Here is a 72,089-nt window from a genome sequence, read left to right as displayed (position 1 = left end):
GAGAGGAGAGAGAGGCAGAGGGAGAAGCAGGCTCCATGAAGGGAGCCCAATGTGGGACTTGACCCTGGGGCTCCAGGATCAGGCCCTGGCCTGAAGGCGGCGCTAAACCACTGAGCCACCCAGGCTGCCCTTCTAAAAGTTTTAAAGCTTTGGGACACCTGACTGACTCGGTCAGTAGAGCATGTGACTCTTGATCTTGGGATTATGAGTCAAGCCCCATGTTCGGTGTAGAGATCACTTAAAAAAATAAAATCTTAGGGCAGCCTGGGTGGCTCAGCGGTTTGGCGCTGCCTTCAGCTCAGGGTGTGACCCTGGAGACTAGGGATGGAGTCTCACATCAGGCTCCCTGCACCGAGCCTGCTTCTCCCTCTGCCTGTGTCTCTGCATCTCTCCCTCTCTGTGTGTCTCTCGTGAATAAATAAAATCTTAAATAAAAAAAAATCTTTTAAAAAGTTTGAAAGTTTTGCCTTTCATATTTAAGACCATATTCCATCTGAAATTCATTTCACCTCTCATTTGCAACGCCAAAGCATGCAAGCATTACAATGGGTTTCCACGTATGCTTGGGTCTGTTTTAGGTTCTCTATTTTGTTCTATTTGCCTATTCCTGTGCAAGTGCCATACTGCCTGAAAATTGGTATTTTTTTTAAAGATTTTATTTATTTATTCATGAGAGACACAGAGAGAGAGAGAGGCAGAGACACAGGCAGAGAGAGAAGCAGGCTACATGCAGGGACCCCGATGCAGGACTCCATCCCCGGACTTCAGGACCACGCCCTGGGCGGAAAGCAGATGCCCAACAGCTGAGCCATCCAGGGATCCCCGATATTTTTTTTTAAGATTTTGTTTATTTATTTGCTATTTATTTATTTATTTATTTGCTCCCAAGCAAGGGGAGGGGCAGAGGGAGAAGTAGACTCCCCACTTAGGGACCCAAATGTGGGGCTTGATCCCAGGACCCCTGGAACATAACCTAAGCTGAAGGCAGTTACTTAACCTACTGAGCTGCCTAGGTGCCCTGAAAATTGGTGGGGTTTTTGTTGTTGTTGTTGTTAAATCTCCATTTCTGGGATGCCTGGGTGGCTCAGGGGTTGAGTGCCTGCCCTTGGCCCAGGGCGTGATCCTGGAGTCTGTGGATCAAGTCCCATGTCAGGCTCCCTACATGGAGCCTGCTTCTCTCTCTGTCTATGTCTCTGCCTCTCTTTCTCTGTGTCTCTCATGAATAAATAAATAAAATCTTAAAAAAAAAAATTAGGGATCCCTGGGTGGCGCAACGGTTTGGCGCCTGCCTTTGGCCCAGGGCGCGATCCTGGAGACCCGGGATCGAGTCCCACATCGGGCTCCCGGTGCATGGAGCCTGCTTCTCCCTCTGCCTGTGTCTCTGCCTCTTTCTCTCTGTCTGTGACTATCATAAATTTAAAAAAAAAAAAAAAAATTGATTTCTGGGCAGCTCGGGTGGCTCAGCGGTTTAGCGCCACCTTCAGCCCAAGATGTGATCCTGGAGACCTGGGATGTCCCATGTCGGGCTCAGGCTCCCTACACGGGGCCTGCTTCTCCCTCTGCTGTTGTCTCTGCCTCTCTCTGTCTCTCATGAATAAATAAATAAAATTTTTTAAAAAATCTTGATTTCTGATCATAGAAGTCCTACCCTGATCTACCTCTTTTTCATAAAGAATCTCAAGTATTCTTAGCTCTTTTCCAGAGACATTTTAGGTTTAGCTCGTCTGGCTCTATGAAAATTTTGGGTTCTGTTTTTTAAATTTTTAAATTTTCTTAAGTAAACTATGTCAGATTTGGAGCTCAAACTCACAACCCAGAGATTAAGAGTTGCATACTCTGCTGAGCCAGCCAGGCACCCCTCCATGAAAATTTTGTGATCTTGATTTGAAATCCAGAGAATCTATATGGCAGATGGCATTTTTTAATTCATGATTGTTTATTCACCTTTCTACCCTTGCCATGCTTCCCTATAGTGGTATAGACTCCTCTGCCCCACTGGTTTGGGACTTGTGTGACTTGTCTTGACCAACACCATGTTGGAGCAGAAGCTTTGAATATGTTGTGGACTTTAGTGCTTCTTTGCCCCTGCTTTTCTCACCTTGAGCTTCCGTCCTATGCTATGAGAATATACTGCAAAGAGTGGCTGCCAGTATGAGAAATCACATGGAATCATAGAGCCCAGTATGATTACAGATGCTCTGTGCTCTCATGTAATGGGAGCAAGAAGTAGTTTGCTGCTACTGCAATTTGGAGAGATTTAGCAACTTTAAAAAAATGTTATTTATTCATGAGAGACACAAAGAGAGAGGCAGAGACACAGGCAGAGAGAGAAACAGGCTCCTCGCAGGGAGCCCCATGCGGACTCCATCCCAGAACCTGGGATCATGCCCTGGGCTGAAGGCAGATGCTCAACCGCTGAGCCACCCAGGCGTCCCAAGAATCAGCAACTTTACACTGTTGTATCTTTCTATCTATAAACATATTTGACATTTACTTAAAAATTTAGTGACTTAAATGTTTTAGAACTTTTCATTTTCTGGGGTGCCTGGGTGGCTCAGTTGGTTGGGTGTCTGCCCTTGGCTCAGGTCATGATCCCAAGTCCTGAGATCAAGCCCCCATGGGGCTCTCAGCTCAGTGGGGAGCCTGCTTCTCCCTCTCCCTCTGCTCTCCACTTGTGCTTGCTATCTCTCTAGTGCTCCTTCTCTCTCATGCAAATAAATAAATAAAATTTTAAAAAAACTATTCATTTTCTGAGATTTATTATCTTTTTTACTGTTGTAAGTGATATCTCTACCTCTAAAAGTACATTTTCTACCCCTTGTGTTGTCGACAAAAATGCAAATATCTTTTTTATTATACTTACATTTAAAAACATTGCTAAATTCTGTTATTAATTTGAGTAAATTGTAAATTCTTTACTTTTCTATGTACCTACAAGTAAGGATATTTTATTTCTTCCTTTATAATCCTTATATCTTTAAAAAACTTATTTTGAGATAATTTTACATTCACAAAAATTTGCAAAAATAGTATAAAGAGGTCCTGTGTATCCTTCACCCAGTTTCTCCCAATGGTTACATTTTACATAACTATATCACAATATCAAAACCAACAAATTGACATTGGTATGATGTGTGTGCAATTTTATCACATGTGTAGCTTCATTTAACCACCATCACAATCAGGGTAAAGAACTATTCCATTACCACAATGAATCTTACTCATGTTCCACAGCTTCTCCTTTCCCCATACCAACCTAACCTCTGGCAACCACTAATCAGTTTTCCATCTTTACAATTTTATCTTTTGAGAATGTTTTATGAATGACATCAAACAGAATGTGACCTTTTGAGACTGTCTTTTTTTCACTCAGTGTAAATGCCCTAGAGATTCATCCAAGTTATTGGTATGTTTCAATTGTTCATTCTTTTTATTGCTGAGTAATATTCCATAATATGGATGTAGCACAGTTTGTTTAGCCATTCATCTGTTGAAAGACATCTGGGTTATTTAGAGGTTTGGCTATTATGAATAAAGCTGCCATGAACAACCATGTACAGATTTTTATACAAACATGTTTTTGGGGATTCCTGGGTGGCTCAGCAGTTTAGCGCCTGCCTTCAGCTCAGGGTGTGATTCTGGAGACCCGGGATCAAGTCCCACATCAGGCTCCCTGCATGGAGCCTGCGTCTGTCTCTGCCCCTGCTCTCTCTCTCTGTGTCTCTCATGAATAAATTTTAAAAATCTTACAAAAAAATTTAAAAATAAACATGTTTTCATTTCTCTAAGAAAAGTGGCCATAAATGCAATTGCTGGGTTGTACAGTAGTTGCATGTTTAATTTTTTTAAAAGATTTTATTTATTCATGAGAGACACACAGAGAGAGAGAGAGAGGCAGAGACATAGACAGAGGGAGAAGCAGGCTCCATACAGGGAGCCCAACCCCAGGACTTGATCCCAGGACTCCAGGATCATGCCCTGGGCTGAAGGCAGGCGCTAAACCACTGAGCCACTTAGAGATCCCCCTTTTTAATTTTTTAAAAAAGATTTATTTATTTGAAGGGGGAGGGTCAGAGGAGAGAATCTCAAGCAGACTTCACTGAGTACACAGCCTGACATGGGGCTCAATATCAAGACCCATGAGATCAAATTAACTGTTTAACAGAGTGACTATGTCATTTTACATTCCTATCACCAATATATAAGAGATCCAGTTTTTCTACATCTTTGCCAGCATTTGCTGTTATTACTACTTTTTAAATTTTAGCTATTTTTTCAAAAGATTTATTTATTTGTTTGTTTTTATTTGAAAGAGAGAGAGAGGGTGGGAGCAGGAGGAGGAGCAGAGGGAGAGAATCTCAAGCAGACTCCTTGTTGAGCGTGGAGCCTGATGTGGGGCTCGACCTTAGGACCCTGAGATCATGACTGAACAGAAACCAAGAGTTGGATGCTCAAATGACTGAGCCACCCAGGTGCCCCTGTTTTAACCATTTTGATAGGTAATAGTAGTATGTCATCATTGTCCCAATAATTTGCTTTTCTTTAATGGCTAGTGATATTGACTCTCTTTTCTCTTACATCCTAGAGGATTTTTATTTTTTTTTATACTCATTACACCATGAATTTATAAGAAAAGGATCCCAGAAGCTCAGGCTCCTTTCCAATGGCTCTCAAAAAGTGTGCTTCTCTGGGTGAAGTAGGCTGGTGCTCCAGTTGAACCCAATTATCTTTCTCTATGGGTTCCCTCTTTTCCTGATTATTTCCCTTCACTTTTTTCTTGAAGCTATCTGGCTCTTAGAGTGCTCAATGCATACATTAATTCTCTTGGCAAGAATGTTACCTTTAGCTCATTTGTTTCGACCATACCAACAGCATGCTGGGTCACACTACAGACTTCCATTTTTGTCATGGGAACATTCGTGAGGTACTCCTTTTTGAATAGTGCCCATTGCCTTGATGTCTACCATAACACCTTTTGTTTTTGTAGATTAGCACGTATACAGCCAAAGGAACAAATCCATGTTTTCTAAGGCTTAGAATATAAGTGGGTTATATATAACCACATATAGTGGGTTATTCTCCTCTTTGTCTTTGGGTTGGTCATTTTGGATGACTACTGGAAGATGGTGGTTCTGACCAAAAGACTGAATATCTTTCCATGTGCTTATTTGACATCCTGTATCTTCTTCAGTAAAATGTGTCTTCATCACATAGATCAATGGAACAGAACAGAGAATCCAGAAGTGGACCCTCAACTCTATGGTCAACTAATATTCAACAAAGCAAGAAAGACTATCTACTGGAAAAACGACAGTCTCTTCAATAAATGGTGCTGGGAAAATTGGACATCCACATGCAGAAGAATGAAACTAGACCATTCTCTTACACCATACACAAAGATAAACTCAAAATGGATGAAAGATCTAAAAGTGAGACAAGAATCCATCAAAATCCTAGAGGAGAGGGGATCCCTGGGTGGATCAGCAGTTTGGGGCCTGCCTTTGGCCCAGGGCATGATCCTGGAGTCCTGGGATCGAGTCCTGCGTCAGGCTCCCGGCATGGAGCCTGCTTCTCCCTCCTCCTGTCTCTCTGCCTCTCTCTCTCTCTCTCTCTCTCTCATAAATAAATAAATAAATAAATCTTTTTTAAAAAATCCTAGAGGAGAACACAGGTAACACCCTTTTTGAACTTGGCCACAGCAACTTCTTGCAAGATACATTTATGAAGGCAAGGGAAACAAAAGTAAAAATGAATTATTGGGACTTCATCAAGATCAAAAGCTTCTGCACAGCAAAAGAAACAGTCAACAAAACTAAAAGTCAACCTACAGAATGGGAGAAGATATTTGCAAATGACGTATCAGATAAAGGGCTAGTTTCCAAGATCTATAAAGAACTTATTAAACTCAACATCCAAGAAACAAACAATCCAATCATGAAATGGGCAAAAGACATGAAGAGAAATCTCACAGAGGAAGACATAGACATGGCCAACAAGCACATGAGAAAATGCTCTGCATCACTTGCCATCAGGGAAATACAAATCAAAACCGCAATGAGATACCACCTCACACCAGTGAGAATGGGGAAAATTAACAAGGCAGGAAACCAAAAATGTTGGAGAGGATGTGGAGAAAGGGAAACCCTCTTGCACTGTTGGTGGGAATGTGAACTGGTGCAACCACTCTGGAAAACTGTGTGGAGGTTCCTCAAAGAGTTAAAAATAGATCTGCCCTACGACCCACCAATTGCACTGCTGGAGATTTACCCCAAAGATACAGATGCAGTGAAACGCCGGGACACCTGCATCCCGATGTTTATAGCAGCAATGTCCACAATAGCCAAACTGTGGACGGAGCCTCGGTGTCCATCGAGAGCTGAAAGGATAAAGAAGATGTGGTCTACGTATACAATGGAATATTACTCAGCTATTAGAAATGACAAATACCCACCATTTGCTTCAATGTGTTTGGAACTGGAGGGTATTATGCTGAGTGAAGTAAGTCAACCGGAGAAGGACAAACATTATATGGTCTCACTCATTTGGGGAATATAAAAAATAGTGAAAGGGAATAAAGGGGAAAGGAGAGAAAATGAGTGAAAATATCAGTGAGGATGAGAGAACATGAGAGACACCTAACTCTGGGAAATGAACAAGGGGTAGTGGAAAGGGAGGTGGGCGGGGGGTTGGGGTGACTGGGTGATGGGCACTGAGAGGGGCACTTGATGGGATGAGCACTGGGTGATGTGCTATATGTTGGCAAATTGAACTCCAATAAAAAAAATGTGTCTTCATGCTTTTGCCTGTTTTCCAATTGGATTTTTTTTTTCTGTTGAGTTTCAAAAATTCTTTACATGTTATAATGTGAGTCCTATTTCAGATATATGGTTAACAAACATTTTGCTCCAGTCTATAGCTTTTCATTCTTTTTTTCTTCTCCAAGTAATCTTTATGCTCAAAGTGGGGCTTGAACACACCAGCACAAGATCAAGAGTCACATGTTCTACCAACTGAGCCAGCCAGTCACACCTTGTCTTTTCATTCTCTTAACAGGGAGTTTACAAGAAAAAGCTATAATTTTAATAAAATCCAATTTATTGATTTTTTTTTCTTTTAGAGATAGTACTTGCTTTTAGTGTCACATACCTTTGTTTCTTTTCCCTATCTTATCCTGCAATCAAGGATGTAGCACACTGTGGAATAGAAATGGTGGCAGTGGGCATCCTTCTCTGTTTCTGATTTTAAGCTACTGATTGTCTGATCTGGCTCCATCACTCACTTTCAGTTCCAAAGATAATGGGACCATATTTATCAGTTAGCCTGTGTTTGGTTACAAGAGACAGCATGCTTGACTATAGTGGTTTAAATCATAAAACACATAATAACTTACATTTAAAAATCTGGGTTTAGGGTTTTTCTATAATTCTATTGTATCACTCTCAGTATTGGCTCTTGTCTTTTATTTTATTTTATTTTATTTTATTTTATTATTTTTTGGCTCTTGTCTTTAGCTTGACATTTAAGCAGGAGAAAGGGACAGGCCTTCTCATTGCATTTATTTCAATTTGGGAACAAATTCTTCTCAGATGACCCTTAAATATATTTCTTCTTATGTATCATTGGATACAGCTGGGTCACAAGGTGGTAAGGGATATGGTTACTATACCTAGGTAAGTCATGAATCATGATTCAACCTTTAGGTCTGAGGTTCCTTCCCTAAGTATGTTGATACCCAAAAGTATTTCAGTATAACAAACTAAGAGAGGGAGTGTTGGTTATGCCACCAACAATGTCTACCTGACATTTGTCAACTTTGCATCCCTTCTGTCTGACCAGGTGAGGCTCATGGTAGACACATTTAGAGGCTTCTGTTCAGCTTATCCCCTTTTGCTAAGAACTGCCTCCATGCTCATGAGGTTAGACCTCTGCAGCCACCAACCACACCCCCCAGCCATAGTGGATTAAACCATTAATTCAGCATATCATTTGGGACTTGACCACCATCAAGTTGTCATGTTGCACATGGAATACAACGTAAACAGTAATCCCTAGCTTGTGCTTCATGGAGTTTTGACCACTGTGCTAGGCACTGAGAACAGAATGGAGAGAAAATCAGATAGTCCCAGAGTCTTGTGAATACAGTCCTCAATCAAATATTGAATTATAGCTGAGAGAAATGCTCTAAAAGTGTAGCAGTACATGGCACTGTGTAAAGTATGATTGGGAGATTAGGCCAGGAGTGGACCACTGGGCCAAACTCAATCAGATCTTCTTGCCTTGGAAAAAAAAGATACTAATAACTAATACGTATATAGTGTTTGCCTTTTAAATATAGATATGTAGCTATATGGATATACACACACCCACAGTTCAGTGGATTTAATTCCCACAACTCTATTGAGATATATAACATTATCACCAGTTTAGAGATGAGGAAATTGAAGCACAGATAGGTTAGGTAACTTAGGCCAGATCACAATGCTTAGTTAGTGGTGAAACTAGGATTTGAACCCACGTAGCCTGGTTCTAGAGCCTGGGACCACTATCATGGGGACTAGAAGGGTGGGGCCACCATCTTCTGTCACCTGGCATGAAAAGCATAGAGAGCCAGTTTTCATGTAGATTGAAGAATGAAGTGAGAAGTGTAGAAAGAAGCAAAAAATGAGTTCCCTTTTTAATGAGGCCTCAATTATCTCCCATAATATCTTAAGACACCTTTACCAAAATCCATTGAATATAACATAATTTCTGAACTTTATCACCAAGTATATGATCAGGTTTTATCCACTCATTCCTTCCATCCTTCCCCAATTCATTTTTTTTTAAAGATTTATTTATTCATGATAGACACAGAGAGAGAGAGAGAGAGGCAGAGACACAGGAGGAGGGACAAGCAGGCCCATGCCGGGAGCCTGACGTGGGACTCAATCCCGGGACTCCAGGATCGCGCGCCGGGCCAAAGGCAGACGCGAAACCGCTGAGCCACCCAGGGATCCCCCAATTCATTTTTTTAAAGGTTGAGGCTTATTTTTTTTATAAGGATTTTATTTATTTATTCATGAGACACACACACACACACAGAGGCAGAGACACAGGCAGAGGGAGAAGCAGGCTTCATGCAGGGAGCCCGACATGGGACTCAATCCTGGATCTCCAGGATCAGGCCCTGGGCTGAAGGCAGCACTAAACTGCTGAGCCACCCAGGCTTCCCTCCTCCCCCAATTCATAAAGGGTATATATTGTGTCAATCAGGACACATTCTATTGCAAAGGTCAGAACACTCACTTTCAGTGTTTTTTTTTTTTTTAAGTAAGCTCTAGCTGGGTGTGAACTTTGTACTCATTACCCCAAAATCTATAGTTGCGTGCTCTATCTACCAAGCCAGCGAAGTATCCTTACCTCTCTACAGTAATTCAAGCAGAACTTCCCAAATGGTTTGCTACTACCACTTGTGTGCAAATAAATGGGTTATAGATTCAGCTAAGTTATTGATTTCTTCAGCCTTTTGGGGCAGCTGGGCAGGACCTGAGGTGACCAAAGTCTCTGAGCCAGTCACCTCTGGCTGCAAGTAGCCTGACCATTTATGTCAGTGTGCCATATAAATAGTAGCATTTTCTATTTTTACCATGGGAAAATACATGGCTTCAAGAATGGACTTCTAAGGGGCACCTGGGTGGCTCAGCTGGCTAAGTTTCTGACTCTTGATCTCAGCTCAGATCTTGATCTCAGGGTTCAAGCCCTGTGTTGGGCTCCAAGCTGGGTGTGGAGCCTACTTAAAAAAAAAATTGTCTCATGAAATAAGAAGTTTGGGGATAGGCCTTTCCAAGTCTGAGTACAGTAGCTCAGCAAAGTCATCTAGGCTCTTTCTATCTTTCTATCCTGTCATTTCCATGACAGGGTTTTGGTTTTAGATTTGGTACCCATGGTTGCAAGATGGCTTCCCTACCTCCAAGTACTGTGTTCTTACACAACTGCTTTCAAAGCAGGAAAGGGGGGTGTCAAGCAGCCCTTCTGATTCATTGGCCTCTCTTATGAGAAAGCAAACTCTTTCCTAGAAGTTCCCTAGCAAGATTCCTCCTTATTTCTTACTGACCAAATATTAAGGAGTCTCAATGTTTGAGTATTTGACTTTTCCCATCTCTAGTTTGGGAAATGGACATAGAAGAACAGGGAAGTAGGTTTGGGAAATTTGGGAAAGGCTGGTAAGTAGCTGACGAACAGTGTCTGCAACTTTGGTAGGTCACACTAAGTGAAACGCTTACATGACAGTTCCTAGATCTCATTCTAGTAGATATTTATTTATCTTATTTGTTTAGTAAACTCTACCTCCAATATGGGGCTTGACCTCATAAACCTGAGATCAAGAATTGCTGTGCAGACTGAGCCAGCCAAGTGCTCCTCTAGTAGATTTTTAATATGATCATTTTTCTTAAAGAATCTGTTTTCTTGGGCAGCCCGGGTGGCTCAGTGGTTTAGCACTGCCTTCAGCCCAGGGCATGATCCTGGGGACCTGGGATCGAGTCCCACATGGGGCTCCCTGTGAGGAGCCTGCTTCTCCCTATGCCTGTGTCTCTGCCTCTGTTTCTCTCTCTGTGTGTCTCTCATGAATAAATAAATAAAATATTTTTTAAAAAATCTGTTTTCTTGTATCGTTGAATGTTGTATGTTATACTAATGTTGTATACATTAGTATAACTTTCTGGCCAAAGCAGGAGTTGACAAGTGCAAACCGATCTACAGATAGGTGGAACGGTTAATACTTTTGTTTGGTTGACTCTACCGTCAAGAGTTTTCTGCCCTCATGTTACGGCACCATTTAGGTCAGAAGCTTGTCCTTGAAAGTCCATATGAATAAAAAGTTTATTTATTTATTTTTTATAGAAGTCCACATGTAGTCCATCTCACTAGTTTGGGACTTTGCTTGGGTAATAATAAATGTCATCTTCAGTTGGTTCATGGCTCTAAATCAAAAAAATTCATTATTTATTCCAAAGACAACATGATAGATATCTAAGAAATATCCAAAAAATCACAGGATTAAAAGAAATTGCCCAAGGGCAATGTACAATAACCAGGATGTTAGAAATCAAGGACCTTGATTCACATTTTGCTCCTCCACCCCATCTTGTTCCTGTCTGAGTCTTACTCAATTTAATAAATGGCGTTACAATACATTTAGCTGCTCAAACCAAATGTCTGGGAAGAGTCCTTTCCCTGACCACTCATGTTAAAGAAGCTACCAACAAATATTATCTATTCTACCTCTAAAATTGATATAAAATCTACCCACTCCTCTCACTTTTCACTGTTCTTTCTTCTTCCACCTGTAAATCTGCAATCCATTTCCCCCACCTCTGCCAGAATATAGGCATCGCTTATCTACTGCTGTGTAACAAACCAAACCAAATCATAATGGCTTTAAAAAACAGCCATTTTAGGGGTACCTGGCTAGCTCAGTCAGTAGAGTGGTTCTTAATCTAGGGGTTGTGAGTTCAAGTCCCACCTTGGGTGTAGAGCCTACTAAAACAACGACGATGACAAGAGTCATTTTTTTTGTTCATGATTCTGTGGGTTGGCTGAGCAGGGTTCAGCTGGAATAGCAAGTCTGTGTTCCACATGGTGTGGACTGGACTTGCTGATGTGGCTGCAACACGGGCCGGGGAATCCAAGACAGTGTCACACACATGTCTAGTCCCTCAGCTGGAATGGCTGGAAGGCTGGGCCTTTCTACTCTTGTGCTCTGGCATCCTTCATGGCCTTTCTATGAGGCTTCTCCACCAAACTAGCCCAGATCTCTTTTCATGGTGGCTCTAGGCTCCAAGAAAGTGAAAAAGGAAGTAGCAAGGCCTTTTATGGCCCAATCTCAGAAGTTGCACATTGTTACTGTCACTTCTGTAACATTCTATTTGGGTTTTTTTTTTTTTTTTGGTATATGTTTTTATTGGAGTTCAATTTGCCAACATATAGCATAACACCCAGTGCTCATCCTGTCAAGTGCCCCCCTCAGTGTCTGTCACCCAGTCACCCCTTCCCCTACCCACCTCCCTTTCATCCTATTGGTTAAAGCAAGTCACAGGGCCTGCCCACATTCAAAAGGAAGGAAAATAGGTGGGAGGAGTGGCCAAGTCACATTTGCAAAACAGCATGTGGGATGGTATGGATGGTTGTGGCCATCTTCGGAAACAATCCACTAGCAAGGGCTTTTAGAAAAGTAAACCGCACATCTCATCTCCCTTCTTAAAACTCTTCAATGCCTCCAGAGGCACTTTGAATAAAATCCAAAACTCCCTATCCTGAAAAGACCACCTGTCCCTCATGCCTACTCCACCACTGTCCCCTTCTCTCACAACACTGACATTTTGTTCCTCCAATGCCCTTCCCTTGCTCCTTGGTTTTTCCAACTACTGAGAAACCTTCCAAAGGAACACTCTCCATCCTGGCTTTAACTTTGCTGTATCTCCTTGTGGTCAACTGAAATGTCAAATTTTTTATTATTTATTTATTTATTTGTTTATTTATTTATTTATTTATTTAATTTTTTAAAAGTGATCTCTACACCCAATGTGGAGCTTGAACATACAACTCCAAGATCAAGAGTCACATGCTCTACCCAACTAAGGCAGCCAGGTGCCCCAAATGTCATCTTTTTTATAGAGGTCTTCTGTGGCCACCCCATCAACATCAGGCTCCTTCTTTCACCCCCGTGTACTCTTTCACCTCCCTCTGCTTATCTCCTTCAAAGTACAGCCCTGAAAATCTAATTGTCTTCGTGGTCATTAAAAAACAAAACAAAACATATTTGTTGACTGTTAAAGAGATGAAGTTATCAAATATAAGTCTCTAAAATGGCTACAAATATGTCTGCACACTTAAAAGAGTGTTTTCCTCTACGGAGGGGAAAGTATCACTGGATATTCTCTTATGCTGTTTGACTATTTTACCATATGCATGATTATTATTTTTTTATATTTTTATTTTTTTTAAAGATTTTATTTATTTACTCATGAGAAACAGAGAGGCAGAGAGGCAGAGACACAGGCGGAGGGAGAAGCAGGCTCCATGCAGGGAGCCTGACCTGGGACTCGATCCTGGGTCTCCAGGATCAGGCTCTGGGCTGAAGGCAGCGCTAAACCACCGAGCCACCCAGGCTGCCCTGATTATTATTTTTAAAGTAATCTCTACACCCGGTGTGGGGCTCAAACTCAGAACCCCAAAATCAAGAGTCTCATGCTCTACTGATTGAACTAGCCAGGTGCCCCTCAAACTGTTATTTTAATAAAATCTCTTTAATGATGGAATGCCTCAGGGAAAATGATTCAATGATTATTTAATGATTTTATCAGGTCAATGACTGTTAGGAGAATTGGAGACTGTGAGCAGCCCTCTTGAAAAATTTGGTTGGCTTCTCTGGATTAGCAGGAGTCCAGGGAGATTCTGTAGAAGGCTCTTTCCTTTGTTTGCTTCAAGAGAGAATTAATGGCTTTAAATACATAAATACATATTTTAAAAGAAAGCCTAAAAGACTTTGAACATGTGAATCCCAAGAACCAGGCATAATGCCATCAGATGCCTTAAAATATCCTAAGATGCAGGATGCAGGCTCTATTTAATTGCTTGCCCTCTTCAGGACTGCAATTATTCTCCCTAAATTGTACAGGTCTCTTTTACATAGCTCTCATGTTCCTTGTCACAAGACATCTAATTGCAAATGGCAAAATAATTCACTAAAATAAGGACACAAACGTCTGGCCTTTAAAATTGAAAAAAAATTTTAAAGATTTTATTTATTTGTGTCTCTCATGATATAATAAATAAAATCTTTAAAATATTTTATTTATTTAATCATGAGAGATACACAGAGAGAGAGGCAGAGGCACAGGCAGAGGGAGAAGCAGGCTCCATGCAGGGAGCCCGATGTGGGACTCGATCCCGGGTCTCCAGCATCACACCCTGGGCTGAAGGTGGTGCTAAATTGCTGAGCTTCCCCGGGCTGCCCTAAAATTGAAATTTAAAATAAAAAAACCCACTGAGATATTACCCTTTGGCCTCATGGTACAATATTAGCCGTATAAACCAGAAAGGGTTATTAAATCACTTGCTATTCGTGTTCTTAATAGAAGGAGCAATGACAATCAGCGGTTTTATTACGGCAAGTAGTTTTCTAACTTTTCTTGATTAGGAAGCTTTGAGATTTTATTTTCTTCCTTTCAGTGAATCCTATAAGTTAAATAGCCTGAGACAAGAGATCCATTTTTGAGTGTATATGTGTGTTTTGATTCTTTACTGAGGAGACTGGGAGCCAGCTCTTCATCTCCCCCAACCCCCTTTCCAGTTTAAGGCTGTAATTTAAATTGACTGTAGCTACTAAGTAGGAATAAGATCCAATGTCTAACTGAGCTCCAAAGTAGTTCCATGATCCGCTCCAGGTCCACTCTATGTGGTACCCTGGGGAAAGTTTAACCTCAGTGTTCTTACCTGTAGAGACAATCATATTTACTTAATGTGATTATTTTGAAGGTCATATTATTTTGGAACAGTGGCTCCTTTGTGGAAAAACTCACTAAATATTAGTTGATTAAATTTTATTATTTTTATTATGTTTTAAAAGACTCTATTTATTCATGATAGACACACACACAGAGAGAGAGAGAGAGAGAGAGAGGCAGGGACACAGGCAGAGGGAGAAGCAAGGCTCCATGCAGGAAGCCCGATGTGGGACTCTATTCTGCGGCTCTGGGATCATGCCCTGAGCCAGAGGCAGACACTCAACCACTAAGCCACCCAGGTGTCCCTAGTTGATTAAATTTTAGTATGCAATAGACAAAGCTCATCTTTCATTAAGCTACAAAATACTTCTCAGAGTTAGTAATTTTTGTCCACTATTATTCAAATAAAAAGAAATATAATAAAAAGAAATTTTAAGGGGGGAAAAAGAGTTAAGGGGTTTTTTTTTTTAGAAGGAAGGATGAGTAAAAATAAGCATTTAATAGTCATTATATTGTGATTCTTTCAAATCTTTAGGCAGTCCTGAAGGGATGAAGGCCTAAGAGTGATCATCTCTCTCATATGTCAGGTCATTATTTTTTCTAAAGATTTTATTTATTATTCATGAGAGACACAGAGACAGAGGCCAAGACACAGGCAGGGGGGAGAAGTAGGCTCCCTGGGGGGAACCCGATGTGGGACTTGATCGCAGGATCCCGGGATCACACCCTGAGCCAAAAACAGACGCTCAACCACTGAGCCACCCAGGTGCCCCTCACATTCTTTTTATTATTTTTTTTAATTTTTATTTTTTAAAAGTAGGGTCTATGTCCAATGTGGGGTTGAACTCACTCAGGACCCCAAGATCGAGTCATATGCTTCACCAACTGAGGCAACCAAGTACTCCAAAGTCTTTCCATTTTTATTTAAATTCTGGAAGAACCTACGTATATAACTTTTTAAATTAAAATACTTCTCTTTCAATTTTTTCAATATATCCCTTATTTCACAGTATTGAAATAACAGCAAAAGAAAAGCAGTAAATTTTTTTCTTGTTCTGTTTGCCCAAACTTTATCAATACTATACATTTGTGAATGACAATGAATTAGAATTTCTTAAACCTATATATGACTTTTATCTACCTTGGGCTGGAGCACAATTGAAGATTTAGCTCTTATTGATTTTTTATGGATTTGTTCCTTTTTTTCTCAAGAATGGTCCAATTCTCAAATATTTTAGAGTATGCTCCAATTTACTGCTGATGTTCCCTCTAAAATCTATCTTTCTGGGGGAAAAGCAGAGGATCATCAAATATCTCCATCCTTTCTGGGTCTCAGGCACAGGGGGACTTCTGCCTTAGGAACTGTCCTATCTTGAACCCCCAGGTCCCTGGGGCAGACACACTCAACAACCAGCCCAGGAACGCCCTGTCTAGCCTGACTTTGGACTGGCTTCTATGGCCCCATAAGTAGCCCTCTGCAGTATGAATCAAGCCAGCTCAATGTTCTTCTCAAGCTGGTGGGTTTGTTCTGGGATAGCTGAAAGTCTTTAAATCTACTCTGGGAGAGGACTCCTTCCTTCCTCTTGGGGTCGTCCTTTTATAAAATGGATGAAAATGTGCCAGGAAAATTACCCCTAGAGTAACTTCCTCTGATAAGAACAAGTAGAGCCTTCTTCTGTTGGCTACGCTATTTGCCCCCTATTCCAGCCCCAGCCTGGGACCCACGATCTGCCCTGTCTTAGGCATCCTGGACTAGGTTCTAGACTCCCTTGCCCTCTGGTTTCCAGCTGGGTTTGGCCACTGGGAGGCACTTCTAGGAGAATGGCGGTTGGAGAGAGATGTCAGCATATTTCCATTACTGTCTCCCTGACAGTGAGGTGCTTTTGAAAGTGGCTGCTTTCTCATCATCTAGAGCTCCAATTTTGTGCCCCCGGTCCAGTACTCTAGATCCTTTCCTTTTCTCCTAATATTTTAGGGTTAATAGTATCTTCACACTGTTACTAATCCCTGTGTTGATTCCCTGAACCCTGCCCATGCCTCTGTAAATAGTCCCTTAATGTAAAACTTTCTATAAGTTAAAATCTTTGCCCCTGCCATCTGTTTTCCTCCTAGAAAGGACCTTGACTGATACAGCCCTATCAAGTTATGCCTCCTCCACTTGGAAAATCTGAAAACCTTCCCAGTCAGAAGCAGCCACCTCTAAGGTGTCTACATCTGCCTTTAACACAACTACTATAAAATTCAGGACTTGAGTTATGATTTGCTAAACTGAGAGGTCCTCTATGTCAGGAACACAGTGTCAGGAACACTGTCTACACTGTGTAGGTGGACCCCCCCCCCCATCCCACACTTAGCTCAGCCCCTGGCATATAATAGGTGCTCAATAAATGTTTCTGACAGAGGCAGCACCCTTGGGCCCCAAGAGCCTGCAGTCTCGGCTCCCTGCCTCCTCCCCCACGCCACCTGCTGCGCTGTTGGCACCTGTAGGATCTGGATCACCATGCTGGCCAGCTGGTTTATTTCTTATTGTGCTTGACAGAAGGAAGTTCATCCACGTGATTTTGGCAGTATCCAGAAAGGGTGGGTACAGTCTGTCCTGTGATAAAAAGCTTGTGGAGAAATGCAGGTTTTAGTTTCACCCCCACATTGTTGCTCTTCCTATGTGAGACTTGCCCCCCTCACCCCCCCACCCCAAGGCTTGAAACATTCTGAGATGTGGGATCCCAGTCTACGAAACAATGAGACAGGAGTGGGGATCACGAGTAACCTCTAAACATGTTGTACACCTGCAACCTTTTCCAAAATGCTGCAGAGGAATTACTATTCAGTCTAGGCAGCCACGAGGCACGTTCCGTTTTGAAAAAACATTTACATCTGGGTAGGCCTGATTTTTTTTTTTTTTTTTTAATATTCTTGGTGGGAAGCACTTCGAACCATAAACGCACACTGCAAGGCAATTGCTATGGAGACTGAGCCTCTGCAGTGCCTTGCTCTGGAGTTTTCTGCCCGGGGGAGCTTCAGCATCCATGCAGCGTCCTAGCACGCTGCTCTGGGCGGGGGCCCGGGCGCAGCAGCGGTGTAGGGGTCGGGGAGAGGCAAGAGGCAGCCTCGGGACTGGAGCCCTCTCCAAGGCTGACAGTGGAGAAGGCCACGCACCCCGGGGAAGGAGGTAGGTGCGTGAGTCGGAGGTGTGGGGGGAGGGGGCTACGTTCTGGGTTGGGCAGGCCCCCGGCTCGCCGGCCTGTGCGGGTACCACGTGCAGGAGGCGCGCGTGGGGGCCCCTGGCGCGCAGCCGCGGTGGGTGACTGCGCAGCGGCCCGGAGCCCGCGGCCCGGGGCGTGTGCGCCGCCCGCTCCCTCCCGCTTAGGTGGGAGCTGCGCGCCGCCCTGCCCCCCGCGCCCTCCCCGGCGTGCGCGCGCCGCCTCGGCCCGGGGCCCCGCGGAGCGCAGCCGGAGCCCGGGAAAGCGCGCGCGCGCCCGCGTGTGTGTGTGTGAGTGTGTGTGTGAGTGTGTGTGAGTGACAGCGTGTGTCAGGTGACTCGGGTCACGCAGTCTCTCTCTCCCTCCTCGGGGAGGAACTGCCGCGCTCCGGCTGACTCCTCCGCCGGCGGGCGGGGCGGGGCGGGGGGCTCCGGGCGCGGTGGGAACCGCGAGCCCCGGACCCGGACGCCGACCGCCGCGGGGGGCGCGCGGCCCTGCCTCCGCGGGCTCCCGCCAACCTCCAGACAAAACCCCGGTGGAGAGAGAGGTTGCGAGCGGCGGGGAAGGAGGCTTGGCCCCCGCCAGGGACCCCCGCCGCCCCCGGGCCGGCCGGCCGTGGGAGCGATGAGCCAGGTGCTGGGGAAGCCGCAGCCGGAGGACGAGGACGACGACGAGGAGGATGAGCTGGTGGGGCTGGCGGACTACGGGGACGGGCCCGACTCCTCGGACGCCGACCCGGACAGCGGGGCGGAGGAGGGAGGTGAGCGCGGGGCCCCCGCCCGGCCCCCGCCCGGCCCCCGCCCGGCCCCCCGCCCGGCCCCGCGCGCCCCCGGCCCCCTGTGCCTTCCAGCCCCCCGCCCGGCCGGGCGCGCGGGCCACCGACTTGGAGGGGACCCGGGAGAGCGGAGTTGGGGGTGGGGGCGGGGCGCCCGAGGAGCGACCGGGGGCTGCAAAATGGGGGATCCCGGGTGCAGGCGGCGGAGGGTGGCCCCGGATCCGCGGGGAGAGCGGGGGGCGGGGGAGCGCAGGGGCAGGGGGAACGCGCCCTCTCTGGCCCCTTGCACGGCTGGTCCCTCCTCCACCCTCACCCCGAGCTCTCCGCAGGGTCTGGGGGTTGGGAACGGGAGGGGAGCGCCCGGCGCGCCCTGGGACCTCTCCCTGGATGCTGCTGTCGAAGCCCGGTCAGATGTCGTGGCTAAAAAAGGCAGCCGGCGGCAGCGTGACTGGCAGGGTCGTAGGCAGCTGCGGGTGTCAGTCTTAGCCCGTGCGGCCGCGGGCGGGGTCCCCGGGCTGCCCGGGTCTGCAGCGTGGGGGGCACCCGTGGAGCCGCGGGGGGATGCGCGCAGGTGCGGGGGGGGTCGCCGAGCGGCCGCGGGCTCCCCGGCATCCAGGCAAATAGAGTTGTCAGGACACCTTATCTCTGCTCGGTGTCACCACCTGGGCATGGAGGCGCTTGCCCCAGAGTGAGCGAGGGGCGGGGAACTGCGTTGCCATTCAGAGGCAAACTCTGTTTCCTGTTTAAGAAGTGGGATTTAGCAATTGCTCAGCCTGGTGGTGGTGGTGTGTGTGTGTGTGTATGGGGGGGGGGGGGGGGTCCTGTATTTAAATTCTTGAGGCCTAAGAAAGTTGAGAGTTTTTTGAGATTCCAGAAAGGTTCATCTTTTGTTGTTGTTGCTGTTGTTGGCCTCCAAAGCAAGGGGGAAAGGTCCTTTATTGTAAGGTCACTTGAGAAGGTCAATAGAATGAGGCTGTTAAACACAACATTTAGATGAAAGCCGTGTGCTTCCTAAAAAAGGAACTAACTTCTCAACATTTCACTTTGAAGAAATTGTGGGAGGGGTAAAACTACCTTTGTGACGGTTGATTTGGAAGAACTTTTGTTGAAAACGCGTTGAACTTAAAAATTCCTATACAAAGCCTCTCTGCGGAGGATGCTTCCCATGATTTAAATACGCCAGCTGCTACTTTCAATTAATCAGAAAGGGAAGAAAGTTTTTTTTTTTTTTTTTTAAAAAAGAAAGTTAACTAAATCTTGAGCCTGATAGATGAGAAAGAAGCTTTTTAAGTCACACTTTTTCATAGTGTCCTGTCTCCACAGAGGATTTGTGCTAATTCTCCATTTGCTTAAATTGGTGTGTGCACCTGTGTGCTTCTCTCTTCTGCACTCCCCATAATTGGTCCCACAGTTGAGCACGTGGCCACGTTTTTGTAGATAAAGGCTTTCAACCCTTTTGTTGGAGTCTCTGGGGCTACCTTTGGTAATTAAATTGTTCAGTCGCTTTGTCTTATTCAAATTGCTTTCCTTAGCTCCTTCTAGATTCTTAGAAGACTCCAGAGATTCAGAATGGGGATGTGTTTGGAAGATATTTGAAATGGTAGACACACAATAGGGTGCATGTGTGATATTCTTTTAAAAAAAGAAAAAGAAAAGAGACTATATCTGGGAAGAAAAGCCCTGTAATTTGATAATTGTTCTGGGGACCTGAGATGTTCCATGGAAAGTAAAGGACCTGCTTATTCTGCAGCTCTTTTAGGGGGCACTTTTCAAATTTGATTTGAGGACTTGAAATTGAAATGAAAGTAAAGCTTTGCCTGAGGGGTGGGATTTCCTGAACAAAGGGCTTCCCCAGAGCCTGGTCTTGAATGCTCCCCACTGCTCCTAACCTAAAGGCAAACTCGTCTGTAACTGATGCTTTTCATTACTTCAGTAATGAAATCATCCCTCGTGAGTTCTTGGGATCAACCTGGAATCTTGCTGTAAAAGCATTGAGTGTATTTATGTGGAAAGAGGAGCGACAAATGATTATTTGCTCCTGCAGACATTACTGAAGCTGGGCCTGCTGTAGGTAGGTGGTCTGGTCTCAGAAGCCTTCCTCTATTATCTCAGATTCCTGTTTTTTTCCCATGTATCCCTGGCTTTGATTTTGGGGTTTAGGCCTGAATGCAGAGTCTCTTATCAGAGCATTCACTTTCTAGAGTGGCAGATAGGCTCCTCAGTCAGCAGTTCTAGCGACAACTGTCCTGTCATGCCAACTGATATGGTCCTGGGAAGTTGAGACGAGGGTGGAGGCTAGGAGTTGTGACTTTGATTCCTGGGACCTCAGGTGCCGCAAAAGGGCCCTGGGCATATACTGCATTAGAATCCTGTGTTATTTTTGGTAAAATTTACATTTACCTGCTCTCAAAAGTAAGAAATGGAATGTGGAGGGGAAGGGACTTTTTTTTTTTACTCTGAGGAAAGGTGGGTACGGTACATTTTGAAGCATGAACAAAGTATTTCTCTAATGAACTCCCTTCTCCCTTTACCTTCCTAATGGACTTGATTTAAGGCCTTTGCTTCGTGGAGACCTTGGGCTTTTTCCGTGAGGTTCAGAAATGTACTTAGGCAGGTGGGATGCAGGCCTGAGTAGCATCACCAGGTCAGTTGCAAAGGAGTTTGTCAGGAACTGTGCAAAAAAAAAAAAAAAAAAAAAAAGATAGATTGAAAGTGGATAGTGTAAATTTCATTTCCCTTAGCCTTAGAAGGAACCTCTGATCTTATTTTTAAACTGAGGGACTTGTAAGTTTTACCACAATGTGCAGAATTTGAAAACTTAGTGCAACTAAGGTGAAACTTAAATTGCACTTCTCTGGCTTGCACTCCAAATTTTATTTATGAATAGTAGGAGTGTTCTCGGGCACTGTAGCTCTGTTAAGGACAGACTTGGGCACCTCTCCACCCCTCTTTGAATATAGTTAATCAGAGATAAGGTGAGTTTCACCTTCAACCTCCTCACTCCAGATAAAACTCCAGTGAGTGGAGGCAATAAATAAGCCATTAAAAACAATTGCAGCAAATATAATGCTTGTTTTTAGACACATGGAGTTTAAATCTTTTTTTTTTTATGGAGTTTAAATCTTTAGTAAATTATTGTGCCTTAAAAACTGCAATCACAAGGAAAGCAATTAAAAGATCATAATCAGAAAGTGAAATTGTTTTTTTCCCAAAGTTCCTCCCAATTTTTAGGGGGAAATGGCTAAGATAGCTGCTCATCATCCACAGTCCAGTTAAGGTGTGGTCCTGTTTCCATAGTAGCCTGTGAACTCTCTTAGGGTCTGAGGAAGTGACAGTTTAGGTGGTTACTGGAGGCACGAAAAATCGACGGTCAGCAGGTGATACTTCCGTGATGGGTGTAAATGCAGTGAAACCACCAGTTTGCATCTATTAATCATGAGTGTCAGCTTTTTTTTTTTTTCTTTCTTAAAGTAATTTAAAATTATTAGTGAATTCATCCTCTCATTGTTCCCTGAGAGTAAGTAGAGATAGATCATTGTTCTTCTGATAGTGAGACTGTGGCTCAGAGGTGCCAGGACTTTTCTGCAGCCACAACATAAGGTAAACCTGAGCAGGGTTTAGGAGAGGGTCAAGTTCATGGAAATGCAAATCCCTTTCCTTGTAATTCTCCCTTGTCCAAAAAAAGAGTTGGGTTGACTACAGCCCTGGCTATGCCTAATCTCGTGGGTTTCCCTCTGGCCCTGGAAATCCAAGGATACAGAAGAGTCAGAATAGATGAAATATAGAACAGTAAAAATGATGTGACCAAAGTCACACCTTAGGCACGATGCTTGTTTATTTTTTTTAAGATTTTATTTATTTATCCATTAGAGACACACACAGAGAGAGAGAGGGGGGCAGAAACATGGGCAGAGGGAGAAGCAGGCCCCATGCAGGGAGTCCGATGCGGGACTCCATCCCTGGACTCCAGGATCACACCCTGGGCCAAAGGCAGGCGGCAAACTGCTGAGCCACCCAGGGATTCCCCATGGTGCTTGTTTAAATACATGTAATATGTGAGTGGGGAAGGGGGAGAGAGAGAGGAAGAGAGAGAAAGAGGGTCTTAATCAGACTCCACACACAGCCCAGCATAGGGGTTGATCTCCTGACCCTGAGATCACAACCTGAGTGAAAACCAGGGGTTGAACTCTCAACCAACTGCACCACTAGGGCACCTTAAGAGCATATTTTTATATTAGATATTTTGCAAACATATTTTAGTGATTCAGGGTATCATAGAATCTTGATTCTATACTTTTTTTTTTAAGATTTTATTTATTTATTCATGAGAGACACACAGAGAGAGAGCTGCAGAGTCACAGGCAGAGGGAGAAGCAGGCTCCATGCAGGCAGCCCAACGTGGGACTCGATCCCAGGTCTCCAGGATCACGCCCTGGGCCAAAGGCAGGCACTCAACCCCTGAGCCACCCAGGCATCCTTGATTCTATACTTTGATCAGAAATCTCTACCATTTTTGTTTTGGAACAGATATAGGGTAGTCTGATGGGATTTAAAAAAAGGCAGAAACTAAGTTCTAGAGTTCTGGATAAGGGCAGTAGCTCTGAGTTTGAAAGATCATGTTTGTCGATCCCCAGTTGACTGTGTGTCTCCCTGTTTACCGTCTGCTTTAATCAGTCCCCTCGGCCCCCATAGCTGTTGTGGGTGGCACAATTTCACTTCATACCACAGCCACTTTCCTGCTTATTTTTCTTACTTGTCTACCTCTGTTACTGTTCCTTACTTTTTTTTTTTTTTTTAATTTTTTCTGTTCCTCCTCTTCTGTGAAAGCTTTCAAGCTGTCTTGTAACAGTGGCTTTCCCTGGTGCTGTGACATTCAAGCAAATGGGTTTTTCACTCCTGTCCTAAATAGTTCAGGATGCTGTCGACTTTCTCCTCTTGGAGACCTCTGGGGCAGACACCAGCTCAGTTTCTCAGTGCACAAAGTAGGGGACCATAGAAAACCAACCTTGATCACTGTCAAAGTGATTGTTAAAAAAAGTTCACATGAACACTTTGCATTTTTTCAGGGACATTAGTAAATAAGAACACATTCGAAATGTTACTGAATATATATGTTAAGGAAATATTCATATATGGAATTGTTTTTAGTGACCTGTCGTTGTGATGGGAAAGGATTTCATAGAGAGAGATTTGGTCTTCACGTATAAATAAAAATCACCTTCAAAATCTTTGATGCCTTTGAAAATATATGTTGTTTGCATTTAATTCTTACTAAGTAGTTGATCAAATAGAGTCTTTATGATTTTTGCATATTCTTTTATTAATGGTATTATCATTCATATTTAATTCCCACTTATGATATAATTTCTCCCTGAGCTCCTAGGCCTTTTTTTTTTTTTTATTAAGTAGGCTCTACACTCAATGTAGAGCCTCATGACCCTAAGATCAAGAGTAGCATGCTCCACCAACTGAACCAGTCAGGTACCCCTGAGCTCTTGGGGTCTTGAATGTATAAGTAGTTCTATTTATCAGAAATGTAAAGGACCACAGATAATATTGCAAATAGAAACAAACCAGGGATCCCTGGGTGGCACAGCGGTTTGGCGCCTGCCTTTGGCCCAGGGCGCGATCCTGGAGACCCGGGATCGAATCCCACGTCGGGCTCCCGGTGCATGGAGCCTGCTTCTCCCTCTGCCTATGTCTCTGCCTCTCTCTCTTTCTCTCTCTCTCTCTCTGTGTGACTATCATAAATAAATAAAAATTAAAAAAAAGAAACAAACCAGAGGCCTCTTCCTAAAAGCATAAATAAATAGAAACTTAAGCCTTTCTGTGGTGACACAACAGAATACTAATAGCAAAGAAATCCTGACTTTCCCTTAAGGCCTTGTGAGTCTCTCACTGTAGCCACATTCCACAAAAAGACCTCTCATTACCTAGGCTTCGGCTGGGGAAAGAAAGAGACAGAGAGAGAGAGAGAGAGAGAGAGAAAGAAAGACGAAAGAAAGAAAAAAAGGAAGGAAGGAAGAAAGAAAGAAGGAAAGAAAGAAAGAAAGAAAGAAAGAAAGAAAGAAAGAAAAGAGAAAGAAGGAAAGGAAGGAAGGAAGGTGGGGTGCATGTGTATATACATAGCCAGGGGCCATGTATGGGGTCACACAGCTGGTACATGGCAGAGCTGGGACTTGAACCCCAGACACAGAAAGAGAGAGGCAGAGACACAGGCAGGGGGAGAAGCAGGCTCCATGCAGGGAGCCCGATGCAGGACTCAATCCCAGGTCCCCAGGATCACACCCTGGGCTGAAGCCAGCGCTAAACCGCTGAGCCACCCGGGCTGCCCTATGAAGTACATTCCATATGATGTCTCATTCTCCCCTGAGAGACCGCTTGAGCTTAAGAAGGTAAGGCCAACCCTGGTAGAACTGTGTCAGGCCTTTAGTTCCCATTTTCCTGATTCCTGGTTCTTTGCTGTGAACATTCCCATCCCACAGATCAGTCTGGTGTGGCCCCTAGGCAGCCATGTGCCACGCATCTTTCCCTTCCTTGTGTATTTCTAAGTCCTATTGATTTTTGAAAGGGATTTGCCAGTTACTGATGAAGTAATTAACCTGCAGGTCCAGTTAGATGGCCCTTCCCCATAATGCTGTTCCTTGGATGATTGAGTTTCCCTGGGATTTCCAGAAGTCTAGTTACAAAGCCAGGCTGTTTGGAAAATTTGGTCCTTGACAGGACCCAGTGCAAGATAGATAAGCTATGTTCAGTGTCCCTGACCACAGTAGATAAACTACCTAGGCATAAAGATCATACTTTTGATACTTAGGTGCTGATCTGGGCCAATGTCAGATATCAAATTTCTTTTTATTTTTTTATTTTTTATTTTTTTAAGATTTTATTTATTTATTCATGAGAGAGAGAGAGAGAGAGGCAGAGACATAGGCAGAGGGAGAAGCAGGCTCCATGCAGTGAGCCTGACGTGGGATTTGATCCTGGGTCTCCAGGATCATGCCCTGAGCTGAAGGCAGGCACTTAACCGCTGAACCACCCAGGAATCCCTCAAATTTCTTTTTAAAGCTTCAGTTAATTTAGCTTCAAACTCTGCTTTGTCACTTTCATTCAGTTATCCCACCCAGCAGACATCTATGGAGTGTTTACTGTAGGAAGCACTGAGGCCTCAGTTTTTGCATCTGTAAAGGATATATGTTATCAATTTGAGGATTAGAGCTGACCCTATATGCTATGCAGGTGGTCAGTAAATGATAATTGCTGGGCGATAAGAGGTTGGAGCAGGTTGGTTCGAGCTGTTTCATGCTGGCCAAAGCTAAAACCTCTCAAAAATGCCCTCCCCCTCAGACAACAAGATTAGGGGAAAAACCAGGAGTTGAGGCATGGACTTCCTCAGCAACCTACATTCCCACCTCAAACCTGTCTGTGACCTCATGTTCTTCCCAGGCCCTGGATCCTTCTCTCACCTGAGCTGCAGGTGGACAAACACCCCACACTCCACAACTTCAAATACCCATTCAGCCCCTTTCCCTTTGGCATCTTTGTGAATGGGCTCTTGTTAGCATGGTCTGCCAGCTTGGAAACTCGGGGCTTCTTTCTCCCTCATCATCTGTGTCCAGGGAATCACTAAATACTATTGAGTTGATTTGGACTTCTCAGAAACCCATTTCTTCTGACCATTTCCATGGCCTGTGCCTTATTAGTCCTTTCGTTTCTCATTTGTGTTCTAGAATAACTGAATTGCTGTCAGGGGAGGAAAAGCTTTTCCTGTACTCTTTTAGGTTCTGAATTGGGAGCCTGCAAATTAAACTGACAAAAGATGGATTAACAAGAGAAAACCAGATTTAATTATGTACTAATGCATGAGAGTTCACAGAAAATGCAACTTACCAGGTGTTTAGAGGGGCACCTGGCTGGCTGAGTCGGAAAAGCATGCGACTCTTGATCTCATGTTGGCAGTAGAGATTATTTAAATAAATAAACTTAAAAAAAGTGTTTAGAATTCTGGCTTTTTTTTTAAAAAAGTATTTATTTATTCATGAGAGACACAGAAAAAGAGAGGCAGAGACACAGGCAGAGGGAGAAGCAGGCTCCATGCAGGGAGGCAATGTGGGACTCGATCCCGGGACTCCAGGATCATGCCCTGAGCTGAAGGCAAAGGCTCAACTGCTGAGCCACCCAGGCGTTCCAGAATTCTGGCTTTATTACTATCCTAATAGAGGATGGGGAGGGGCAGAGGGGCAGTTCTGGGATAATGAATGACTTCTTGGAAGGGAGTTGGGGAAAGGGTTTATGGAAAAAACAAGTGACTTTTTGGAAAGGTAAATGGGCGCACAAGAGAACAGCTGGGAGATAGGATAGTTTGGGAACCATGTCTGTTTTGAGTGTGATGCCAACTTCTGTCTCAATTTCAGTCTTCACCAAAAGATTAGAGCTGCTTCTGGGAAGGAGATTTATGGCAAGTGAGTTCTTTTGCTTCTACTTTAGGCAAATAAGGGATTTCGGGGACTTCAATATATTTCACTCGGTATAATTTTCATGCCACAGTGGCTTACTCTAGACCCCTTCCCTGTCTCCACACTGACCGCCTCTAGGAGATCTGTTTCTGGAGTGAACTTCTTGAAGTATGAAAATGAGCATGTTAGTTTCCCCTAAAATTCTTAGTGATTTCTTCATGACTTTTTTTTTTTTAAAGATTTATTTATTTAATCATGAGGCAGACAGAGAGAGAGAGAGAGGCAGAGACATAAGCAGAAGGAGAAGCAGGCTCCTCACAGGGAGCCCAGTGCAGAACTTGATCCTGGATCCTGGGTTCACACCCTGAGCTGAAGGCAAATACTCAACCACTGAGCCACCCAGGCGTCCCTCTTCATGGCTTTCAAAGTAAAATCCGAACTTCCTGGTATCTCATTCATAGGGTGACAGAGTCAACAAAATATTTTTGACTGTGGTCTGCAGTAAAAAATATGTTTGTATTGTGAACTAGCACCACATATGTCTAGGTAGACTTGAAAGAGTTTTGCTAGCAGTTTGTACTCTTATTATGCATGATGTACTCTGGTATTTCCCAGTCCCTTCTGTTTTCTTTGTTGCAGTTTTTGTTTGCTATGGAGGTAACAGGCTCCTCTATCAACTGATACTTCTTGGACTCATGCCACATGCTTTGTGATTTGCCTATCTATATGTGGGACAGACAATAAACAAGTAATCAGACAAGAAGACAAAAGTGTAAAGTAAAAAGATAGTTTTGTATAGTGATAAGTACTAATTTTTTAAAAGATTTATTTATTTGAGAGAGAGTGAGAAGATAAATGGGAGGAGGGGCAGAGGGAGAGCATCTCATGTGCACTCCTTGCTCAGTGAAGGGCCCAGATGCGGGGCTCGATCTCAGGACTCTGAGATCATGACCCTGAGATCATGACCTGAGCCAAAATAAAGAATTGGTGGCTTAACCAACTGAGCCACCCAGGAGCCGCTTAGTAATAAGTACTATTCCGAAGACACAGGGTGACCAGGAAGTGATGGGGTCTGATTGAGCTAGAGGAGGTAAAGTTGCTGCTGGGCTACATGGGAAGAAAGCTAAGGGAAGCCTGTCATGTGGAGGGAGGAGCAGGTCCAGACCCAGAGGTGAGGAACCAGAAGGTCAGTGTGGCTACAGGATAGGGAACTAGTGGGGATGAGAGGGTAGCCTCTGTAGGGCCTTCTGGGGAAAGAAAGTGTTTGGATTTTATTCAAAATGCTGTGGGAAGGAAGTCACTGGCTAGTGTGCAGCCTTTTCTTACCTTTAAACTACATTTCTTTAACCCCAGGGAAGCCAGAATCTCTTCCTGGCACGACCTTTCCCCTCGTTCATCTCTTTCACACCTCCTTTTCTTTAAGACTCAGACATTTTTCTCCAGGGAGCCCTCTCTCTGAGCCCGTACACCTCCATAGCAGTGCATTGTAATTGTCAGTTTTTCTTGTCTATTTTCTCCTCTAATCACTAAGGAATGAATCTTTCTTTGTGTCTGCAGCCCCTGGCTCAGCCCAGTCTAACACTTGGCAGAGGATCAGGGAACCTTTATGAAACTGAACAAACTGCCCTCTGGTAAATTTCACCTCTCCCGGCAACTTCCTCCAGCACCCGCTGACACTTCTAAAGGGCCCTCCCTGGGATGCCATCTCCAGTCCCAAATCCTGTGGTTCCTTTCTGATCTTTTTTTTTTTTTCTTTTTAAAGTGTTAGTCCTTTTATTGCAGCTCTCATTCTTCATTCTCTTCCTTTCACCTTGCTCAGGATGTTCTTGAACAAGTGGTGATGCACAGGGTAAGTTTAGTGGAGAGAGCCAGCTGGCCAGGAGGCTGGGTGCTGCATTTCCTGATGTGCATTCCCTGCTATCACTCCCAGAGTGGGATGAGAGTCTCTGAAAAACCCCATGAGGTTTCAGAAGCATGAGGGGAGGTGGGAGAGGATTAGAGGAGAGATTTAAAAATATATATATACATGATCTGTATCAGACCCTAGAGGCCCATCGTGTTTGAGAGTAATGGCAAATCAATTTTTAAAAAATTTTGTTTAGGGACGCCTAAACAAAAGCGGTTGAGTGGCTGCCTTTGCCTCAGGGCGTGATCCTGGAGTCCCACATCAGGCTTCCTGCATGGAGCCTGCTTCTCCCTCTGCCTATGTCTCTGCCTCTCTCTCTTTCTCATTCTGTCTCTCATGAATAAATAAATTCTTTGAAAAAAATATTTAAAAATAAATAAAAATTTTATTTGTTTTCTAAAGTAATCTCTGTGCCCAAGGTGAGGCTCAAACTCATGACCCCAAGATCAAGAGTCATATGCTTTACTCACTGAGCCAGCCAGGCACCCCAAAGGAGGGACTTTTGTCAGCAGTCCTCTGTGATATAAGAAACCTCTCCTGGTCAATAGCAGTGGTTAACAAAGTGCTTTTGACTGTGGTTCACCTAACAAATAACATTTATATTGTGAATCAACACCATATATGTCTAAGTAAATCTGAAAGAGTTTTGCTAGTGGTATGTACTCTTACTATGCATGATGTACTCTGGTATTTCCTAGTCTCTTCTGTTTTCTTTGTTGCAGTTTTTGTTGAATGCCATCTGGTTGTTGGCTAAGGCCCTAGGTGAGGACTCCACCACATACCAGCCCTGTGACCTTGGGCATGTTCCTTCTCCCAGATTCCTCAGGTGCAAAACAGACTTGTACCTCCTCATTGCTAGGGGGTGGGGGATAGAGGTCATGTTGGGGAGGAGGGGTAAAAGTTTAAGAAATGCCTAGCAAGGTACCTGGCACATGTTCATACCTGCTAAATGTAAAATGTATCTGCATGGGTCTGAGGGATCTCCACAGAGTTGATGGTACCCTCGCTGATCTGGCTCACCATTGCCCAGCAGTTTACTGTTGGTGGCCTGTGCCTGAATTTGGCAGGGAGAAGGAAATACTTCCAACCACGTGTGTATGTTGTAGCGGCATGTGCATCTCACTTCCCAGCCAGTCTGTGTATATACATAACATGCAAATACACCACCTTCTCTCTACACAGTGGCCTCCATCACCTCCCACTCTCCCAGGAGGAGGAAGTCTGTCCTCCAAGGCACCAGCATGGATGGTCATGCTGCAGAGACACTTGCAGACCCTAAGGAAGATAAAATCTACACTGACATCCAGCAGTATAAATTGGGAAGAAATAAAGACATGTATAAACACTTAAATATTTTTGTGCTTGTACATAATTTAACATGAGCTTTTGCTTTCTTTGATTGTTGCGCAATCCAATATCTGTTGGATTGTTGATTGTGTGTTGCACAGCAGAAACAGAATGCATAGATTTTTGGATGGGCTAGCCCTCCATTTGAATGTTACTTAACCTTCCTGAGCCTGAAATTTCTTTACCTATGAAATGGATGTAATACTATGTATTCCTGAAAGAGCTGAATAGGATGGGGTGTGGAGAGTGCCTAGCACAGTACTTGGCATAGGAAGGTACTTTCATACATGGCTGCTGAGTTTTCGTTGCACACATACTTCCCTGTTCTATGAAAGGCATTCTACCTTTGCCTACATTTGGGCTCCACTCAGAGAGCCTCCTTCTCCCCACACCCATCATCCCCATCCAAACCCTGCATTGCTTTGTCTGCATTCATAACTCTTGTAATGTGCTGAGTTCCTTCCTACTGCCCATGGGCATTTCTCCCCTACTCTTTGCATTGATCTAACACTGTTTGTGAGGTGATAATAGAATAACTATAGCTCTTGAGGTTTCCATTTTTGTCCTTGAGGATATATTTTTAAACATTTTTTCTTAGGTATTCTTTTTAACTTTTATTTTTATTTACTTTCTAATTTTTTATTTTTTATTTTTTTAAAGATTTTATTTATTCATGAGAGAGACAGAGATAGAGAGAGGCACAGACACAGGCAGAGGGAGAAGTAGGTTCCATGCAGGGAGCCCGACGTGGGACTCGATCCTGGGTCTCCAGGGTCACACCCTGGGCCGAAGGCAGGCGCCAAACTGCTGAGCCACCCGGGCTGCCCATTTTCTAATTTTTTGAAAGTAATCTCTGCACTCCACATGGGCCTTGAACTCAAAACCGCGAGATTAAGAGTCTATGCTTTACCGACTGGGCCAGCCAGGTGCCCCAGAGAATACATTTCTTAAAACAGCTGTATTGAGGGGGCGCCTGGGTGGCTCAGTTGGTTAAGCAACCAACTCTTGGTTTTGGCTCGGGTCATGATCTCAGGGTCATAGGCTTGAGCCCTATGTCAGGCTCCATGCTCAGTGGGGTCTGCTTGAGGATTTCTCTCTTCCCTCTGCCCCTCTCTTATGCTCTCTCTTTCTCTCTCTCTTTCTAAATAAATCTTTTTTAAAAAGCTCTGTTGGGCAGCCCAGGTGGCTCAGCGGTTTAGTGCCGCCTTCAGCCCAGGGCGTGATCCTGGGTATCCGGGATTGAGTCCTGGTTCGGGCTCCTTGCATGGAGCCTGCTTCTCCCTCTGCCTGTGTCTCTGCCCGCCCCCCCCCCCCACCGTCTCTCATGAATAAATGGGTAAAATCTTTAAAAAAATAAAAAAGCTCTATTGAGGTATATTTGACATAAGATTAAGTACATCTATTTGATAAGTTTTGATGTAAGTGTACACCTATGAAACCGTCACCATAACCAAGGATGTATCCATCACCCCCAAAAGTTTTCTTATACCCCTTCGAGGTCTCTCCCTCTGACTCCTTCTCACTACCTCTTCCATTTCCCAGGCAACTCCTGATCTGCTACTTGTCATTGTAGATGAGTTTATAGTTTTTAGAACTTTACGTAAATGAAATCACAGAGTGTGATTCTTTTTCAACTGGCTTTCACTCAGCATAATTATTTTGATATTCATCCAAGTCATATGTATCAACAATTTCTTTTTATTGCTGAGATGCACCACAATTTGTTTATCCATTCACCTGTTGATAAACATTTGGGTTGTTAACAGTCTTTGACTATTACAAATAAAATTGCTCTGAGCCATTGTGTACAAGTATGGATATATACTTTGATTACTTTTAGGTAAATATATAGCTGTGGAATAGCTGGGGTAATATATGTTTGACTTCTCAAGAAATCATCAGACTGTTTTCTAAAATGGTTGCACCATTTTACATTTCCACTAGCAGTGTATGAGAGTTCTAGTACCTCTACATCCTCCTCAATACTTGTTACTGCCTGTGTTCTTAATTTTAGCCATGTTAGCGAGTGAGCAATAGCATCTCATTGTGGTTTTGACTTACATTCCTTGATGACTAATGATGTGCTGAGCATCTTTTTATGTACAAATTTACCTTCCATAAGTCGTCTTTGGTGGATTATCTGTTCAAGTCTATTGCATCCCCATCTTTCTGAAAATAGAGTTTTGTTTTCTTATTAGTAAGTTTTTAGAGTTCCTTACATATTCCAGCTACAAATTCTTTATCAGATATATGATTTACAAATATTTTCTTCTAATCTGTGGCTTGCCTTTTTTTAAATTATTTTAATGGTGTCATTTGTAGAGCAGAAGATTTTATTTTAATTAAGTCCAATTTATCAATATTGGGGGGAGGGTGTTATATCTAAAAGATTTTTGTTTAACCCAAAGTCATAAATATTTTCTTCTAGAAGTTGGATAGTTTGAGACTTAAAATTAGGTCTATGATCTGTTTTGAGTTAATTTTTGTATATGGTGTGAGATGTGGATTGAAATTCCTTTTTTTTAACATATGAATATCCATTTGTTTTAGCACCATTTGGTGAAAATGACTACCCTGTCTTCATGGAGTTGGCTTTAATCTTTGTCAAAACTCAGTTGTCCTGGTATATGTGGGTTTATGTCCGGATTCTTTATTATATTCCAATGATCTGTTTCTCTGTCTTTTTGCCCATACCACATCGTTTAGACTGGATTTTGAGTAGCTCCAAGATAACCATGTTTTGCATATCTTTTTGTCCAACCGACTTACTACTTTCAGTACATTAACCAGTGTACTTTTATTTTTTTAAGATTTTATTTTATTTATTCGTGAGAGACAGAGAGGCAGAGACATAGGCAGAGGGAGGAGAAGCAGGCTCCATGCAGAAGCTTGATGTGGGACTTGATCCTGGGATCATGTCCTGAGCTGAAGGCAGATGCTCAACCACTGAGCCACCCAGGCATCCCAATATATTTATTGTATTGAAAAAAACAGAAACCTTACAACAACCACTTAACGAGAAAGTGTCGAGTTGAAATCACAATTTAAAGAATATCTAACGGCAGCCCTGGTGGTGTAATGGTTTGACGCCGCCTGCAGCCTGGGGTGTGATCCTGGAGACCTGGGATCAAGTCCCACATCGGGCTGCCTGTGTGGAGCCTGCTTCTCCCTCTGCCTGTGTCTCGGCCTGTCTCTCTCTGTGTGTCTATGAATAAATAAATAAAATCTTTAAAAAAATAAAATAAAGAATATTTAATATTTTGAAATATTTCTGTATCTGTCAGAACTCTCTCTACATTAAACATTTTCTTAAAAACTAATTTTAATTATATAAATATAAATGTGTTTCCTTTCTATAATTAAAGCCACAGGGGTGCCTGGCTGCCTCAGTCGAAGCAGCATGCAATTCTTGATCTCAAGAATTATGAGTTGGAGCTCCATGTTGGGTGTAGAGATTACTAAAAAAAATTAAAGCCCAAACCCCTTTGATGATTCCCCCAAATCTTTTTTTTTATAAAGATTTTATTTATTTATTCATGAGAAATACAGAGAGAGAAGCAGAGACACAGGCAGAGAAGCAGGCTTCATGCAGGGATCCTGATGCAGGACTCGATCCTGGGTCTCCAGGATCACGCCCTGGGCCGAAGGCAAGCGCCAAACTGCTGAGCCACCTGGGTGTCCCTCTCCCCAAATCTTTCACTCATGCACTTCTTGTTTGCTGTGCATCCTTCTGGACCCTTTTCTAATGTATTTTGTCAAGTATTTATATTTTCTGTTGGTTTGAGATAATTATTCCTGATGTCACTTTAACCATTATCTCATACTTTCTAACATTGTATCCCTTTGTACTACATTCTGAGATTTGATGTTCTAGTTCACTATTGCCCTCTTTATCTTTTTTTTTTTTTAAATTTTTATTTATTTATGATAGTCATCACAGAGAGAGAGAGAGGCAGAGACACAGGCAGAGGGAGAAGCAGGCTCCATGCCCTGGGAGCCCGACGTGGGATTCGATCCCGGGTCTCCAGGATCGCGCCCTGGGCCAAAGGCAGGCGCCAAACCGCTGCGCCACCCAGGGATCCCCCTCTTTATCTTTATTCTACTTTTCAATCCATATATCTAACCCCCCATACACACAATTATATTTTTATTTCTAACATCTGTAAGGCCATTTTTCATGGTTGCTCTTATTCTGAAACTCTCTGTTCTTGTTTTATGGGTACCACATTTTCTCTGAATATTTTATTTTATTTATTTATTTTTTATTTTTTTGAATATTTTAATTATACTTAACTTGGAAGTTTACTGTGACTCCTGTATGAACCCTGCTTTTTCAGGTGTATGTTCAGGTATATGGATATTGGACTTTTGAGGAAATGTCTGGAGGGAAGATGGTGCTGCTTCCACCTGTTGAACTCTACAAAGTGTAGTGAGAATTAGGGAAGGAAGGTCAGACCACTTGGAGAGTGGTAGTGTGGGTGCTCATTGTTCCTCCTGGGCATCCTGAGCCCTTGGAGCACTGCCTTCTCCCTCATACCCAAACTCCTACACTCATTGCTTCTACTTGGAAGTGTGTACTGGGTAAGTGGCAGTAGTGTAGAGTTTATCTGCTGACTTTTCTCATTATGATTCTCCAAATAACAGCCCTGTTGATTGTCTTCATGTCCCTTCCTGTTCAGACTTCTAACAGTTCTACCTTCTGTAGCAGAACCCAATCATTCCTAGTCAGGGGCTGCAGGTTCCCTCTTCACCCTGACCTTTGGGGTTTTTAGGGATTTCTCTGTGATCTGTCAACCTTGAGGGGTTTTGTTTGTTTGGTGTAAGCTCAGATATTTATGTTTATTTGTTCATCTGTTTACTTTATGGTTTATACCTTTCTGTTATTTTTAGGGACTCACTATGAAAGGGGAAGACTGTGATATGTTTTGGTGTAAGCTCAGATATTTATGTTTATTTGTTCATCTGTTTACTTTATGGTTTATACCTTTCTGTTATTTTTAGGGACTCACTATGAAAGGGGAAGACTGTGATATGTTATCAGGCTGAAAATTTTAAAACTGGGAAGCCCTGTTTTCTTTTTTAATTTATGCCCTGATTTTACTAAGATTGACTTGTAATGACAGTACTGTGAGTGAGTAGCATATAATGACTGATGAAAAAGAAGAAAGCTGGTGACTTTTTGGGTGCTTTGCTTCTGCATTACTGCTTCTATTGTATATCATCAGCAGATTATTGAATTGGGTTAAGTTGAACTGGAAAAGAGTGTGTGTGTGGGTAGGGTGGGAGTGAAGTGTTGCTTGTAGTAGAGTAGCTGCTGTGCACATCTGTACCTGCTTACTTTTTCTTTATTCGTAACTTACTGTTTTACCTGAAATTTATGTGTTTACCTAAACCTATTGCAAATTCAAACATCAAAATATTATATATGGTAAATGAAATTCACTAAGATATTATCAAGTATTAATATGTGTTTTAGAGAATTGTAGAGACTTGGAAAAAATTATTAATTACAAGAAGGGAAAAAATAATTACTTTCCAATCGCTACTGAATTAGAGTGGGACCAGGGACTGAGAAAAACATGAGGGGTTGTCAGAAGAAAACAAAAAAGAAATTCAAGTACATTGGACATATATTTTCATTTCTTTGAATATATTCCTAGGAGTGGAATTGCTGAGTCATATGGTAACTCAGTGTTTAACCTTCTAAGAAAGTGCCAAACTGTTGAAAGCACATCATTTTACATTCTCACCAGTAGTGGATGAGGGTTCTAATTACTCTATAGCCTCACCAACACTTGTTTATTACTTGTCTTTTTATTATACCCATCCTGGTGGGTGTGAAGTGGCATCTTATTGTGGTTTTCATTAGTATTTTTTTTTTTTTGATGGCTAATGATGTAGAGCTTTGTTTCATGTGCTTACTGGCCATTTTTGTATCTTCTTTGGGGAAATGTCTACTTAGAGCCTTTGCCCATTTTTTTGTATTAGGTTGTCTTTATTATTGAATTGTAAGAGTTCTTTATATATCTGGAGGCTAGTCCCTTATCACATATGTGATTTGCAGGTGTTTTCTTCCAATTTGTGGGTTGTCTTGACTTTCTTGATAGTGTCTTTTGAAGCACCAATGTTTTAAACTTTCGTGAAGTCCAAAATTGTTTGAGTCATAACTCAAATGAACAAGCATCTCTTTAGGGCAGAGACACTCTGATGATCTAGACAAAGAAGACGTTGCTTTGGAATGCTGAGACTGGATTTTTCCCGTCATGGTCTGCTCCAGGAAAGCTTTATATTCTTCACACCAGCTTCACTGCTTGTGATGTGAAGTTGTACAGGTTTTCTGGCCTTCTGGAATGGTGTGACAGATCGTGAAACAGTAGTTTTCCGTATTCTGAACTTACTCAGAGGCCCCTCAATGAATGGGAGTGCTGTAGTTAGCAGTCTTTGTGTTTGGAAGATTAGCATTGACTGTGAATCATAAATCACATCTGAGGTGGAAGTGAAACTCCTCTAATTAACCACTGTGAAATCGATTCACTCTCATTCTTGTTTTGTGGTTTCTCCAGTTCTGGACTTCAGCGATCCCTTCAGCACTGAGGTGAAGCCAAGAATCCTGCTCATGGGCCTGAGGAGAAGTGGCAAGTCATCTATTCAGAAAGTTGTCTTTCACAAAATGTCTCCCAACGAAACACTGTTCTTGGAGAGCACAAACAAGATCTGCCGGGAAGATGTTTCCAATAGCTCCTTTGTTAATTTTCAGATTTGGGACTTCCCAGGACAGATTGACTTTTTTGATCCTACCTTTGACTATGAGATGATCTTCCGGGGAACAGGAGCACTGATATTTGTCATCGACTCCCAGGTGAAGTTCAGTATCGGGGTATAAGAGACTGCAGGCCCCATCTCCCCCTAAAGGCAGCCTCTCCCCTGTGTTCAAACCAGGTTCTTTGTGACTGGATTTGGTTTGGATTTTAGAATCAGGACTAGCCCTTTTTTTTTTTTACCAAACAAGTGTTTCTCAGTGGGGGTTCTGGAGGCTGCAAAGGGGAAAGGGCTTCCTCTGTGTAACCCTAACCAGAGAGCAGTGAGCACCCTTAGGGAGTTGTGTAGTCGCAGCAAATCACAGAAACTTCACAGATGGAGGGAGCTGCAATACAGACCAAGGACACTAAATATGTGTCCCCTCCCCACCGCCTGGATACTCTTGGCAGACATCTATAAAAGAGCATAGGTTCTTTGCAACAAAAATTTGTATAGAAGTCTACATTTTATTTTATTTTTTAAAGATTTTATTTATATATTTATTCATGAAAGACACACGGAGAAAGGCAGAGACTTAGGCCGAGAGAGAAGCAGGCTCCATGCAAGGAGTGGGACTCGATTCTAGGACCACAGGATCACGCCCTGAGCCAAAGGCAGGTGCTCAACCGCTGAGCCACCCAGGTGTCCCTAAGTCTCCATTTTAAATGTTGGCTCTTTCCTAGGAAGGTAAAATTCTAAGTGTGAAGTTTTTTGTTTAAGATTTATTTATTTGTTTATTCATGAGAGAGGCAGAGACATAGGCAGATGGAGAAGCAGGCTCCCTATGGGGGGCCCGATGCAGGACTTGATCCTGGAACCCCAGGATCATGCCCTGAGCTAAAGGTAGACGCTCAACTGCTGAGCTACCCAGGCATCCTGAAGTTTTTTTCTTTAATTAAATTATTATAATTATTATTGGTACACAATTGATTAAACTATTATGTATTTTATGGATAATTATATAGAAAAAGCTAATTTTCTTAAGTATATCTCTTAAGACGATGGATATTTTTCCACTTGATTCATGTATCTATACTTGAATAAGACCAGATTTGGCATCAATTCTGTTTTTGATTGTGTAGATAAAAGTTCTGAGAAACTTTGTTCACATAAATAAGTAGATGGATACAGAGTGAGTTTTGTTATAGCATTCGCTCAATTATTTAAACGCTTTCCAAGTTATATCCTCTAAATTGCCCAGTTTACTATCACAAGGGATTGTTTCTAGTAGTTTATCAGTAGACATTCTGATTGAGCCTTCCTTTAGCTTTGCTGAAAGCAAAGACGCGAGGATCCCTTGACTGGTGAAGAGCCTTATTACCCAGGTATTAGTTAATTATTCCCTTTATTAATGTTCAAACTAGTCTCCTGAATTGTCTCTTTGGTATTCTAGGCCTTCCTCCTGTAAAGTGAGAGCCGGCAGGGGCATCTCGGGCATGCCAGTCTTAGGAAAGAGTACAAGGAACAGAATTGGGATAGTGATGCTCTTCAAACTCTCCCCATGTCCAGGCACTCTTAGAAAGTGTCCGGAAACATAAGCTCAGCCCTAAGGCTCTCCAAAGGGCTCTCTTTTATAGCTGTTGGGAATAAATGGCAATAAGTCTTTAGGAATGGACTAAACCCGCTCTAAGTTCAGGGCATGGTATTTCCCTGAAACTGGACCTACAGTCAGACACATGGGCCGAGCATACCTGCCCCTTCCAGGAATGCCAGTGGTGTTAGGGAGGAAGGGGTATGTAAACTGATAGTAATAATGGTTCTGAGCCCACACTTAGAAAGCCATTCTCTGAAAAGACTGTTCATGCCCGAGAGCATCATAAATTCCTTCAGGGAACTAAGTGCCTGTTTAATATAATAATGAAATTTTCGACTAAGCCTTTTAGTTCCAAGTGATTGCACCGTGGACTTCTAGTGTAGCTGTGGGAGTGCGGCCATATGGTAGGAGGGCCTCGCTCTTTCTTTTTTGGTGGTAGTGTGCTGGGGAGAGGCTTTTTTTTTTTTTTTAAAGATTTTATTTATTCATGAGAGACACAGAGAAAGAGAGAGAGGCAGAGACAGGCAGAGGGAGGAGCAGGCTCCATGCAGGGAGCCCGATGTGGGACTCGATCCCATGACTCCAGGATCACACCCTGGGCCGAAGGCAGGCGCTTAACCGCTGAGCCATCCAGGGATCCCCTGGGGAGAGGCTTTAAAGTCCAGGGCCCGATCTGTGAATAGCAAGCAGTGCCTCTGCTCCCCTGGGCCCATCTGGAAACGCATGCTGTAGACACCTGCAACAGGTCCTGGGCCTGCGGTCAGTTGCTGCTTTCTTGGCTGCCCCACTTGTACTGACCTGTTTTCTGGCCCTTCTGTGGCCTTGGCAGTAGCCCTGCCTTCCTGCCTTGGTCTGCCAGCGCCATAAATCAGGGAGCTGCAGCACGGAAGAGCAGTCCAGGTTGTGTGCATGCGGTGGCGTGGGGGGCAAGCTCTTGGATATGTCTCACTCAGCTGTCTCTTCTAAGCTCCAGTTTTTCCCCTAAGTCACTCCACTGCTCTTTCTGTAGTTGTTGAACAAGGGAGCAGCAGTAGTAGCCCTCCCCGTGGGTAAGTGGATTCCAGCCAGATGACTCATCTTTTCAAGACAGTGGCTTAGTAAGTTTAGTAAGTACTCACTTCAGTAGCCTGTCCATGCTTACATAGCAATTTGCATTTATAGAATTCAAATGTCCAATGCAACTCTATCCTAGTTGTGTTTTTTTTTTTTGTTCTTTGTGTGTGTGTTTTTTTTTTATCCTAGGTATTTGTAGTATGGCTATAATGTGGCTAAAATAGGTTCACTTGCCTATTTTTAAGTTGCAGCTGTAATTTGGTTTTAATTTTACCTGAACATGAAAAGTCGCCCTTCAGTTTGGGTTGGTAAATGTGTTTTCTTTCATTTTGCTTCTTGGTCCCCCCACCCCCGCCCCAAGGGAGGGCAGAGAAAGGTATAAGAATGTTTGAGAAATCTGTCTTTTTAGGTTCCACTTTTAAAAAGTAGGAAAAACATTATTGAGAGCTATCATTTACTAAAAGGAAGGAATAATTCAATAAGTTGTTTCGGAGCCTAATACATACTTTTGTATTGGAAGCAGACTATAAAAACCATGTTTTTAGAAATGTATATACGATGTGCTTACAAGTACCGATAAGAAAAGCAAACCAGGGAGTCTTGGCAGGCACTTGAACGTCATTGCCTTTATTTTTAAACAGGGCTGTGTTGGTCTGACGCCTCATATTTTTATTTTTTTCCTTGTGAATTCCTCACAATCACAGGATTGCCAGATAAATATACCAGGGAGATAAATGTGTCCTCACAAAGTGTTGTAAAATAAAAGAGAATGAAAGTACCAAGAGCAGTTTCCTGTGAGCTAACTGCATGACACTGCCAGCCCCCCAGGCAGAGCCCAATATGTCCCACACCTCCAGGGCCACCCTTGGCCCCCTGAGGCTTTGGGAACCACAATGGAGTGTTGGCTTCATCTACATTGGTGATTGTGACCTGCCTGTAACTCTTAGATCTAATTATGGAACTAGGCAGTGCATTTTTTCCTGTATTTTTATTTGTTGTAGAAAACAGCAACACAGTGGGAAAAATCATCCATGTTCCCGCTATTCTAATAAACCAAGTATTTCCTTCTTTCAAATGTTATTTTTTTAAGATTAGTTACTTATTTATTCATGAGAGACACAGAGAGAGAGGCCGAGACCTAGACAGAGGGAGAAGCAGGCTCCCTGAGGGGAGCTTGATGTGGGACTCCATCTGGGTACTCAGGGACCACACCCTTAGCCGAAGGCAGACGCCCAACCTCTGAGCCACCCAGGCGCCCCTCCAATGTTATTTTTAGTCCTTGTAGGTATGTGCCACTTCATCACTTAGTTGGTAATCAGATCATCTTGTATGCCTGGCAAGGAAATTACAGTAGCAATTTCTAATCTTTTGAGCTTGTGATACTCTCTTGACATTGGCTAATTTTGCTTATAGACATGTCCCCTTAACTCCCCTGTTAAGTTAAAGACATAAACAATAACAAATTTTTAAGGTATAATTTACATACAATAAAATTCATTCATTTTGAGTGTGCAGTTCAGTGAGTTTAAGAAATGCATATACCTTGTAACCACTTCACAGTCAAGATATAGAATATTTCCACCACCCCAAAAGCTTCCTGTGTTGTCTTTTCTCAGACAGCCTCCCCCTAAATTTTGAGACAACGTAAATAAATTTTGCATGTTGTTTAAGGACATAAGTAGTCACGCATAAAGAGATGATTGAGAATAAACACTAAACTCAGGATAGTGGATACCTCTGGAGGATGGAGGGTCGAGTGATGAGGTGGGTTGGGAAGATGGGGAGAGACACACAAGGGCTTTCTTTCTTTTTTAAAAAATAAATTTTATGTATTAATGTCTACACCCAATGTGGGGCTCAAACTCCCGATTTTGAGATCAAGAGTCGCATGCTCAGGGTGCCTGGCTGGTTCACTTGATAGAGCATGCAATTCTTGATCTCGGAGTTGTGAGTTTGAGGCCCATGTTGGGTGCACAGATTACTTAAAAAAGAGTTGCATGGTCCTCCAACTGAGGCAGCCAGGCACCCCAGTGTTTGATTTCTTAAACAGGGAGATGCATATGTAGATGTTCATCATGTTACTATAAAAGTGTCATTTGTAGGAAGGAGAAAAAATAGAATTGCATTGTTTGGGTTAGTTACTCTAGATCAAAGGTCAGCAAACTTTCTGTAGAGGGCTAGATGGTAACTATTTTAAGCTTTGCAGGCTGTCTGTTCCATCTCTGAGGAGTTTCCACAGAGGAATGCCACTCAGCTGTGCTGCTGTACCACAGAAGCAGCCACAGACAATATGTAAATAGATGAGTGTAGCTCATTTAGTGTTCCAATAAAACTTTACTTAGGAACAACACACAATGGGCCCAATTTGGCCCTCAGGCCATGGTTTGCTGACCTGTGCTCTAGATCAGTGGCCCTTACCTTTCCTCTTGGCTCCCTCTCCATTCTCCCAGTGACCCATATCGCGTTTCCATCTCTAACAATTCATCACAGTTCACCAAGGGACTCATACATCTGGGAAGGATAGTGTCCCAGGGAAGGTCCTAGGTGGTATGGGGTCATTTTGAAGTCATAAAACTACAACGCTGATCTTAATGACTATCATCAAGCTCCATCACAACTGCCTACAGCTGTGTTTTTCTAGCCTTTCTTTTTCATCTCTTTGTTGATGCAACTTCAGTTTTCAAACTTGAATTTCATGAAACCAGCTTTTATTTGGGCTTTTGCAAAATATTTTGGAGGGTTGTACCCACGTGATTTCCAGATTAGAAGTGTATATGGAAGGGAAAAAAAGATAACTGCGAAATAAGGTGATGGATAAATTAACTTGATTGGGGGGATGATTTCATGATGTATATAATATATCAGAGAATCACATTGTACACCTTAAACACACACAGTGTTTATGTGTCCATCATACCTCAATAAGACTTGGGGAGAAGGAGTGTCTGTGGAAGGCAGCTCAGAAGGGTTTGGCCTCCCCTGACAAGTGTGTGTTTGTTCCCAGGACGATTATATGGAAGCCTTGGCCAGGCTCCACCTCACCGTGACCAGGGCCTACAAAGTGAACACCGATATCAACTTCGAAGTGTTCATTCATAAAGTGGATGGTCTGTCAGATGACCACAAAATTGAAACCCAAAGAGATATTCACCAGAGGGCAAATGATGACCTGGCAGATGCTGGATTAGAAAAAATTCACCTCAGGTGAGAACAGGAGCCCTCTGGGATCGCAGTTAACAACAACAACAAAAAAAAGCAGGTGTGAAGTCCAGAGTCACAATGAGTGGTTTGGTGTTCATCTGTTTACCCTATTTGTGCTGTATACATTGGGACAGTATTTGGGAAAAGCAAGCTTTGCACGTGCTAATTCTGATTTTTGGTGGGATATTTTTGTTTTGTTTTTTTTAAATTTTATCTATTTATTCGTGAGAGACAGAGAGAGAGAGAGACACAGGCAGAGGGAGAAGCAGGCTTCCTGCAGGGAACCCAATGTAGGACTCGATCCCAGGAACCCAATGTAGGACTCGATCCCAGGACCCCAGGATCACACCCTGGGCCTAAGGCCAATGCTCAGTCGCTGAGCCAGCCAGGCATCCCTGTTTTTGTTTTTTAAACAAATGGTCAAAGCATTCCCCACATATGAAAAACATAACATAAAACTTAAGGACATAATCGAGGAAGTTAATCACTGCTGAAGTTTACAATTTGTGATGAATACAGTAGTATTTATAGTCTCGAGTAAAAGAGAACTCTGAAGAGGATTCAAATAGAAATACAGAGGAAAACCACTTCTCTGTCAGTTTTTTTAAAAGATTTTATTAAGTAATCTGTACACCCAGAGTGGGGCTTGAATTTACAACCCCAAGATCAAAAGTCACATGCTCCACCGACTAAGCCAGCCAGGTGCCCCTCTATGAATTTTATTTATGGGGAGGTGTACACATCATTCAATTTACAAATCAGGAAATGGAAAGATAAGATGCTTCAATACCAATAACATACGCATTACTAACCCAAGAGGTGTGCGTAAAGATGACCTGCTGTGGATTCTTTTGCAGAATGTAAGGAAGCTTGTATGGGCACACAGCACTGCAATTTTTAAGCCTTCCAGTCCAGCCAGTCAGCAGATGAGAATGGGCACAATCCTTGCTTTTTGGGAGTTGGAGGAATTGCTTGTTAAGTCATGGTTCACTTTTTACCGAGGTCATTTGGAACGTGTGTGTAGGGACTGTAGACACAGGGAGCAGGGCACTGGTGTTGTGACAGCCTAAGCAATCTGTTCTCCAGTCAAAAGGAAAATGTGATGAAATACCGTTTTCTCTTTCAGCTTCTATTTGACAAGTATATATGATCATTCAATATTTGAAGCTTTTAGCAAAGTGGTTCAGAAACTGATTCCGCAGCTCCCCACCCTAGAGAATTTGCTAAACATCTTTATCTCAGTAAGTAAATAATATCATCCTGGTAGAACCATTTGCAGAATTTTAGAATAACATTGCAAGCGTGAAAACAGTCTTATTTCTGCTTGCTCTTATGGCACTGCAAGGTCACTGAAGGATTACTTTGGAAGAATGCTCCTATATACTGTTTTATGTTCTTTAAAATCTAACTCCCCAAACCATTCCTGTACTTCCCTGATATAATTAGAGTGTTTATTAAAGTTGTAGGCAGTCGTTCAATGTTGATAGAGCCCTATGAGATGTAGGAAGCAGTAAGGGTGGTTGGGGCAATAAGATATAATACTATTTTATATTTTATATGTTTAACCCTGGGGGTTTAACCCTGTGATGAGCTGGCTGAATGAGCCCTATAAACCGTCAGCTCTAGGCAAGCTCTGCTGTTGACTTGAGTCAGACTTGGTGGTGGTACTCATATTTACTCTGTCACTCCACCGTTTGGAGTTTGTTTAGATTTTTAAAATTTATTTTATTTTAAAATTTACAGTCAGCAAAATTAGTGTTTTTGCTTGCCTTTTCCTAACTGCAGGTACATCTCTAAGAACCAGGAAACAGTGGCCAATTTGTTTACCTACAGTAAATAATTGATGAAAAATAAGAATTCCCCATGTCTTATGCAAATCCATTATAAAGCTTTATGTGAGGTTGTAATAAAATAGAACATTTTTAGCAAATTAATTTTTGTTCATTCATATTTTACAGTGAGGATAGCATGTAATTTTTTATAAGTGGTGACATGTTCTCAAATCAGCTGTCCCTTTAAGATAGCATATTCTTTTTGTTTCAGAATTCTGGAATTGAAAAGGCATTTCTCTTTGATGTGGTCAGTAAAATTTATATTGCAACTGATAGTACCCCAGTGGATATGCAAACCTATGAGCTCTGCTGTGATATGATCGATGTCGTTATTGACATTTCTTGTATTTATGGGTAAGTAAAATATTCTTGAAGGCTACAATCAAACCATACTTCAGATTAGAAAATGAAACCTTTCATAACCTTTATAACATTTGCATTTACTTACTTGATTTTAATACTTGTGTTTTAAATGACTGAGATCTATAAATAAATATACCACTTAGCATGCAATAACAACAAAAATCATTGAGTTAATGCCTGACATTCTGCTAATAAGTGTATTGCATACATTATAACATTTAATTCCCCACTATTCCATGAGGTGCAATTTCCTATCCCCATTTCACAGATGGGGGAAGTGAGGTTCAGAGTGGTTAAGTTTCTAGCCCCTGCTCACACTGTCAATAAAGGACAGAACTAGAATTTAAACTCAAGTCTGATTCCTGGTTCTTCTGAAAAATCTGTCATCATATCATAATGTCATACACACTTGGGAGAGACTAATAGGATCCTCCAACTCTAAATACATATCTCATATTAACAACAGTTCTGTTACTTTCTTCATTATAGGAAAGAACTGCTGGGTTTTCTTTAACACACTTTGCCTTCTTTTAGGAGCAGCAGAGAATTACAAAACTAAGCTAACATTATTACCTGTTTATTATTACTCTATTTCTTAGAGTCTTAGGAAACAGAACTTCCTGTACACTTAAAATATTATAAAATAAGCAAGGAGTGAAGAAAATTGATTGTGGTACCAGACATAGAAACAATTCCACATATTTTAAATTTCTTGGGTGTTGTATAGAGTGAATGGATATGAACTAGTTTGTCTCTCTTACTAAGATATCAAGTTGTTGCTGTTGATTTATGTTGGATCTTACATGCTTATCCAATCATTTTTTTTAAAGATTTTATTTATTCATGAGACACACACACACAGAGAGAGAGAGAGAGAGAGAGAGAGATACAGAGACACAGAGACACAGGCAGAGGGAGAAGCAGGCTCCATGCAGGGAGCCTGACATGGGACTCGATCCCAGGTCTCTAGGATCACACCCTGGGCCGAAGGCAGGCGCCAAACCGCTGCGCCATCCAGGGATCCCCGCTTATCCAATCATTGATGCGTAAAGTTCTTGTTCTTCCTCTTTACTCACCAGCTGTAACCTGCCTCACCTGGCCACCTCTGTCAGCTTTGGTGAGGGTCTTGGTCTCCCCATTTCTCTCTTCCTCTGAAAATCCTTTGCCCCTCAGTTCAGATTCTTTGTCTTATACACACATGCACGCAGGGTCCCTTCCATTATGAAATAGGGAAAGTGATACTTACAAGACCACAGTAAGGATGACATATCACCTGGTAGGCTCTGGATAAATGTAGCTGCCATTATTATTATTATTATTATTATTATTATTAAACATTGTCATTTAGCTTTAGAAACAGACCTTATTCCCTAAGATTACTGCCTTTTTAGTAGTATTATTAAACACTGCCATCTGGCTTCAGAAATAGACCTTGTTTTCTGAGATCACTGCTATACAGCATTCTATTGTTTTTTAAACACTAAGTGGATGACCTTGAAATAGTCATGGAAACTGAATGTATCCTGATTATAGTCTAGGTTGTCGTGGTAATCAAATACCATAAACACAATTAATCTGGCACCTATTTAATGATATGCATAATTATTATTGTGCCATATGGTAATTAGATGTAAGTGCTAAGCTGTTCATGTAAATGATGTTAATCAGAGTTCCTTTTACCCAGCTAAAACAAACATGAGGAGGGTGGCAGTAGGAGGAGTCAGATTGTTTTTCTGTGGCAGCGTGCAGTGTTCCTGAGAACCTGTCAGGTTCAGTAAGAACCAGTCTGGGTCACCCGTTGGCTGTGGGCCCTGGAGTTTCCCCAGTGTTTGCTGGAGCCACAAGGAGCCAGCCCAGTTGACTGGCAGCAGCCGAGGAAACAGGCTTGCTGCCAGTTCCCAGATGCTCCATGGAGACCGGCATGGCCCCGAGGCAGGTGACCTGGTGCCTGGGTCAGCCTGCTCAGGCATCTGTGGAGCTTCTGCTCTGCAAGCGCACGCATACAAGCACCACACTTTCTAAAATCCATTGCAGCTGCCTCTATTTTCACTGCTTGGTGAATGCAAATTTGAGTAGTAGCATGTAGCTGTTGGAGTTGTACTACATCACTAGTTTTTACTCATAAGTTTTTGGATCTTTTTGGTTTTTCCAATTTGTTTAATGTTTACTTTTTTTCTGACTATGAATGCAATCCATGCTCACTGCAGAGAATATGTAAAAGCATAAAGAATAAAATTATTAAAATACCCTATAATCTCATCACCTAATGACAGTCACTATTAACATTTAATGTGTTTTAATTCTTATTTCTCTGTATAATTTTTAGGATACTGTGATCACTTTGTATATATAATTTTAAATATATCCTGCTTTATGCATTTAACATTATTACCTAAGAATTGGTGCTGTTAGTAAACAGTGTATAATGTCTGTTTACTATTTTATTTTCTTGGAAGTTTTTTAAGATTTTATTTATTTATTCATGAGAGGCACAGAGAGAGAGAGGCAGAAAATAGAGAGAAAAGCAGGCTCCATGCAGGGAACCTGATGTGGGACTCGATCCCAGGACTCCAGGATCACGCCCTGGGTGGAAGGCAGACACTCAACCACTGAGTCACTAAGGCATCCCTCTTGGAAGTTTTTATTTTATTTTATTTAAAGAATTTTGTTTATTCTTGAGAGAGAGAGAGAGAGAGAGGCAGAGACACAGGCAGAGGGAGAAGCAGGCTCCATCCTGGGAGCCTGACGTTGGACTCGATCTCAGGTTTCCAGGATCACGCTCTGGGCCAAAGGCAGACGCTAAATCGCTGAGCCACCGGGCTGCCCTTCTTGGGCGTTTTAAATGTAGTTTTCTTCATTGGGAAAAAAAAATTCAAATGTTATAGCCTATTGTTCTCAGAACATTACTTATTAGCAAGACAAATTCAGTCTAGAAAAAACAGCTAAAAATAGTACAAAGGAAGTTAAGAATTTCTATAAAGCATCTTTAATATCTGAGATCCAACACTTCTTAGAGATTTTTCTTTAATGTTTTGGTAGGTCACAGTGAATTGAATCCTTTTTTTAAAAAAAAAAAACTGTCTTCCCTGGTTTACTTTTAAGTAGCCATGTGTGTGCCAGTTTAAAATATTCTCAAAACTAAAAACTTGCATTTCCTTTGAAATACTCTATTTCAGCTTTTCATTTAATCTGGTTTGTCATCCTACCGCTTTATGGTATTTATGAGATTAAAAGCATTAACTCTGAAATTAGATTAGTTTGAGGTCCTGCCTCTACCCCCATCATCAACCTTGACCAAATTATCCTATTTCCCCTAGCCTCAGTTCCTCAATGCCTAGCTTAGATGATTTTTAGGCTAGATGATAGATAATTCAGGATAAAAACTTAAAATGGTGCCTGTGACATTGTAAATGTTGGCTCTTACTCTGCAAAGGGATCATGTTGCACTTGCCGTGTTACTGTGTTGTATTAATAAGGTCTAGCACAATTCCAACTAAGTTAAACTTCTGATCAATTATTCATTAATTTTGGAAATAAAAATACACACATACATACATATATATGCACACACAGTTTTGGATAAGGGGGAAAGTTCCAGGGAAGTGTTCCTTTGCCTATAAGGAAAGGACATATAACTCTGATTACGTCAGTGTCTTCAGAGGGTCCAGTTTTGTTTTTTTTAATTTTATTTATTTGTTTGTGAGAGAGGGGGAGAGACAAAGAAAATGAGCGCAGAGGGGAGTGGTGGAGAGGGGCAGAGGGAGAGGGAGAAGCAGGCTCCCCACTAATGAGGGAGCCGGTTGTGCGGCTCCATCCCAGGACCATGAGCTGATGACCTGAGCCAAAGGCAGAAGCTTAACCACTTAACCATTTAACCAGCTGAGCCACCCAGGTGCTCCTGGAGGGTCCAGTTTTGATCATTAAAGGACATAATAATAATAATAGTGGTTAACCATGCATTTTACATGGTCTCAGAACTGTGCTCAGTGCTGTATATCTCTTATTTCATTGCATTGGGAAACTTAGAGGTAATTACTGTTAGTATACAGATGAGGAAATTGAGGTTCAAAGAAGTTATTCACCTTGTTCCAGTTCATGTAATAAGTGAGCTGGGGTTCAAACATGAGTCATCTGTGTCTGTAGGCCACACCTTTTCTTAAATAGACCAGTATATTTATTTAATGTTTTATTTTGAAAAAATTTCAAACCTACCGAAAATGTGCAAGGATAGTCCAGTGAACTCCTGTATGATACCCTTCACTGGGATCCACCAATTCTACCAATTTGCCATAGTTGCTCTCTCTTTTTCTAATACATTTTGTGGTTTGTTTTGCTGAACCATATGAGAGTGAATTGCAGACATCATGATTCTTTGATCCTAGCCACTTACTTGAGTGTATGTCTCTTTAAAAAAAATAGACATTCTCAAATAAAATCTTAAAAAAAGGGGGGGGGGGGGCAGCCCCGGTGGCTCAGCGGTTTAGCGCCGCCTTTAGTCCAGGGCGTGATCCTGGAGACCTGGGATCAAGTCCCACATTGGGCTCCCTGCATGGAGCCTACTTCTCCCTCTTCTCCCTTTGCCTCTCTCTCTCTCTCTCTCTCTCTCTCTGTGTCTCTAATGAATAAATAAATAAAATCTTAAAAAAAAAACAACAACAAATTCCTAAAAAAAAAAAAAATAGACATTCTCTTATAGGACCACAGTTTAAGCATATTAAGTATATTTAGCATGGCTACATTAATGCATTATCTAATATATTGCCCATATTCAAATCTTTTTTTTTTCAAAAGATTTTATTTATTTATTTGAGAGAGAGAGACAGAGATAGTGAGAGAGAGCAGGAACCCGGAGGAGAGAGAGAAGCACGCTCTCCACTGACCAGGGAGCCTGACGTAGGGCTCAGTCTCACCACCCAGGATCATGAGCCGAGCCAAAGGCAGCCACTTAACTGACTGAGCCACCCAGGTGCCCCTCCATATTCAAATCTTACCTATGGTTCCAATTCTATCTATATTCCTGGTCCAGGACCTAGGCCAGTCTTTGGCTGTCATGTCTCCTTAGGCTTCTGTAATCTGGAATAGTCATTCAGCTCTTGGTCTTTCATCAGACCATGATTTTGACCAGCCTGGTTATTCTGTCAGAAAAAAAAAAAGAAAGAAAGAAAAAAACAAGAAACCCCTTGTGGAGGAGAGAAGAGCTAACCTTCATCCCTCACTTGTGTTCCTCAGGTGCTGGAGGGTTGCCTCCCTGCCCCAACAGCCACTCATTGTGTCAGTAGGAAGGGACTGTCATACACTATGTACATTCTTGTGATTGTGTGTTTCTAAGACTGCTGAAAGGCACCGTGATTGTAAACAAATTCTCATTATGATTATCATTGTGTGTATTAAAGCTGGTTTCTCTCACTGAGTTATAATTTATAGTTTTTTCTTAATGGTCACATGTTCTGGTTTCTGTCTCCATTTAGTCTCAAAGAAGATGGAGCAGGAACCCCCTATGACAAGGAGTCAACAGCCATTATAAAGCTGAATAATACAACAGTTCTTTATTTAAAAGAAGTGACAAAGTTCCTGGCTCTTGTTTGCTTTGTCAGAGAGGAAAGCTTTGAAAGAAAAGGTAATTTGTGTGTGTGTGTGTGTGTGTGTGTGTGTGTGTGTGTGTGTGTGTGATTTAAGTGAAGCATTTCATTTCAGACTATACTGCTCCTACTGTTTGTTGAATGGGGACAGTCAGCAGCATGCCTCTTGAAGCTCCCAGCTTGAGTCCCAGGTCCCCTGGGCTCCTGCCCATGTCTGTCAGGCTTCTGGGATCCTTGAACCAGCCTGCCCTCTAGTGATGCAGCTGCCATGAAGTGGAAATGGCACCAGACAATCCTCCCAGGGGCTCTAGCTTTTTCTTAAAAGCTTGTTGCCAGGCTGTAAAGTCTCTTGCCAGGGAGGGCCCAGCAGCCTGTAGGGAGGGTCAAGGCCTCCTTCGTGGTCCACTCCTCTGGAAGGAAGGTCTTAGGGACCATGTGACCATTTGAGATCCCTGTGTAAAGGAGAGAACTTGTAGAACGTTAAAGCTGGATGTATTTATTTATTTATAAAAAGATTTTATTTATTTATTCATGAGAGACACAGAGAAAGGCGCAGAGACATAGACAGAGGGAGAAGCAGGCTCCCTGTGAGACTCGATCCCAGGACCTCAGAATCACTATCTGAGCCAAAGGCAGACACTCAACAACTGAGCCACCCAAGCATCCCATTCTTAATATTTTCTTTAGAGTTTTTCAGACTTTTTCATCTGTAGCTATGTCTCTATCTATATGGGATAATATGATAAATACTACTTGACAACCTTCACTGAATTTATTACAGACATCTTTCTCATTCACTAGGCCTTTTTTCTTACCTTATCATTTTAATAATTGTTAGTTTCGGGATCCCTGGGTGGCGCAGCGGTTTAGCGCCTGCCTTTGGCCCGGGGCGTGATCCTGGAGACCCGGGATCGAATCCCACGTCAGGCTCCCGGTGCATGGAGCCTGCTTCTCCCTCTGCCTGTGTCTCTGCCTCTCTCTCTCTCTCTCTGTGTGACTATCATAAATAAATAAAAATTAAAAAAAAAATGTTAGTTTCTTTTATTATTAAAAATTTATATTGTTTTTAGATTTTAATGTAAATAATCTGCGATGGCCTTCCTTACACTGAATATTTGTGTACATATTGGTTATTTCCTTAGGAAAAACTTCAACAATGGAATTACTTAGATGGAATTACTTAGATCCAAGGGCAGGGTAGGCACGTTTTGGTGGCTTCTAATACGTATGATCAAAATGTCCTTCTGAAAGATGTTATGGGTTTATGCTACTAAGAGTATATAAGTGTGTCCATTTTGCTGTATTCTTATCAATATTGTATATTAGCACTAAAAAAATTATTAAAAACTAATCTTGTTTGAATTTATATTTCCTTGCTTCTTGGTAAAGTTGTGTATTTTTCCTATGTTTAATGACTGTTATCAACCAAATTCCCTTTTGTGTTCTTGGCCTTCAAAACTTCTAATTGAATCTTGTTAATCTTTCACTCCTTAGTTTCATCTTGCTGAAAATAAGAATAGGCTCCTGGAATTCTGAACATAGACAAGACCATACCTTGTTTCATTCTCTCAATTATAGATGATTTTACGCACACCAAGGAACTATAAAGTGACTTTCTCTCAAAGTCTTCCTACCAGTGTATGGCAGTCAGATTCCTGGACTTGCCCTACATAGAATCGGTTGTGTACATTGTGCTTTGTACTGTCATATATATACTTCCTTGGTTAAAGATATTTCCAGAATTTATATTTGGTGATTAATATTTCATGTTGATTTTGGAAGCTAAGTAAAATAAAAGTAATACAAATAGTACAACTAGAGCCCCCAAAACATCTAGGTTAGCAGCAGGTCCTAAAATTTAGGGTATGTTAGCATCAACCCAGAGAGCTTGTTTATTTTGAACTGATTTTAGATTTAATAGAAAAGTAGTAAAAATAGTTTACTACTTAAAAAAAAAATACATATTCCTCATCTAATTTCCCAAATGTTAACATCTTATATGCTATAGATAGTTATGAAAAATAGGGAATCACTATTGGCATAATACTAATTAATAGTATTAGTAAATTAATTAGTATCCATTAAAAAACCATAGACCTTATTTAGATTTCACCATTTTTCCAAAAATGCCCTTTTTTTCTGTTCTAGGATTCCAAATCGATTTAGTTGTTATCCCCCCCTAGTGTTCTCCAGTCTCTGACAGTTGTCTTTCATGACCTTGACACTTCTGAGGACTACTGATCAATTATTTTGTAGAGTGTTCCCTCCAGTCAGGCTTCTCTGCTGTTTCCACCCAGTTGGAACAAGATTATGCACTTTGACAAGAATGTGTCCTTCTTGGTGCATCATATCAAGCGGTTCAGGATGCTGATAAGTCTTATTACTGGTGATGTTGACCTTGATTTAGTTAAGGTAACGTCTGCCAGGTTTTATCACTGGAAAGTTCCTCTTTCCCTTTGTAGTTAATAAATGCTTTCAAATGATGTAAAGCCTCTTCCTCCTCACACCTTTGCCCACTAATTTTAACATCCATCTGTGGTTGTGGAAATAAATTGAAACAGGAGTTTATCATGTGGGTCTTTGTAAGGTACTGCTAAGCCACCTAGGTGGGATCATCTCTGAGGATAGGCAGATTTGGTAGCATTTACTAAACTAGCTAGAAACCTAGGTATTAGTTTTAATGTTTTAACTAGGAAATGACAGATTTAACCCCATCAGGTTAGGGAATCCTGGGGTGGCTCAGCAGTTGAACATCTGCCTTTGGCTCAGGGTGTGATCCTGGAGTCCCGGGATCGAGTCCTGCATCAGGCTCCCTACATGGATGGAGCCTGCTTCTCCCTCTGCCTTGTGTCTCTGCCTCGATCTCTGTGTCTCTCATGAATGAATAAATAAATAAAGTATTTAAAAAAAACCATCATGTTAAACCCATCATGTTAAATTCATGTGCTTTTTTATTTTTTTAAGGATTTTATTTATTCATGAGAGAGAGAGAGAGAGAGGCAGAGACACAGGCAGAGGGAGAAACAGGTTCTCTGCAGGGAGCCGGCTGTGGGACTCGATCCTCGGACTCCAGGATCATGCCCTGAGCCAAAGGCAGATGCTCAACCACTGAGCCACCCAGGTGTCCCCTCATTTTTTAAGTGATTATCTCTATTTGCCTGGGATGGAAGGACTTCCAAGGACAGGAGACCTTCAGAGCTGATACTGGGAACGTCCTAGGCAAACAGGGCAAATTGGTCACCCTGGGGATTAGGTGGTTGTCATTGAAAACAAAACTTAATGCTTATAAATGCATAAAATAGTTTGGTTTTATAGCTTTACTTTTTCCTCTTTCTTAAAGATTTTATTTACTCTTAAGAGACAGAGAGAGAGAGGCAGAGGGAGGAGCAGGCTCTATGCAGGGAGCCTGATGTGGAACTTGATCCCAGGTCTCCAGGATCAGGCCCTTGGCTGAAGGCAGTGCTAAACCGCTGAGCCACCCGGGCTGCCCTACTTTTTCTTCTTTAAAGATTTTTATTTTTAAGTAATCTCTCAACCCAACAAGGACTCAGACTTCCAATCCCAAGATCAAGAGTCGCAGGCTCTTCTAACTGAGCCAGCCAGGCGTCCCTGTTTTTGTTGCTTTAATCTCATATTGTAGAGTCCTGTTGGCGCAGATAACGGACCCTTGTTGATGAGCTTTTCCTCATGCTGGGTCTCTGTCTGAGTTTTCATTAATGATCTCTGTGACTACTTTGGCAGAAAGGAGAGGATCAAAAGCAAATGTGGAGTTTTCAGCCTTGGCTGCACGTTATAGGTACCTTGGGAAAGGAGGCGGCTAAAAAATATGGAAATCTGGGCCCTCCTCCAAACAATTAGAATAGAATTCCTGGGAGAAGGGCCTATGAATTGTTAAATTGTTTTAAGTACCCTGGATGTTTTTATTGTACGGCTAGGGTTGAGAACCTCTGAAGCAGAGAAGGATGTGGAACCATCATGTAACCGTTTGTGGTGGTGAAGATAGTGTTTGTTCTGTTGGAGTCTCTCTTCTTGAACATTTCAAAAGCTTTTAGTGAAAAGGTTGAAAGAAATGGCAGCCACTTGATATGAATGCTTCCTTTAAAAACCTCAGTTGTGAATTTTTACTTTTAAAACTTCAAATGCAGCAAGATAACTTTTAGGTTTTAAATTGTGAAGGTGATGGGACGCCTGGGTGGCTCAATGGTTGAGCATCTATCTGCCTTTGGCCCAGGGCATGGAGTCCTGGGGTCAAGTCCCACATCCAGCTCCCTGCATGGAGCCTGCTTCTCCCTCTGCCTGTGTCTCCGCCTCTCTCTCTCTGGGTCTCTCATGAATAAATAAATAAAATCTTTAAAAAAACTGTGAAGATGAGTAAGTTCAGACTTGTCAGGAACTACCAACAGATTATTTCTGCAAGTTGACTTTTCACTGAGCCAAAGTTTTTCTAGCTAAACTTTCTTCCTAAGGCAGTTGGTTGCATATATAGGCAAAGGATTTTGAGGTGGTTCTCATATCTTCTATCCATATTCCCACTAAATAAAATCATTTCTTTGCTCCTTGTTTATTTTCTTTTAATTACGTGCTTTGTTTGGAAGATGGTCTCAAGAAACAAAAATGATGAAGTAGGGAAATGAGACAGGGAAGGTAGAAAAGCCACCCATAGTGGTGTCGATGAGTAGATTTATGTTCACTCCCAATAAGAGAATCTCTGAGAAGCTGTGTGGAACAAACTCAGAATCACCCCAGTTCAGTATGGGAGACTGCAACATTTTTTATTTATTTATTTTTATTTTTAGAATTTTATTTAAATTCAACTTGCCAACGTATAGTATAACACCCAGTGCTCATCTCATCACGGGCCCTCCTTAATGCCCATCATCCAGTTACCCTATCCCTCCACCCACCACTCCTTCTGCAACCCTTTGTTTGTTTCCCAGAGTTAGGAGTCTCTCATGGTTTGTGAAAGACTGCAACATTTATCTACCTTCCTCCACCATGCCCCTGTTTGAGGGGTGCCCTCAAAATATTCATTCCCATATCCCTGGTAGCTGTCTGTGTGTGGTCAAGGCAGTTATGTGGTACCAAAGAAAGCCTTAGACAGAAAATGAATGTTTATTTTTTAAGGCTTTATTTTATTTTAAAGATTTTATTTATTTGAGAGGGAGAGAGAGAGCATGAGCAAGGGGAGGGGCAGAGGGATAAGCAGACTCCTCACAGGCTGGGGAGCCCCACACAAGGCCCAGTTCCAGGACCCTGATGTCAGGAACCCAGCTGAAGTCAGCCACTCAACCAAGTCACCCAGGTGCCACAAGATTTTGTTTTTAAGTAATCTCTACACTCAAAATGGGGCTCAAGCTCACAACACTGAGATCAAGAATCATATATTCTACTGACTGAGCCAGCCAGGTGCCCGGGGCTTATTTATTTCTTACTACTTTCCCCCTTATTCCAGTAGTCTTGCCTTTAGGATTATCACTTAAGGGTTTTATTGCACTGTGGTCACTGTCACTTCAGAAGCAGCAGAGGGCGCCACGCAGAGAGTTTCCTGCTTCTGGAAGTTGAGCTAGTGTTTCCTCCAGGACACTTGCGGTTATATGACTACTTTGAAGAATTTCACTTGTTGGCTTGAATCCCAGTTCTTTTATTTTGGTTAGGGCTTTGGAAGCATCACCTCAGTGGATAGAAATGATTGTTGGGCTAGTTATTCTAATGAATTTAAAGATAGCAAATAGAACCAACGACCTTAAAAAGAAAAAAAGAACCAACTGCCTTATCCTAAGTGGTATAAACATAATGTTGCTCTCAACACTTTTACAAATTAGTGTAATGAAAAATGCACCCAAGGGAGATCCCTGGGTGGCTCAGCGGTTTAGAGCCTGCCTTTGGCCCAGGGCCTGATCCTGGAGACCAGGGATCGAGTCCCACATCAGGCTCCCTGCATGGAGCCTGTTTCTCCCTCTGCCTGTGTCTCTGCCTCTCTCTCTCTCCCTCTCCCTCCCTCCCTCCCTCCCTCCCTCTCTGTGTCTCTCAGGAATAAATAAATAAAATCTTAAAAAAAAAAAAAAGAAAAATGCACCCAAGATTTGGGATTATCTTTTTTTTTTTGTTTTATTTATTGATTCATGAGAGACACACAGAGGCAGAGACAGAGGCAGAGGGAGAAGCAGGCTCCATGCAGGGCACCCGATGCGGGACTCTGTCCTGGAACTGTGGGATCATGCCCTGGGCCAAAGGCAGACGCTCAACCACTGAGCCACCAAGGTGTCCCTGAGATTATCTTTTATTCCATTCCTGTACCAGTAATTTCAGAAAACAACAGAAGATTCTCCCCTACTATTTCTGCATTTAAAATTCACTTAGTATTGAGTGAGTGTCATTGGTCATTGAACTTCTGAGCTTGGAATTGACCTGAGGTGACTACTACCACTCCAAGGTCAGGGACTTTGCCTTTCCCAGGGCTTCTGACAATGGCTTAAATATAATAGATTTTCAGTAAGTATTGATTGGTTGAATGATGAATATTGGAGCTTTGAGATCTTAGCCACATTTCAAGTCAGGGTCGGCCACCACTCAGTCAATTTAATAATCCCTTTTGAGGAGAAATAATAAACATCTCATGGAAGATATGTCTTAATTGTAAGAAATCTTGAATTCTGGGGGCACGTGAGTGGCTCAGTGGTTGGGCATCTTGCCTTTGGCTCAGACTGTGATCCAGGGGTCCTGGGATTGAGTGGTATAAACATAATGTTTGGAGCTTGCTTCTACCTCTGCTCATGTCTCTGCCTCTCTCTCTGTGTCTCTCATGAATAAATAAATAAAAATCTTAAAAAAAAAAAGAGATCTTGAATTCTAATAGGTCAAAAAATGTGCATTTCAGTTGGTTCTTCAATATTACAGGTCATAGACATCTTTGAAAATGTGGTCTCTCTTCTGGAACCTTTCCTTAGGAAAATGTGGACATTCACAAAACTTTGCATGCGATTCCTGAAGCCCAGCTGCAGAGCTTTGAGGGAAATCTGTGGACCTTCTGTTGAGGCTGCTCTAGTAGATTGTCCTGACCATAGCATGACATGACAAGAGGAGATTATTACTTCTGTGTGACATTTCTAATTATTTTGTTTTCTTCCCCAGGGCTTATTGACTATAATTTTCATTGTTTCCGGAAAGCCATCCATGAGGTTTTTGAGGTGAGAATGAAAATGGTGAAATCACGGAAGGTTCAGAATCGGATGCAAAAGAAGAAAGGAGCCACCCCCAATGGGACCCCAAACGTGCTCCTGTAGTGAGGCTTCGCGAGTATCTTTGCAAGTCAGACCTTTTGAGGCTGCTGCCCTGTGTTGCACTAACGGAAGAGGAAAAAGGAGATTGGGACACATGATGTATTTGTTGTAAAAAAAAAAAAAAAAATCCTGCAACCCTCTTGATCTTTTTTAAATAAAGTGAGCACTTTGAAGCCGAAACTTGTATTTTAACAACGAAGTCAAATCTACTGTAATTTCCTTACACAAATGTAAACTTTTATGGTCTGTAGTCAGAAACTCCGATGTGAGGACTGCCAGGAACTGTATATATTTTGCTCTTTTTCATGTTTTTTTTTCTTTGAACTTTGATAAGACAACTTTTCTAAGCTTTTTTCTGTACTTGGTGTCAAGGACATGCATACTGTAGGGTAGTTCAGATCTATATGGCAATCAGAAATCAAAAAAGCAATGCACTGGCAATGATTTTTTTTTTTTTTTTTTACAAATTTGGGAATCTTTGCTACTAATTGTTGAGAAAAATCATTTTTCAGTGGAGCTGAGACAGATCGGGGCGGCAAGCTCCAGGAGCAATAAGAACTGTCTCCTGTTTATAACTGGTATAAATGGGAGTTTTGTTGAATAATATTAGCACCAAACTTATCTAAAAATTTCTATAGCTGTGGCAGTACTTCCCTACTGAACAGTTTTTACAAAGCTCTTTACCTCAACACACATCTCTAGAATCATTTTATACAGAGAGGTTATTCCTTTTTGCTGCATTACTGTTCTTTAGAATCTTCGGGACCAGATTTCCAAAATGGTGCCAATCACTGGAGAGAAATAAGAATGTTGCTGAATTTCAGGGTTTCTGGAGGCTTTTCTGTACCTGCCACTTAGGCTGAAGTAACATCAGAGGTAACGTGGTTTCCCAAATGTAGGTGATTGGTACCTACAGGTTTAAAAATATATATATACAATTTGTATGTTTGGCCGCTGTGAGATGGGTCTGTTGTGCAACATTTAAAATGTTTATTTAGGATCATAACCACAGGGAATGTCTCAGATCTCTCCCAAAGCGCATAATGCTGGTGAGCACATTTGTCACCACTGAGTCTCCTGCTCATCCATGACAGTGTGCCTTGTGGACTCTGCTTGTTCCCACCTTCTGATTGAACTAGAGCTCAGCTTGCCAGCAGCACACTCTGCACAGCTGAAAAGCCATCCTGCAAACCCCTAACAATCGGCGGGAAGAGGACGGCCAAAGGAGGCATTACAGTTAGCTATGTGTTTGTTTCTGTGAAATTCTTCCACTTAAATTTACTTTAGACTTTCAGGATATTAAGGGACTCCTAAATCTCCCCTCATCCCAAACCATTCCTAGTAGATAATTCTATGTCTGTCCCAAGGGTCAGTGTCCTAAAGCATACTTGAGAGTGTTAGAAAATAATTTTATGTATGTATTTATTTTTAAGCAAAGACTCATAAGGAAATCGAAGCTGGTCCTAGCAAAATGTACCAAGTTCCTAAAGCGACTTAACCTTAAAACTATCCTACTATCTGTGTCTTCCTTCCATCCTCTCTCCCTCCCTCCCCAAGTCCTATTCCTTTGAGGCTGCTAACTACAATGCAAGATGGTAGCTGATTCAGGTATAAGATTTGAGTCCTCCCAAGGGTCCGTGCATTTTGGAAGGAAATTTCTCAGAATTATTAAGGCGCCCAACTCCCTTCCTCATGATTCCTGCTCAGAAGCCTGGGTGGGTAGGAACCCAGGGTTCCAAAAGAGACTTTTCCTTAATTTCTAGACCTGTATATCCTGTTGGCTCTTTGGATCTTTGCCAACAGGCTTGGTACATATGGGTTATTCTTATAAATTTAATGTTCTAATATTTTTTACACAATCTTTCTTTTTGATTAAGCAAATAAACAATTTTCTAATGTGACTTTATCCTCAAGGTAGAGACACTTGCCTATCTGGTAAATCACACAATACTTAGGTATACATATACATATTATTGTAACCAGGAGGAGCTTCCATTTTTAAGCTGGGTGTATGATGGGTTTTTGTAAAATGTGCCTTAAAAGTCTATTACTTCAGGAGCAAATGATTCTTTGGGGGAAAAGCAAAAATAATCCTATGGCATAGGACCTGAGTTCATGGTAGTAAGTGCACTCTTTGATTGATTACACACTAATAACATAGATTACTGCCTCAAACCTGTAAGCATGGCAATGACCTCTTAGTTAAAGACAGATGTAGGAGTTATGTCTAAGTTTTCAATTTTTTTTTTAAGTCTGTGCTATTGGAATTATAAAATCTCTTCTATTCCTTTTGCATTTTATTTTTGATATGGAACTTTGCTTACCGCGATGTGTATGGCCATGTTTAGGTCTCAAATCTAATGCTATAAATACAAAGCCCAAATACATGGCTACAGTGACTGCTCTGGAACATTTTGACTCATTTTCAAAGGTTGAGAACTTGATCTGTGGGGTCAATTAGAACTTCTATGTGGAGGTGAGACTGTGAATTACCATCTTTGGTTGTTTTTAGTTATGTAAATTAGCGTGTATTACCAGGGTAGAGTGTTTTTGAAGGAATATAAATTAAAAAAACAAACAAACAAAAAAAACTGGTTGGCCTTCACAGACAGTGTTATTTTGTGAGCATAATATATTTTGGACCCTTAAACATAAAAGGACTAAAAAACACAGCAATATTGTTATATACGGGTTATATGCTAATTCTGTTTGAGACATACTCCAGAAAAACGGCTGAACTGTCTTGATTATTAAAGTATGGTATGCATTTAACTTCTATAGACTGGTTGTAATTTGTAATCAAGCGCAATATTATGTTTTACTTTAAGCAGTACATTTATAATTGTTAAACCATTGCTTTCAAAGATGTTAACTGCCAATTTAAAAGCATGTATCATGCTCATGATTTGGTAAGGCCCTTGTTTTATTTCAAGCATATTCGTAACTAATCATTCTCGGACCAGAATATTCTCTTTGGTGAGGTGTAAGTATGATCCTTCCTGTTTGTGGTTGTTTACTGCATGTGAATATTATGGCTTCATTGGCCCTGCTGGGTCCCTTTAGCAAAATGTCCTGATTAACCAGCTTTCATTTTATGGAAATGAGGATAAATCACTCTATTTACACTTTTATTTTTATTATATGTTTAAGCTCTCTTATCTCTCCAAATTTTTTATGGGAGCATGGTTGTTTAGAATATAGAACTGTTTTTTCAGTAAACCTCAGATACTAATTCTTGCTGCTTGTCCCCTAATCCCTAGCCATCTGGAAATTCTTTTCCAAACAGTCCACCTTATCGATTCTGACTTGCTTAGTAGGATTCCAATCTGTAATGACTTTTACAGATTCTTAGAGTTCCCAGAGAAGACTAGCTTTAGATATTGTATCATGCATGAGGGGCACTGGGGTGGCCTAGTGGTTGAGCATCTGCCTTTGGCTCAGGTTGTGATCCTGGGGTCCTGGGATCAAGTCTCGCATCAGGCTCCCTGCAGGGAGCCTGCTTCTCCCTCTGCTTATGTCTCTGCCTCTCTCTGTGTGTCTCGGATGAATGGATGAATAAAAAATATCTTATATATGAAATTCTGTTTCTGATTGGAAAATCTGGTCTAAAATAATATGTTTTTAAGATTTTTAACTCAGTGATGTTGAGTTTAGGAGAAAGAAAATGTCTTTAACAGAATTACTAATGCTGTATAATGATTGCACACATTATTTCAGGCTCATAAGTGCTTTTGCATAAGTTATCTTCATAAACACAAGAGGTGGATACTATTATCACTCCTATTTTACAGATCAGGCAACTGAGGGTAGAGAGTTAAAATAACCCAGTCAAGATCACGTAACTAACTAGCCGGGAGTCTAGCTGGAGAGTCCACCCTCAATACTGCTCTAAGCAGCTGTACCACATGTCCCTTTAAATGCCCTCTCTTTACAGATAGTAAAATGGGGGACTTGAAGTTTAGGATTTACTGCTGCCTGGGATTATGAAGGCTAAAATGTTGGGAAATTTTAAAAGAAATACCTTTTCTCACATGAGAAGCAGTAAGAGCAGCCTTTTAATGTGCTTCACTCAAGATTATGCCTTCTTCCTAATTCATTACATAACTTGAATGTGAAAAATAATATTAAAGTGTTTAAATATCAAAAGAGAATTTAAATACTTTTTCCAGACATTTAGTTTTCTAAGAAGCAAAAGTATATCAAATTCTCAGAAAGTAAAGAGAGAATTAGTCTTTGATCTTAGCTATATTCAACCTTTTACTTCACTTCTATTATATGCAACCATATTTATATTAAAAAAATGATCTGGATTAAAACTCAAATTTTTAAAAAGATTTTATTTATCTGAGAGAGAGAGAGAGATAGCAACAGAGCAATAGTGGGGAGGAGAGGGAGAAGCAGATTCCCTGCTGAGCAGGGAGCCTGATGAGGGGCTCTATCCCTGGACCCCAAGATCATGACCTGAGCCAAAAGCAGAGGGTTAACCAACTGAGCCACCCAGACACCCCCAAAAAGATACATTTCAATCCTTTTTTTAAAAAATTTATTTATTTATGATAGTCACAGAGAGAGGCAGAGACCCAGGCAGAGGGAGAAGCAGGCTCCATGCACCAGGAGCCCGATGTGGGATTTGATCCCGGGTCTCCAGGATCACGCCTCGGGCCAAAGGCAGGGGCCAAACCACTGCGCCACCCAGGGATCCCCGATACATTTCAATCCTAACCTCTCCTTGAGCTGCAGATCCACCTTTAAAATTGCCATTAGCATAGTTTTACTGGAATCTTCTATAAGAAATCTAAAATGTCCAAAATTGAACTCCCTTCTTGCTAAATCTCCTTCTGTGATGGTGTGACTCTGCTTCCTGCAGTCCCTGCCAGAAATGTGGGCCTCCTTCTTAACTCTCTCTTCTGGCTCACTCCATCCAATCAACCATCCAGTTCTTTCAGTTCAGCCTTATAAACATCTATTCAATCAATTCTCTCCATCTCTTTTGCCACTACCCTGGTTTAGACCACCATCTCCTTTTTTATGGATCTCAATAGCATCTTAACTAACATCATTCCACCTCATCCATCCATCTCCATTCTCCACACAAGACCCAGAGTAACCCTTCCAAACCACCACCATTCTGACCATATCACTGCCTTGCTCAACATCTCTCATAGCTCTCCATTATAGATAACAAACTCCTCAGTAAAGTTTGCAAGAACCTGTCTCCCTGGTTCTTACCTCCCTCTCTAGCTGTGGTTCATCTCTCAACAGAGGTGAACCAGCATGCCCCTATAGTGTATGGTAAATAAGAGGAAACATGAGTCTTTTTTTTTTTTTCTGGTTTTATTTACTTGGGAGAGTGAGAGAGCAAGAGTATGAGTGGGGAGGAGAGGGAGAAGCAGGCTCCCTGCTGACCAGGACCCTGGGGTCACGACCCAAGTAGAAGGCAGAGGCTTAACCAACTGAGCCACCCAGGCACCCCCATGGAACCATGAATCTTGATTCCTTTCTTTGTCAGTTGTTTTCTAAGGGAAATGATAATTTTTTTTTCATTCATCAGTGACTGATAGGGCACCTATTATATGCCAGCAGTGTGCTTAATAAAACAGCTAAAAGGCAGATTCTAGAGATGCAAGGATTTTAGTAATAGAAAATAAAGTACTTTACAGAACTGTAGGAGTTAACTCTTCATGCAATCCATTTTAAACTTTTTGTTGTTGTGAGTCACAAAAAATACAACTCACACTGCAAACTGTCACATAGTCACACCTATAAAAATTACTTTTTAAAGTTTTTTTAAAATTATTTTTAAAGATTTTATTTTTAAGTAACCTCTACACCCAATGTGGGGCACAAATTCACAATCCTGAGATCAAGAGTCACATGTTCCACCAACTGAGCCAGCCAAGTGCCCCTTATAAATATTACTTTTATTTTTTATTTTCATTTTTATTTTCTTTAAGTGAGCTCTATGCCCAGGTGGGGCTTGAACTCACAACCCTGAGACCAAAAGTCACATGTTCCATTGCTTGAGCTAGCCAGGTACCCTATAATTATTACTTAAAAAAGAAATCACAAAGTACTATTCCTTCTACTGCAATGCATTCTAGTATTATTTTCTTTATTTCCTTTTTTAAAAAAGATTTCACAATCCACTAATGGGTCATGACCTGTAATTTGTGAAGCATTGCTGGAGTGAATGAATCCATTGGCCAGATCAAAGCCCAAATCAAGAGTCCGATGCTTAACTGACTGAGCCACCCAGGCACCCCAGCAATTAACCTTACTGGGAGTTTAGGGACTCATAAGTTTGTATCTAAACTCTATGGAACCTTTGTTAATTCAGATGTCATTGGTCTTATCTGGTATCAAGAATCCACAAGTTTTGCCCTTTTGTAGTATTTGAACACTCCAAGAAGCAGGTGGACAAGTCCCTTCCCCATGAAAGGGAGTTGATCTGGCTGCTACACTCAGTGTGGAGGAGAGCATTAACTAGTGTCTCCCTGCCTGGGGTCTTGACATCCCAGCTTCCTCAATGTATACTCAACGTGCCCCTTGCTGCTGGGGCAAGAAGGATCTTTCTAGTCTCCCAAAACTGTGTAAAAAACCTAAGGCCAGGATCCCTGGGTGGCGCAGCGGTTTGGCACCTGCCTTTGGCCCAGGGCACAATCCTGGAGATCCAGGATCGAGTCCCAAGTCGGGCTCCCGGTGCATGGAGCCTGCTTCTCCCTCTGCTGTGTCTCTGCCTCTCTCTCTCTCTCTGTGTGTGTGTGACTATCATAAATAAATAAAAATTAAAAAAAAAAAAACCTAAGGCCTGGGGTGCCTGGGTGGCTCAGTTGGTTAAGCATCTGCCTTTGGCTCAGGTCATGATTCCAGGGTAATGGGATAGAGCCCCACATTGGGCTCCCTGCTCAGCGAGGAGTCTGCTTCTCCTTCTTCCTCTGCCCCTCCCCCCTGCTCATGGTCTCTCACTCTCTCAAATAGATAAATAAAATCTTAAAAAAGAAAAAAACAAAACAAAATTAAGACCCTTCCCCTGAATACCCAACTATAGTAGAGCAATTAGGACCTGGTTCTTCCATGCTAATACAGGCCCAAGATGGGTCCCTCTGGTGTGAAGTTTAAGCCGAAGGCAATCAAGACCCTCAAGAGAAACTTTGGCCCCTCCTGTAACCACACAGAAGAATCTAAATTGGGGGTCTTTCACAGAGTAAGGATTATTACCAGAGATAAACTTTATCCGAGTGACCCATCAGTATGGCAGGGCAAACACCTAATTACCAAATATCTACTTTACTTCTTATCACCCCGTGCAGTGCATTCCTTCCTTCTGAAATTCCAGGTCCCTACCTCCTTCTCCTTAGTTCAGGATGACATACAGACCTCATTTTGCCTGTCTTTGGAGTTTACATTTCTATGTGGATTCCCCATGTGTATGCCATTAAATTTTAGGTGGCCCTTATTAGAAAACCGCCACTGATTGAAAGCCTTTCAAGACCTATTTTCTTTCTGAAGAGTACGTTGTTCAAGAAGCCAAAGTAGGGGCACCTGGGTAGCTCAGTGGTTGAGTGTCTGCCATTGGCTCAGGGTATTCTCCTGGAGTCCTGGGATCAAGTCCCGCATCAGTTTCCCCGCAAGGAGCCTGCTTCTCCCTCTGCCTGTGTTTCTGCCTTTCTTTGTGTCTCTCATGAATAAATAAATTAAAAAAAAAAAAAAGGACAAAGTAAAGACAAAAATATAAGGCAACTCTCCTTTCTGAAAAATTGTATTTGGGAAAAGTTTTGCTTTCTCTTCTGGAATATATATAGCATACATTTTCTTTTAAGAACATCTGCACCTAAACCCAACTTCAACTTCCAGGGAAGTCAGACTGGCCCAGCTGATCTCTCACAAGATGCTAGAAGGTGGATGGAGTATGGCATACCCATGCCTTTTGGTTATTTTGTGCTAAAAGGATAAACCACAGGAAAGTCCAGCACTGCTTTTTAAAAGTTGATGACTTGTCATTCAAAGTTTGTAGACTGGATTTTAATGGGAAGGAGCATAAGGTTGTTTGTTCTAAAGATGTTAATAGTATTACTGAAATGCCTTGGGGCTGCATAATTTCTCCGGGAAGGTCTGTAATTTGTGTATGCACTGAGCATTATCTGTAGACTAAAGAAGTTTTCACATCTTTATGAACAATGACTTTTTTGTACTACTGTGGATACTATAGTGATGAAGAAAATACAAATTTCTTTAAAAGTATTAAACTCGAAGTAATTTTTTTTGCCATTTTGTATTTTCCCAACGAATAGAAACTGAAACTGCTTTCAAGATAGGGAGCAGTTTTTTAAGCTATTCAGGCTAGTTCATAAGTGAACAAGTTTCTTCAATTGGCAAGCGGCTAAAAAGGCTCAGAGGATGATGGATTGGCAATGGCCCGATAGGGGACCTGAAAGAAAAAAGGCATAGACAGAGAGGCAGAGGGACAGTGCTGGGAGAAATAATTAAGAAAGGACCCAGGAGGAGGGAGGAAGAAGACACAGATGCAGGCACATCGTGAGGTACCTGTTCTTTCACCCATGAACAACTAGTTTTATCTTGGTGGCAGGTGTTTCCTTAGAGCTAAGATTAGAAAATGAAATATCTCTTGACCAACTCATCAATCTGTTAGAACTAAGGAGTACGGAATATGAGTATTGCAATTTTTTAAATTTTAAGAGCACTTTTATTATGAGGGGCACCTGACTGGCTCAATCAGAAGAGCGTGTGACTCTTGATCTTAGGGTCATTGAGTTTGAGCCCCAGGTTGGGTATAGAGATTACTTAAATAATTGAAAATAAATAAAGGCACTTTACTATGAAAAACCACAAAAACAAACGCAGTCCCTGCAAATGAAGCAAAACCACAATACTAAGCAGGTTTCTTTTTCTTCATTTCTTTTTTTTTTTTGTAAAGATTTTATTTATTTATATTAGAGAGAGAGCATGCGCATGAACAGAGGGAGAAGCAGAGGGAGAGAATCTCAAGCAGTCTCCCTGCTGAGCACAGAGTCCCTTATGGGGCTCCATCTCACGACCCTGAGATCATGAATGGAGCAGAAATCAAGAGTCTCAGACACTTACCTGACTGAACAACCTAAGCACCCCTCTATTTCCTCATTTCTAATATCAAGAGCTGTAATTTTGGGTAAGGTGTCAGATAAATCAAAATTACGGCTGCAGATTGGATCTCCAAAAAGACAGTAAAAGACAATAAAAATGATTTAAGCAGTTGCAAACAACTGTTTACCACTGTATTTAGAAATTGCTTCTTTGCTTATTAATGGAAAATGAGGTACTTTTAAAACGAGTGGACTACAAGTCGTTTGGTGGAAGGGCCCTACTAAACTAGTTTCACAAGCACTCTACTGGGTTTCAGATAAATTCACATGTGATCTCTTCACAATACTTTCTTCTAGAACACAGTATTAGAAAAGTGTTAACATAGAATTAGCAGGTCAGATATGTCTTGAGCAAATCAGAAACTGAGGAGGATAAAATGAAGAGGTCATTTCACTCCTGGATCTGTCAGCCTGCCACCTGATGGTGGGTAGATGCTGGACCTGCGGTGCAGTAAGGCTGGGCTCACGGGAAACAAGTTCCTTCCTGGCTGACATTTTTGTTCAGGTGAGCAGAGTTTAAACTTGGGTCCCTGATAATGGCCAGCATCTCCTTATATTAATACCAGCTACAATTACATCCCCATTGAATAATTAGTCCCATTTTTCTTATTAATTATTTTAAAGGGGAAATACTGGGGGTGAAACAATAGGAAAACCATGGCAGGTGGGTCTTCTTTTAAGTGAAAAATTGAAAAGTGTCTATTAGAAAATATTCAAAGTAATTAATAAAGTACCTACAATAGAGTCCATATATGACTTTCTGAGGTGTTTTTTCACTTTTAAGTATACTCTAGGAAGGCACTGATGTGAAATTAGTCAATTTACACTATCAATCTAAGTGATAATAGTACTGCTACTTGCAAAACAAGTAATCCAGTTAGCTGATGGCAGATACTTTTATTTTTTTAAAGATTTTATTTATTTATTCATGAGAGACACACAGAGAGAGAGAGAGAGAGAGAGAGGCAGAGACATAGGCAGAGAGAGAAGCAGGCTCCATGCAGGGAGACCGATGTGGGACTTGATCCCAGGACCCCAGGATCATGCCCTGGGCTGAAGGCAGATGCTCATCTGCTGAGCCACTCAAGCGACACCCCCCCTTTTTTTAAAGATTTTATTTATTAGATATTTTTAATATAAAAAGGACTATATACAAAGGAAGCTCAACTCTGTTAAAGTACTAATACTTTATAAATAAAGGCTCAAGGTAAATACACTAAAATGTTGATCATGGCCATTTCTGTGCAGTAGGATTATGGGAGATTTGCATTTTGTTCATATTCCAAATACTGAACAACAATCATGTAAACCTTTATGACCAAGAAGAAAAATCATTTTAAAAAATAAGAAAAGTTTGGGGCTCTTGAGTGCCTCAATTAAGCATGGACTCTTGGTTTCAGCTTTCAGAGTTCTGAGATCAGGCTCTTGATGGGCATAGAACCTGCTTAAGATTCTCATTCTCCCTCACCCTCTCCCTCTGGCTCTAACCACCACCCCACCCCTGCTCACACTTGTGTGTGTGTTCTCTCACTCTCTCAAATAAAAAAATATATATAAGAAAAGCTTTAAATGCTGAAGGATAAATATCTTAAAGTGAATTAACACTGAGGTTCTAAGAAGCATATCCATTTTCAAATAATGGGGAAAAGGCCTGACTTTCCCCAAAATAGCATGATTCCTTGCTAGTGTAGCAAAAACAATCCAGGTTTCAGAGTCAGAAGACCTGGACTTGAATCAGGGTTCTTCCACTTTCTAGACAAGCAACCTCTGATAAGACAATGAAACTTTAAGATTTCAAAGTATTCAAGTCAAATAAAAAAATTAAAAAAAGATTCTAGAAAAAATTGTTTTCATCAATATGATAAAGCAATAATGTCAGAAGCATAAGAACTTGTAGTGGAAAAAACTGAGAATTAAAGTAAATGGTTTTGGGGTACCTGACTGGCTCAATCGTGAAGCATGTGATTTTTGATCTCAGGGTCATAAGTTTGATCTCCATTTTAGGTGCACAAATTAAAAAAAATTTTTTTTTAAAGATTGTATTTATTTGAGAGAGAGAGTGAGAGAGAGAGAGAGCAAGTGCATGAGCAGGGGAGGGGCAGAGGGAGAGGGAGAGAATCCCCAGCAGACTCTGAGCTGAGGGCAGAGCTGGGCTCAATCTTGTGATCTGAGATGAGAGTCAGATGCTTAACTGACTGACCCACCCAGGCACACTCCCCACCAAATCTTCAAAAAAATAAATTGCTCACTTCTCTGAGACCTCAACTGTCTTCACTAGTAAAATGAGTATAAATAATCTGTGCTGTTATCAGTATTGTTCTGAAGAACAAATGAGTTGATGTATGTCAAGTGCCCAATACTGGGCCCCATACACAGGAGATGCTCAAAAAGTATAGTCCTGGCTCTGCTCCCTGGATGCAAATAAAGATGGGTGGGGGATCTGCACTTCAAAGGGCTTCTGTTCTATCTAAGGAAAAGAGGAACTGTATAGGTCAATGATTATAGTTGTGTGTGTGTGTGTTTTTAAGTAGGCATGGAACCCAACTGAGGCTTGAACTCACAACCCTTGAGATCAAGACCTGATCTGAGATCAAGAGTCAGATGCTTAAAGAACTAAGTACCCAGGTGCTGCATTGTGGTTCTAAATAAATACTCTTTTATCTATAAATGTCTCTGCGGAGAGAAATCTTTTCGATTGGCTTAGAGGTCTTTGCTCTTGAGATAAGCTTAAAAACTTTAATATGTGCCCATTAACTAAAGTGTCAGAATAAATTTTTAAAGAACATTTTTATTTATTTATTTATGAGAGCCAAAGACAGATGCTCAACCACTGAGCAACCCAGGGGCCCCTGGCATATGGATTATTTTGAGCTGAAGGCACTTAAGACCCTGGGAGCTCAAGAGAAACTTTTGCCCCTCCCTTAACCACACAGAAGAATCTAAATTGGAGGTCTTTCCCAGATAAAGGGAAGGCATACATTTTATCTGAGTGACCCATCTGTATGGCAGGGCAAACATCTAATTACCAAACATCTGTTCTCCTTATTGCCAGTGAATTGTATTCCTTCCCTCTGAAATCCCAGATCCCTACCTCCTTCTCTCTAGTTCAGGATGACATATAGACCTCATTTTACCTGTCTTTGGAGTCTCCATGTCTCTTTAGATTCCCTGTACATTTGCGATTAAAGTTGATTTTCTCCTGTTTATCTGTCTTGTGTCAATTTGATTCTTAGTCCAGCTAGAAGGACAGGAGTTCTTGCTCCGTGAAAAGGGACAAAGAATTCTTGCTCCTCAACTGGACTCTTTCCACCCCCCACAAGACTGGCTCAGTGGTAATTATAATCTTTCCTTTCTTGGTTAAAGACAAACAAAATTGGGCAGCCCGGGTGGCTAGGCAGTTTAGTGCCGCCTTCGGCCCAGGGTGTGATCCCGGGGTCCTGGGATCCAGTCGGCATTGGACTCCCTGCAGGGAGCCTGCTCCTCCCTCTGCCTGTGTCTCTGCCTCTTTCTCTCTCTCTCATGAATAAATAAATAAAATCTTTAAAATAATCCATATGCCAAATAACACTCAGGGGGTGGGAGGTGGGGGGACTGCTGTCCTGAACCCCCTCAACACCAAGGAATAGACTAGGTGGGGATGCCTTCTACAAATTAAGAGGGACGCCTGGGTGGCTCAGCCATTGAACTTCTGTCTTCACACTTCTAGGGTCCAGGGATCAAATCCCACATTAGGCTCCCTGCAAGGAGGCTGCTTCTCCCTCTGTCTATGTCTCTGCCTCTCTCTCTGTGTCTCTCATGAATAAATAAATAAAACCTGTAAAGTTAAAAACTAAAAAAAGGTTCTTAGTGTTTCCAGAACTGTTTCCTTAGCTATCAAGGAGAATGATAGTACCTATTTCACAAGCCTCTTTACTGTGAGGCCTATTGCACAAGCCACAGGCTTTTGCAGAACTGTCAAGTGTTAAACAATTTGAAGATTTAACACAAAGAATGCATAAATGAATGAAGCAGGGTATCAGGGTTTGGTTTTGTTTGCATATCTCAGCCACTCTGATTATCCATTTGCGGCTCAGAAAACAACATCATGGAATGGCTTCAAAGATACCACCTAATTCTTATTTTAGATATCCTCCATTCCGTCCCTTCCCTCTCCATTTCAGTCTTTACCAACGGTTGCTGGTACAATTCTCTATGTAACAAAATAGAACTTGTCCAGCCAGATTAACCCTGCTTCACCTCACCTAGAATTCCTCCCTTCCCTCTTCATCCTCTTCATCCTCCCCACCGTGCCAATCCCTCCCTGTCTGCCTCAATTCTCACCCCTTCCTTAGCCTTCTAGAACCCATATGTAGCCCTTTCTCTGAATCCCGCTTTCCACAATGAAGCCTATACTGTGTCCTTTGAGGTTTACCCTTATGTATTTGTACACGTTCCCCCCAAATTCAATGTGACTCGCTGTTTTATTCGACAAGTTATAATTTCTTTCACTCCCCTCCCCAGGCTTAAAAGTACCTTGCACCTAATCACATTACTAAAACAAAAAACAAAAAACAAAAACAAAAAAACAAAAAGAAACCCACAAACCTAAATTGCTATAAAAATCCTACTCGGGGGCAGTCCGGGTGGCCCAGTGGTTTAGCGCCGCCTTCAGCCCAGGGCCTGATCCTTGAGTTCCGGGATCGAGTCCCACGTGGGGCTGCCTGCGTGGAGCCTGCTTCTCCCTCTGCCTCTCTCTCTCTTCCTGTGTCTGTCATGAATAAATAAATAAAATCCTTTAAAACAATAAAAAAATAAAAATCCTACTCAATTTCCTTTTATTTTTAAAGATTTTATTTACTTTTCCTGGTTAAAGATTTTTAAAAATTAATTTATTATTATTATTATTTTTTTAATTGGAGTTCAACTTGCCAACATCTGGCTTGTCACCCAGCGCTCGTCCCGTCAAGTGCCCCCTCAGCGCCCGGCACCCGGTCACCCCCACCCCCGCCCCCGCCGCCCCCGCCGCCCCGTGTCCGCTTCCCAGGGTCCATCGGCTCATGACTGGGTTTTGGTCCCGCACTGGCCGTCCTACCGCTGTGGGATGGGCTCCGGGACCGCGCGGCGCCCCTCACCACCCTCCGCGGGGCCGCAGCCTGAGGCAGA

General features: G+C 42.0%; 1 protein-coding gene across 2 annotated transcripts; it reads left to right on the top strand.

Annotated features, from left to right (window-relative positions):
- Window positions 1–17,395: 17,395 nt before the first annotated feature.
- Window positions 17,396–60,583, top strand: RRAGD (Ras related GTP binding D). 2 transcript variants are annotated; one of them, XM_072737128.1, is made up of 7 exons: window positions 17,396–17,655; window positions 36,731–37,026; window positions 42,557–42,756; window positions 43,880–43,994; window positions 44,797–44,939; window positions 50,417–50,565; window positions 57,659–60,583. In XM_072737128.1, the coding sequence occupies exons 2-7, from the start codon at window positions 36,784–36,786 to the stop codon at window positions 57,808–57,810; spliced, it is 1,002 nt and encodes a 333-aa protein (XP_072593229.1). In that variant the 5' UTR covers window positions 17,396–17,655; window positions 36,731–36,783; the 3' UTR covers window positions 57,811–60,583. The 2 variants fall into 2 exon arrangements, with proteins under 2 accessions (XP_072593229.1, XP_025839626.1); XM_025983841.2 differs by lacking the exon at window positions 17,396–17,655 and adding an exon at window positions 18,013–18,446.
- Window positions 60,584–72,089: the final 11,506 nt, after the last annotated feature.

Source organism: Vulpes vulpes, chromosome 1, assembly GCF_048418805.1.
Source record: "Vulpes vulpes isolate BD-2025 chromosome 1, VulVul3, whole genome shotgun sequence".
Taxonomy (NCBI): Eukaryota; Metazoa; Chordata; class Mammalia; order Carnivora; family Canidae; genus Vulpes; species Vulpes vulpes.
The sequence above is the reverse complement of the archived record's forward strand: the minus strand, read 5'-3'. Positions and strand labels throughout refer to the sequence as shown.

What these genes read in the sequence shown, in the direction of transcription:
- RRAGD (XM_025983841.2), top strand. Translation starts at nt 18,311, where the DNA reads ATGAGCCAGGTGCTGGGGAAGCCGCAGCCGGAGGACGAGGACGACGAC. An exon ending in TTAGAAAAAATTCACCTCAG is followed by an intron (nt 42,757 to 43,879) that starts GTGAGAACAGGA and finishes TTTCTCTTTCAG; the next exon opens with CTTCTATTTGACAAGTATAT. An exon ending in GACATTTCTTGTATTTATGG is followed by an intron (nt 44,940 to 50,416) that starts GTAAGTAAAATA and finishes GTCTCCATTTAG; the next exon opens with TCTCAAAGAAGATGGAGCAG.